This window comes from Perognathus longimembris, chromosome 27 (assembly GCF_023159225.1).
Source record: "Perognathus longimembris pacificus isolate PPM17 chromosome 27, ASM2315922v1, whole genome shotgun sequence".
Classification (NCBI taxonomy): Eukaryota; Metazoa; Chordata; class Mammalia; order Rodentia; family Heteromyidae; genus Perognathus; species Perognathus longimembris.
Window position 1 is genome coordinate 4,995,899 of NC_063187.1, and position 65,118 is coordinate 5,061,016.

General features: G+C 46.8%; 6 protein-coding genes across 6 annotated transcripts; 5 read left to right on the forward strand and 1 right to left on the reverse strand.

The window, feature by feature from the left end:
* Positions 1–24,630: 24,630 nt before the first annotated feature.
* Positions 24,631–25,885, reverse strand: Smim10l1 (small integral membrane protein 10 like 1). Its single transcript, XM_048335244.1, has one exon. The coding sequence runs from the start codon at positions 25,681–25,683 to the stop codon at positions 25,456–25,458; it is 228 nt and encodes a 75-aa protein (XP_048191201.1). The 5' UTR covers positions 25,684–25,885; the 3' UTR covers positions 24,631–25,455.
* Positions 25,886–29,910: 4,025 nt separating this feature from the next.
* On the forward strand, positions 29,911–30,837 carry LOC125342743 (taste receptor type 2 member 19-like). The gene has a single exon (XM_048335055.1). The coding sequence runs from the start codon at positions 29,911–29,913 to the stop codon at positions 30,835–30,837; it is 927 nt and encodes a 308-aa protein (XP_048191012.1).
* A 2,099-nt stretch (positions 30,838–32,936) lies between these two features.
* Positions 32,937–33,854, forward strand: LOC125342744 (taste receptor type 2 member 140-like). Its single transcript, XM_048335056.1, has one exon. It carries the CDS (start codon positions 32,937–32,939, stop codon positions 33,852–33,854), a length of 918 nt encoding a protein of 305 aa, XP_048191013.1.
* Positions 33,855–35,528: 1,674 nt separating this feature from the next.
* Positions 35,529–36,461, forward strand: LOC125342745 (taste receptor type 2 member 125-like). The gene has a single exon (XM_048335057.1). The coding sequence runs from the start codon at positions 35,529–35,531 to the stop codon at positions 36,459–36,461; it is 933 nt and encodes a 310-aa protein (XP_048191014.1).
* A 10,793-nt stretch (positions 36,462–47,254) lies between these two features.
* On the forward strand, positions 47,255–48,187 carry LOC125342747 (taste receptor type 2 member 125-like). The gene has a single exon (XM_048335058.1). It carries the CDS (start codon positions 47,255–47,257, stop codon positions 48,185–48,187), a length of 933 nt encoding a protein of 310 aa, XP_048191015.1.
* Positions 48,188–56,250: 8,063 nt separating this feature from the next.
* Positions 56,251–57,174, forward strand: LOC125342748 (taste receptor type 2 member 117-like). Its single transcript, XM_048335059.1, has one exon. It carries the CDS (start codon positions 56,251–56,253, stop codon positions 57,172–57,174), a length of 924 nt encoding a protein of 307 aa, XP_048191016.1.
* The last annotated feature ends 7,944 nt before the right edge of the window (positions 57,175–65,118 follow it).

Here is a 65,118-nt window from a genome sequence, read left to right on the forward strand (position 1 = left end):
GGCAGTACGGGACCCGTGTGTTCACGTCCACCTTGCGGGTGGCGGCCCAAGCTGCGTGGTGATGAATCCAGCCTTGTTCTTGCCCGGTGGGCCCAGGAACAGAGCAGATCATTCTTCCCAATATCACTCGCCCCGCGCCCTTCCGTCCTGTCAGACATGAGTGAGGACGTTAATGTGTCATGAAAGCAAAATAGCACGTTTGCAATCGGCAGACACGGCCAAGACGGGGGGGGGGGGGGGGGGGGGGAGGGAGGAGCGGGCGGGGGAAGGTCAGTCAGGGAAGATGGGGGCTGGAGCTGCACAACACTCAGGAACTTCCCAGAAACATACTGGGTTTGAACCATGACGGAAGGCAAGCGGAGGCAGCAGGACATCGCTGGACCGTGCTCATAGCCTCGGCCGGGCCCGTGCAGCTCCAGCCCCCGTCCTCCCTGACTGACCTTCCCCCACCTGCTCCCCCCCCCTCCTGTCTTGGCCGTGTCTGCCGATTGCAAACGTGCTATTTTGCTTTCATGACACATTAACATCCTCACTCATGTCTGACAGGACGGAAGGGCGCGGGGCGAGTGATATTGGGAAGAATGATCTGCTCTGTTCCTGGGCCCACCGGGCAAGAACAAGGCTGGATTCATCACCACGCAGCTTGGGCCGCCACCCGCATGGTGGACGTGACACACGGGTCCCGCACTGCCCCCTTCCCTCTGGCCTCTGCCCTCTGGCCTCTGCCCTCTGGCCTCTGCCCTCCCTGGTCTCCTGGCCCATCTGAAGGACCCCAGTAAGCCACTCACTCCCGTCTCCTCCCCCATGATGACTACAGGACTCAGAGTCAGGGGACAACAGAGGGATGGGCCAGCACTAAGCAGCCCCTCTGTCCTGTGAGGCCAGCCGTGTCAGGAGGGTCCACTTGTTTCACACATCTGGGGGTCCTCGCCATCGCTTAGATATCCCCCCTTGCTAAGGCACTGGGGATTTACACCAGCGGGGAGACTTCATCCCATGGACAGCCTCCTGGCCCCCACCCCGCAGGGCAGGTTCCTACAGGAGTCCCCGCCGCTCTCCAGAGAGGGCAGAGGAGGCAAACACGGAGCCCCGCACATGCTGGGCCTCGGTGCCCAGCGGGACTCGCTTAGGCTTCCACAAGCATGGCCCTGGCGGAGGCCCTCAGCCAGGCTCCCGGTGTGCGGCCCCAGCTGGCAGGGAGCCACCCGGTCCCCAGGGATCAGGAGAAGATGTGGGGAAACTGAGGACTTCAGATCCGTCCAGGCCAGCGGAGGCAGCTCCCTCCTCATGGAGGAGAGAGAGCAGGCTGGCCCCTGAGAAGAGGTTGTTCTACACACACACACATACACACACACACACTCACACACAGAGTTCCATTTTACCCCCCACTCCCAATTGAAACACAACACAGACGTCGCATAACAACGCCCAGCACAGACGTCACCCAGCAATTCCTGTCACCAGCATCACACTAGAACACCAGTGTCACACAGCAACCCCCAGTGCAAATGTCACACCTCTGGGCCATATCCCCTGGACTTCTGACGAGGAGGAAATGTCACTTATGATCCCTCTGATCATGAGAGGACAGTGCTCTTTCGAGAGCATCGCATGGTCACGAGGCACCTGCTATGAAGGACACACAGACATCGCATCCTGCTGGGTGCGGCCATCATCCCAAAATGATGGAAAGGTGGTATCCAATCTGTCAGGTGTGAGGTCACAGGCCGAGCTCAAAGCTCCATTGTTCTGTCCTCCTTATAAAGCCAGCAGCACTGCTTCCCAGCGCAGACTCCAGAGCCTCTCAGAGCCTCCTCCACGATGCTGCTGGTCCTGCTCACCACGGCCCTCCTGGCCCTGAGCTCTGCTCAGAGCCCAAGCCAAGGTACAGGGCTCCACGGGGGTGGACGGACACTGGTTGGGCCTCAGGACTCCACACTGCAGGGCAGGAGGAGAGGGAGGGGAGGGAAGAGCAGGGGACCGTGGGAACCTGAGAGGTGAGGAGGGCTAAGGCTCAGCCTGGCCTAATTGTTGGGGGACAGTCACTGTTCCGCTCAACGGACCAGGCAAATGACAAGGTCAGTTCTGGTATGGTGCAAAGGTATCTATGAATGCTGTGGAGGAATGAATGATGAATGTTGAGCTAAGTACTAATGGCTCCCACCTGTAAACCTAGCTATTTATGAGGCTGAGATCTGAGGGTTGCAGTTCAAAGCCAGCCCAGGCAGGGAAGTCCTTGAGATGCTTCTCTCCGATTAACTACCAAAAATGCCAAAGTAGAGCTGTGGATAAAGTGGCAGAGCCTTAGCCTCGAGGAAGAAAGCTCAGAGACAGCGCTTAGGACCTGAGTTCAAGTCCCAGGACAGCACACACTCACAAAAACTAAAAGATGTATGTGTATACAGTAACAGAAAGGCTAGATCGAAATATATGTCAGATACAATATATTAGTAATGATAATTGTTATAAGAAAACAGTAGAGTATGATTATATATATATATATACATATATATATATTTTTTGGCCAGTCCTGGGGCTTGGACTCAGGGCCTGAGCACTGTCCCTGGCTTCTTCTTGCTCAAGGCTAGCGCTCTGCCACTTGAGCCACAGCGCCACTTCTGGCCATTTTCTGTATATGTGGTGCTGGGGAATCGAACCCAGGGCCTCATGTGTACGAGGCAAGCACTCTTGCCACTAGGCTATATCCCCAGCCCCTGATTATATATTTTTTTTATATTAACCATTGTACTCAAGTGAATTACAGAAGTTTGTTTCCAGGCAGAAATGACTACTGAAAATGAGGCAGGTGTAGCAAGGGGGAAATTGTGGATCTTCCAATGCAAGAGAAGGATTCAGGGACTCCTGACTTCCCCCCGGCTTCTTTGCAGCATGACAGTAATTCAGGAAGAAATACACACAAAACAACCTGTGATCCTTTGCTCTCCCCTTTTCTCCCTACGACTTCTGCTTAATTTTATCAGTGGTGAGAAAGAAAGAGAAGCCATTGACACTTGCAATGTAACATGCAGAGCAAAAGGCAAAATCTACAGTGTCCATACACATCTTAAAGTAATGTCAGATTGGGAATTGGGACAAGATCCCCTGGAATTCAATAGAAATGACTGCTCTGCCTCCTCTTGATTAAAAGATGATCCATAACATCAGGAGACTAAAGCACTTAATTTTAAAACTAAAGGACAACTTTTGGGACCTGGAGACCAGAGAAATAATCTGCTATCGCAGAAACAGTGGCAGGGTATTGAGGCACAGGAAAAGTGAGACAGATGAAGCCCGGGCCACTAGGCTGATTCTCAGCTCCTCGGTGTCTCTGGCACTGACTCCAAGCACAGATTCAGTGGTGAGCTCCCTGCCCCCTCCCTGGCCTTTCTCACTCTACAGGCTCCCCGTCCCTCCCCGTCTAGCTGTTCACTGCCCTCCTCCACGGAGCCAGTCTTGAACACACAGCCCTCCAGTAGTTGGAACATTCACATAGAAAAGAAGAAAAACAACAACCTGCCAACCACACAGACCAGCCTTTTGCTTTGTTCCACTTCTGCCTTTAGAGAATTCCTCACTGAAATCATTTCTCTCATATCTCAACTTGGGACAACTTCAGGGAATAGACTTCCAGGAGACTTTCAATATCACCAATACCTGGATGGAGAGGGGGCTTGATGAGGAAGGGCAGACAGGAAGGGTCAGCAGAGGAGGATCCGGGAGGAAGTCCGAGGTGACAAGGTGACTGGGGTCAAAAGCCAAGGCTGACCCCCCTCCCCCCTCTTGTGCCCTCTCTCCTGTGCCCAAACCACACAGATGCTGAGCAACCCATCCCAGAGCCTGAGCAGCCAGCTGAGGCCCCCCAGCCTGCACCCGCTGAGGAAGCCGGAGCTGGAGCTGGAGCTGGAGAAGAAGGTGGACCTGGAGATGGCGCCCAACAGGGGCCCTCAGAAGAACAGCCCTCAGAAGAACATCCCCCTGAAGAAGAGAACCATCCTCCCCCGCCTCCTCCCGGAAACAGACCTCCTCACCGGCCCTTCGAACACCTACTCTCCAGACTCCCACACTTCCCATACCTACGTGGGCCTGCAATACTCAAAGACTTACTCCGAAAACACCTAGCTCCCCCCCCACAGGGACCTCCCCCTCCACCTCAGGAACAACCCGCTGAAGGTCAGTCACCCGGCAATCACATTCCGCGACAGTCACCCCATAATCACATTCCAGGACAGGTCTGGCTCAGATTCACTCAGCAGCCAAGCCCCACCTGTGACCATCTGCACACAGGACCCCGGAATGTCTTCACTGGACACGGGACAGATAAGGGGGCTCTGGACCCTACTTCAGGTTTTTCGTGGTGTTCCACAGGAGCTCAGCTGTCCACATGCTGTCCCTGGGTTTCAGGGTTTGGGGATCGCCACCCCAGGTTCCTATCCACATGGATTCCCCACTGACTTGCGGGGTCTGTGGGTACAGCAGAGACCCCGATGTGGGCTCTGGTTCTTGGGTCCCGGCTCTGTGAGCCGCCATCTCAAGCTGACCTGATGCTTCCTGCTCATTCACCCTGCCCAGCCCTCAGATCCTCTGTCCCTACAGGTGACATCTTGGTGCAGTGTGACTAAGTGCTACCTGGGCTTTTTAACCTTGACACCTAAGTTGTGTTCCACTGACCAGCAATCTGCAGGAACACGGGGACAAGATCCATCAGGTCTCCTGTGACCTCTCACTCCCTTCTCCAAAACGATCCCCTCTTTAACTCTGGCAGATATTTTCTTGAAAACAAGCAATTTTATATACCTATCCAACCCTCCTCCCCCCCTTTTTTTTCATGAATGAGGTCATGCTTCCTATGCAGCTCAGTAAGTCCTTGTTTCCCATAAAACATCCACAAGGACTCAGGTTTGGTGATGGTTCTGGGTTGATGGTCGAGTGTGTCTTTATCTTTCTCCATTCTGAGCACTGTGAAGCTTTCTGCGGTAGACCTCGTCCGCCATGTCCTTCAGGGTCAGCTCATCAGTCTACCTGCTCTGGTCATCACTGGGAAAGACACCAGGCAGACCATCTCTGTAGATGTCTCTGTCAACAGCCTCAACCACCACCAATAACACAGAACTTACAATCAAGTTTTCCTTCAACTTGCACACAGCTATTATCTCTTAGATGCTGATCAGGAGAGTAAGAAAAAAGATTAGGAAGAGAAAGAGGCAGGAGAGGCAATTGAATCAAACCAAAAGATGCAAAGCCCATCTTGATGGTTTGGAGGGTTTACCTGGGTGGAAGAGAGTTTGCCCAGCAAGTGCAAACCAAGAGTTTGCTCCTCCATTCCCCTATCTCCTACACACACACACACACACACACACACACACACACCCTCCCTCCCTTTTAAATTGCTTTCCATAATTTGGTTTGTTTCTTTCAGAAGAATGAGAAGAGGAAGTCCTTCAGCGCCCTCTGCCCTGGGACAGCGGTGACCATAATTACCATGTTCTCAGTACCCCAATAAAGCATCCGCATGGGACCTTTGCCTGCCTTCTCTCATTGTGGGAAGGGGGAGGGAGGTGAGGTGGAAGTGAGGTCAGTAGACACCACATAGTCCAGGCCCCTATGGCGGTGGTTCCACTCCGTCCGTCCCCTGCTGTCCATTACCCAGGGGTACATTTCCATAGGGCCCCCAATCTCCCCAGTCAGACAGCACTGCATTCTGTTGCACAAACACAAGACATCCTGGTATCTTCTCACGGTCACCTGGGTCCCCTTTGCTATTTATGTCTGATCTGATGCAGACTTTTTTTTGCCACCATGGAGGGGTCTCTCAGGAAAGCCCCTGAGAGCTCCCAGCGTGTTCAGTGATCATGTGCCACACACGACTGAGCGCAGAGGCTGCGTTGTTGCAGAGGCCCAGAGCCCTGATCCTTCAGCATCCTCTGCCCGTGTCCAGCCAGGATGGGCTTTGCTGTTGGGTCAGCGTCTCTGCCAGGACCCCATTCACCTCACAGGCTACCACGCTGTTCCCATGGCTCCCATCCTCAGCCACGAGCTTCCCACCCCACACACAGCTGCTACCCTCAGGCAGAGGAGTGCACTCTGGTAGAAAGGACCAGGAGGAATCAGGAGGGAGGAGCAGGAACTCAGTAACTCTCCCCAAGACCATGTGAGTAAGAGAGACTCAGCTGCAATGGCGCTCACACATGGAGTTGTGGAAATGAAAACGTCTCCAAGAATTCAGGATGTGCCCTCCAACGTGGATGAAGCAGCCTGCATGGTGATGAAAACTCAGGAAACCAATTTGTCTGATTGAAAGAAAATTATGTGCAAGTCATGCTATTAGAAAGAGAAGTTTATCATGGGATTGATTAACTAGAGAACGGAAGTGTTATTTCTGTGGTCCATTTCACATTACATCTTTGTGTAAACACCCAATATCAGAGAAACTGTGAAATGGATTCATCACTCTCCTGGTTGGCTGTGTTAGACAATTTGAGATGGCGGCACCCAAGGCTTCCTCTCCACAGAAGAACAAAACACCCACAAGAACCCAGATGCAGTCATCAGTCTCGACTTCTCTCACGAGGACATTCCCAGGTTCCACGAGGACGGAGTCCTTGCTCCTATGGGGACCTGCGGGCTGCCTGGGGGCTGCTGACCCGCACTGGACACGGGAGGGCGCTGGGATGGACACACATGTGTAACATGCAAAGCTTTGAAGCAGACGTGGCTAATCAATTCAAGTGGATCAATAGCAAGCGAGTCTAAGACCTGAGTTTGGTTGTACCACTCCTATGGCTGACCTCTAGGTTCAGAATTATTTCAGATGATAGACATACTTACATTTGATTGTAACTTTCCACTGGCCAAGGTAGATCACATGTGAATTAAATCAGCATATCTCCGGGTGGGATGGAGGCACAGACACTTGGGTAACATCCAAGGTGAAGCGAAGGCCTAGCCCAATCTCTACTGTGGGCTCCTCCCTGCCTTAACCCCATAGCCTTCACTCAGCTAGGGCTGTGCTGTCCTGGCCTCTGTAGCTGCGCTGTCCCTTCCTGCATTTGCAGGGTGCAGGGATCAACGCTGGACGGCGAGGACCTCCATCTTATAAGATGCGGGCCGTTGCATTTCTCTCTTTCCTCACATCCTTGAAAACGCAAAATGGAAAATTGCAAACTTCAGTCACCCTCCTATGCTCCAGACGCTGGCTCTTCTTTCTCTAACTCTATTTCAACACTTGGCATCCAACTTCCTTTCCTTCTTGTCCCCTCTCTACTTCCTCCCTTCTGGGGAACACTCTTCTCCTCTCTACTTCCATGAAATGAGCTTAATTCGCTTCCACATAGGAGAAGAAATGTTTGGTATTTCCACTCTAAGCCAGGTTACTTCTACTCAGCATAATGTCCTTCAGACCATTCCTCGAATAGAATTCCCTGAATGACGGATTTCATGACTTCCCAAGCTCAATATTCCTCCATTGTGTGTGTGTGTGTGTGTGTGTGTGTGTGTGTGTGTGTGTGCATTTGTGAGTGTTTGTCTATGTATGGATGCTTTAGGAGGGTGGGAACCTAGTTGTCACTAAAAATTACCGCTTACATTTTCCAATATAGTCTGGGGAAGGAGAATGACCAAATATCACGTACATTAACTTACTTGACTCTCCAAGAATATGAATATCTTCTATATAATTTAATCACCTCCCGTTGTCCAGACTAAAGGATCTAGAAAATGGGGGACATTTTCTACAGGCAATGTAATATTCGGGTGCTTATCGTGAGACAGTTTAACTGGTGATTTTCAGCTCACATTCACAGAGGGTGACTGAGACACAGCTGAGACTCCCGTAAGCTAGTGAGCTGGTCTGGGGACAGTCAGAGCCAGGTGACCTTTTCTGGGTGTCCTCTTAAACATTCTTCATTCTTCTTTGGGCAGGGTGGACAAAGTGGGGTTCAGATGCCAATCATGGTTCCTGACTTGGAGATGGTGAACCCTACCTTTTCCCACACGTGTGATGTGTCGAAGGTGATAGGAAAGTTGACCAACCCTTCAATCACAGAGGGATGAGTCAATACTGGGAGACCTGGGGTTTAAACTTGACATCTCTCTTCAGGGACAATGAGCAAAGCTTTTGAGGGTTTTGTGTGCATTAGTGCCAAGGGTTTGAACTCAGGCCTGGGCATGGTCCCTGAGCGTCTTTTGCTGGAAGCTAGTGCTCTACCCCTTGGGCCGCACCTCCACTTCTGGGTTTTGGGTGCTGACTGGAGATCAGATTCTCAGGGATGTTCCTGCCCAGGCTGGCTTTGAACTACATACAGTGTTTTGGATTAAGTCACTTTCCCTCATTCCTGTTCTAACCTTCCCACCTAGCTACCATTAAGCCTCTTGTCATTGCAGATTTAATCCTTCGTAGCATTCAGGTCAGACCCACAGAGAAGTTATTGACCAGTCACATAACAGGTATCTGCCCACGACCCAGGAGCATCTCAGTGTCATCTCTTCTGCTGGAAAACTGCAGACATGAAACTGAGAACATAAGGCCTCTAACCCCTCCTCACGGGCTGAGCACTGGTTGAAGGCAGGCCGCATGGTCCAGTGGACGTCCTGCTGCCTCCGCTTGCCTTCCATCATGGTTCAAACCCAGCATGGTTCTGGGAAGTTCCTGAGTGTTGTGCAGCTCCGGCCCCCATCCTCCCCGACTGACCTTCCCCCACCGCTCCTCCCTCCCTCCCTCCTGTCTTGGCCGCGTCTGCCGATTGCAAACGTGCTATTTTGCTTTCCTGCCACATTAACGTCCTCACTCATGTCTGACAGGACGGAAGGGCGCGGGGCGAGTGATATTGGGAAGAATGATCTGCTCTGTTCCTGGGCCCACCGGGCAAGAACAAGGCTGGATTCATCACCATGCAGCTTGGGCCGCCACCCGCAAAGTGGACGAGAGCACACGGGTCCCGCACTGCCCCCTGCCCTCTGCCCTCTGCCCTCTGCCCTCCCTGGTCTCCTGGCCCATCTGAAGGACCCCAGTAAGCCGCTCACTCCCATCCCCTCCCCCATGATGTCTGCAGGACTCAGAGTCAGGCGACAACAGAGGGACAGGCCAGCACTAAGCAGCCCCTCTGTCCTGTGAGGCCAGCAGGGCCTGAAGGGTCCACTCGTTTCACACATCTGGGGGTCCTTGCCATCGCTCAGATATCCCCCCTTGCTAAGGCATGGGTGATTACTCTGGGGGAGGAGGAAGCCCTCTGTCCACCGGCAGCCTCCGGGCCCCCACTCTACACGGCAGGTCCCTACAGGAGTCCCCGCCGCTCTCCAGAGAGGGCAGAGGAGGCAAACACGGAGCCCCGCACACCCTGGGCCTCGGTGCCCAGCGGGACTCGCTTAGGCTTCCACAAGCATGGCTGACCCCCCTCCCACTCTTGTGCCCTCTCTCCTGTGCCCAAACCACACAGGGGCTGAGCAACCCAACCCAGAGCCTGAGCAGCCAGCTGAGGCCCCCCAGCCTGCTCCCGCTGAGGAACCCGCAGGTGGAGCTGAAGATGGAGATGAAGATGGAGCTGGAGCTGGAGATGGTGGCCAACAGGGGCCCTCAGAAGAGGAGACCCCTGAAGAAGACAACCGTCCTCCCCTGCCTGCTCCTGGAAGCAGACCTCCTCACCTGTGCTTCAGATACCTACTTTCCAGACTCCCTCACTTCCAGCACCAACGTGGGCCTGCAATACTCAAAGACTTACTCATACCAGACATAACTCTCCCCCGAGGGGGACCTCCCCGTCCACCTCAGGAACGACCCGCTGAAGGTCAGTCACCCGGCAATCACATTCCGTGACAGTCACCCCATAATCATATTCCAGGACAGGTCTGGCTCAGATTTACTCAGCAGCCAAGCCCCACCTGTGACCATCCGCACACAGGACCCCGGAATGTCTTCACTGGACACGGGACAGATAAGGGGGCTCTGGACCCCACTTCAGGTTTTTCGTGGTATTCCATAGGAGTTCAGCGGTCCACATGCTTTCCCTGGGTTTCAGGATTTGGGGGTCGCCACCCCAGGTTCCTATCCACATGGATTCCCCACTGACTTGCGGGGTCTGTGGGTACAGCAGAGACCCCGATGTGGGCTCTGGTTCTTGGGTCCCGGCTCTGTGAGCCGCCATCTCAAGCTGACCTGATGCTTCCTGCTCATTCACCCTGCCCAGCCCTCAGATCCTCTGTCCCTACAGGTGACATCTTGGTGCAGTGTGACTAAGTGCTACCTGGGCTTTTTAACCTTGACACCTAAGTTGTGTTCCACTGACCAGCAATCTGCAGGAACACGGGGACAAGATCCATCAGGTCTCCTGTGACCTCTCACTCCCTTCTCCAAAACGATCCCCTCTTTAACTCTGGCAGATATTTTCTTGAAAACAAGCAATTTTATATACCTATCCAACCCTCCTCCCCCCCTTTTTTTTCATGAATGAGGTCATGCTTCCTATGCAGCTCAGTAAGTCCTTGTTTCCCATAAAACATCCACAAGGACTCAGGTTGGGTGATGGTTCTGGGTTGATGGTCGAGTGTGTCTTTATCTTTCTCCATTCTGAGCACTGTGAAGCTTTCTGCGGTAGACCTCGTCCGCCATGTCCTTCAGGGTCAGCTCATCAGTCTACCTGCTCTGGTCATCACTGGGAAAGACACCAGGCAGACCATCTCTGTAGATGTCTCTGTCAACAGCCTCAACCACCACCAGTAACACACACGTTACAATCAAGTTTTCCTTCAACTTGCACACAGCTATTATCTCTTAGATGCTGATCAGGAGAGTAACAAAAAAGATTAGGAAGAGAAAGAGGCAGGAGAGGCAATTGAATCAAACCAAAAGATGCAAAGCCCATCTTGATGGTTTGGAGGGTTTACCTGGGTGGAAGAGAGTTTGCCCAGCAAGTGCAAACCAAGAGTTTGCTCCTCCATTCCCCTATCTCCTACACACACACACACACACACACACACACACACACACACACACACACACCCTCCCTCCCTTTTAAATTGCTTTCCATAATTTGGTTTGTTTCTTTCAGAAGAATGAGAAGAGGAAGTCCTTCAGCGCCCTCTGCCCTGGGACAGCGGTGACCATAATTACCATGTTCTCAGTACCCCAATAAAGCATCCGCATGGGACCTTTGCCTGCCTTCTCTCATTGTGGGAAGGGGGAGGGAGGTGAGGTGGAAGTGAGGTCAGTAGACACCACATAGTCCAGGCCCCTATGGCGGTGGTTCCACTCCGTCCGTCCCCTGCTGTCCATTACCCAGGGGTACATTTCCATAGGGCCCCCAATCTCCCCAGTCAGACAGCACTGCATTCTGTTGCACAAACACAAGACATCCTGGTATCTTCTCACGGTCACCTGGGTCCCCTTTGCTATTTATGTCTGATCTGATGCAGACTTTTTTTTGCCACCATGGAGGGGTCTCTCAGGAAAGGCTCCGAGAGCTCCCAGCGTGTTCAGTGATCGTGTGCCACACACGACTGAGCGCAGAGGCTGCGTTGTTGCAGAGGCCCAGAGCCCTGATCCTTCAGCATCCTCTGCCCGTGTCCAGCCAGGATGGGCTTTGCTGTTGGGTCAGCGCCTCTGCCAGGACCCCATTCACCTCACAGGCTACCACGCTGTTCCCATGGCTCCCATCCTCAGCCACGAGCTTCCCACCCCACACACAGCTGCTACCCTCAGGCAGAGGAGTGCACTCTGGTAGAAAGGACCAGGAGGAATCAGGAGGGAGGAGCAGGAACTCAGTAACTCTCCCCAAGACCATGTGAGTAAGAGAGACTCAGCTGCAATGGCGCTCACACATGGAGTTGTGGAAATGAAAACGTCTCCAAGAATTCAGGATGTTCCCTCCAATGTGGATGAAGCAGCCTGCATGGTGATGAAAACTCAGGAAACCAATTTGTCTGATTGAAAGAAAATTATGTGCAAGTCATGCTATTAGAAAGAGAAGTTTATCATGGGATTGATTAACTAGAGAACGGAAGTGTTATTTCTGTGGTCCATTTCACATTACATCTTTGTGTAAACACCCAATATCAGAGAAACTGTGAAATGGATTCATCACTCTCCTGGTTGGCTGTGTTAGACAATTTGAGATGGCGGCACCCAGGGCTTCCTCTCCACAGAAGAACAAAAACACCCACAAGAACCCAGATGCAGTCATCAGTCTCGATGTCTCTGGCAAGGACATTCCCAGGTTCCACGAGGACGGAGTCCTTGGTCCTACAGGGACCTGCGGGCTGCCTGGGGGCTTCTGACCCGCACTGGACATGGGAGGGCGCTGGGATGGACACACATGTGTAACAGGCAAAGCTTTGAAGCAGACATGGCTAATCAATTCAAGTGGATCAATAGCAAGCGAGTCTAAGACCTGAGTTTGGTTGTACCAGTCCTATGGCTGACCTCTAGGTTCAGAATTATTCCAGATGATAGACATACTTACATTTTATTGTATATTTCCACTGGCTAAGGTAGATCGCATGTGAATTAAATCAGCATGTGTTGGGATCAAGGCACAACAGGGCCAACCAGGAGAGTGATGAATCCATTTCATATTTTCTTTGATAGTTGGTTTTTACACTAAAATGTATCATTAAGTGGGCCACAGAAATAACACTTCAGTTCTCTAGTTAGTTCTTTGCATTATATACTTCCCTCCCTAATTTTATGATTTGTTTAAATTATCCTTTCCAATCGGACAAATGGGTTTCAGGCGTTAACTTCATCCACACTGGGGCCAGAGGGAGGGAGGTCATTCTGAATTCTTGGAAAAGTTTTCATTATCACAGTGCCTGCATCAGTACCCCTGCTAGTGAGTCTCTTCTACTCTGATGTCCTTGGTAACGTTACTGAGTTCCTGCTCCTCTATCTCGTTTCTTCCTGGTTCCACCTTCAGAGTGTACTCCTGTTCCTGAGTGGAGCTGGGCTGTGTGTGGGGTGGGGAGCTCGTGGCTGAGGGCGGGGCCATGGGAACGGCATGGTAGCCTGTGGGGTGAATGGGATCCTGGCAGAGGTACTGACCCAACAGCGAGGACCATCCTGGTTAGACATGGACAGAGGATGCTGAAGGATCAGGGCTCTCGGCATCTCCAACAACACAGCGGCCTCTGTGTCCCGTTACACACAAGAACACTAACTCTCACAATACCAAGGCTTTCTTGAGACTCTCAAATTCAACACTATAACACACTTGCAAACAAAAAAATGTCTGCATCAGGGGCCTGGGTTAGAACCTCCCTTCCCTGTCCCCTTCCACCCCCTCCCTCTCCCACCCACAATGAGAGACAGCAGGCAGAGATCGTATGCTGGTTCTTTTATTGGGGGTACTGAGGACATGGGAATTCAGGTCATGCTGTCCCAGGACAGAGGGATCTGAAGGAATTCCTCTTCTTAGTTCTCTCCTGAAAGAAACAAATGACAACACCATGTCAATAAAATTTAATTAAAAAAAAAGGAAACAAATGAAATTATGGGAAACATTAAAGTAGTAGGCGGATAGGGGAGTTGAGGCCCAAACTCAGGGCCTTGCCCTTTCTGGGCAAACTCACTTCCCCTGAGCTAAATCTCTAAACCCATCACAATGGGTTTTTCATCTTTTATTTTTATTCAATGTCCTTTCCTTCCTCCTCTCTCATTCTTTTTTTTTGTTTTTTGGTTACTCTCCTAGTCAGCATCTAGTTGGTAATGGCTGTGTGGAAGTTGAAGAAAGACTTCATTGTAAGTTGTGTGTTATTTGGTTGTGGTTGAAGCTGCTTGCTCACAGGTACATCTACAGAGATGGCCTGCCTCATGTCCTTTCCAGTGAAGACCACAGCCGGCTTCGAGGTGGACTGAGAAACTGACCCTGAAGGACATCCTGGATAAGATCCACAGCACAGAGCTTCACAGTGCTCAGAACAGCAAAAGATAAAGACACACTCGACCATCAACCCAGAACCATCACCCAACCTGAGTCTTTGTGGATGGTTACTGGGAAACATGTTTTTGTAACGAGGAACTACCGAGCTGCATACGAAGCATGACCTCATTCATGCAAAAAGGGGATTGGACACACATATAAATTTGAATGTTAACAAGAGAATATCTGCCAGAGTTAAAGAGGGGATCGTTTTGGAGAAGGGAGTGAGAGGTCACAGGAGACCTGATGGATCTTGTCCCCGTGTTCCTGCAGATTGCTGCTCAGTGGAACACAACTTAGGTGTCAAGGTTAAAAAGCCAGGGTAGCACTTGGCCACACTGCACTAAGATGTCACCTATAGGGACAGAGGATCTGAGGGCTGGGTGGCTGGAATGAGCAGGAAGCATCAGGTCAGATTGAGATGGCGGCTCACAGAGCTGGGACCCAAGAACCAGACCCCACAAAGTCAGTGGGGAATCCGTGTGGATAGGAACCTGGGGTTGGTGACCCCCAAACTCTGAAACCCAGGGACAGCATATGGACAGCTGAACTCCTGTGGAACACCACGAAAAACCTGAAGTGGGGTCCAGAGCCCCCTTATCTGTCTAGTGTCCAGTGAAGACATTCCGGGGTACTGTGTGCAGATGATCCCGGGTGGGGCTTGGCTGCTGAGTGAATCTGAGCCAGACCTGTCCTGGAATGTGATTATGGGGTGACTGACCTTCAGCAGGTGGTTGTTCTGGTGCAGATGTAGGTGTAGGTTCCTGTGGCCTATGGGGAGGACGTGGGTGTCCGTGAGGAGGTCTGTGTCCGTGAGGAGGTCTGTGTCCGTGAGGAGGTCTGTGTCCGTGAGGAGGTCTGTGTCCGTGAGGAGGCCTGTGTCCGTGAGGAGGCCTGTGTCCAGGAGGAGGAGGAGGGGGCCTGTGTCCAGGAGGAGGAGGGTTCTCTTCTGAAGGACCTTCTTCTTCTGAAGGTTCCTCCTGATCACCATCTCCATCTTGATCTCCATCTTGATCTCCATCTTGATCTCCATCAGAGGGCGGAGACGGGGGAGCCTCAGGTCGGGGACCAGGCTCTGGCTTTGGTTCCTCAGCCCCTGTGTGGTTTGGGCACAGGAGAGAGACAGCACAGTGGACGTACGCTCCTGGCCTTTGACCTTGAGATAAATATCTCAAGGAGTTTTCTGCCCGGGGCTGGCTTCGAACTGCAATTCTCAGATCTCAGTCTCCTAAGTAGCTAGGATTACAAGCGTCAGCCAGCAGCGCCTGACTCCACATTCCTTTGCACCATGGCAGAAATGACCTTATCATTTGCCTGGCCAGTTGAATGGAGCAGTGACTGTCCCCCAACAATTAGGCCAGGCTGAGCCATGAGTCCTTAGCCCCCCTCACCTCTCAGGTTCCCACGGTCCCCTGCTCTTCCCTCCCCTCCCCTCCTGCCCTGCAGTGTGGAGTCCTGAGGCCCAACCAGCGTCCGTACCACCCCCGTGGAGCCCTGTACCTTGGCTTGGGCTCTGAGCAGAGCTCAGGGCCAGCAGGGCCGCGGTGAGCAGGACCAGCAGCATCGTGGAGGAGGCTCTGGAGTTGCTCTGGAGTCTGTGCTGGGAAGCGGGGCCGCTGGCTTTATAAGGAGGAACAGAACAATGGAGCTTTGAGCTCAGCCTGTGACCTCAAGCCCGACAGAGCGGAGGCCTCCCGTCCATCATTTTTTTGTTTTTGTTTTATTTTTTGGATTTAGCCCAGTAGGATGAGGGTGTGGAGAAGGTTCTCCAACTGGCATTCAAAAATGGTGTAACCTGTAGCTTGTTTTAAAAAGTACATAGTCTGCACATTTGTGAATATTCCATGTTTAGAATTTGTCTGGTTGATAACTGTGTAATATGGCTGCGTGTGAGTGTTTGTGTGTGGGGATGATAGTGACCCCCTGGTGTAAACTGAATGTTGTGCCTATGTTTCCCCTTGATGTAGGCCTCCTTTAGTTAGTCCGTATGTGTGCAATATTCAGCCTATAGTGTTTGCTGGTACAGAGCCCACTCCTGCTCAGACCACTAATGATTTGTGACATCTCACTTAACCACGTTGTGAAAATAACCATGGTCACTGGCGTGCTTAGGCTCACAGCACGGATCTGCTTTAATTCTGGAAACTTGGCCTTATGCAAACAGATGGTTTATCATGTGGGTCCTGATCAATAATATTGAGGTCATTCAAGGGGCCATGGGTACTACACTGGTATTTTCCCCGGGAGCAGCTGAGCACGTCTCCTCCAATGAAAATGAACCGTGTTTCACCCGAGACTTCTTTCCACAGCCCATCTCTTTTGCAGGGGCTCTGTTGGTGCACACTTGACGGGGTTGGTCTGAGTCGATCTCTGCAATCTTGATGGCTTTGCACTCACGTGTGTTTCATGGCCACACTCTGCTCCTCTCTTGGATTCGTCTTCAAAGCAGAGAATTTTCCCCCACAGGCCTCTACTATGTACCACTGCCCCCTTCCTTTGTGAAAGAATATGTCTATTTCATGCTCTGAAGTGAGTTTCACTGATAGCTGGCTTTTCATTTGCCATGTATTTTGAGGAAATTCCTTTATAGGGCTCTAGCTTCATCTCATTCTTTTTAAAAGTTTGGTAAGGTATTTATTTGTGTTCGTTTTTAACGTAATGTGAAATATGTCTGTGGCTTTTTTTTGTTGTTGTTGCTTTTTAAATTGGGCAGTACTAGGGTTTGGATTCAGGGCTTTGTGTTTTCTGGGCAGACACTCTACCACTAAACCGTGGCTCCAGCCCTTTTGAGAATGGTTCTCATTTCCTACCTAGTGCATTCATTCTGTTTTAGGTGGGATGGTAGGTACCTGCCAACACACCCAGCTTCTTTCCATTGAAATGGAGTTATGTGAACCTTCCTGGGCTTGCCTGGAACTGTGATCTTCCCCTCCAATGCCAATGGGATGGTGGGTAGGCTCCAGCCCCCCCCACCCGCCTCCGGAAGTAGTTAAGAAGGGGCATTGCTACATTAGCTGGCTTCACACTGGAATCCTCCCCATCTCAGCCTCCCAAATGTCAGCAAAGGTTACAGGCAGAAGCCACCAGGGCTTGACTCACGGATTTTATAAATGCGAGTTTTGTAATGTGCCTCGTGGAAGTGTTATTCAACCCAGTGACTCTTCCCAATTCTTTCAGTAATGGGAAGAAGTTATCAATGTACCATAATAAAATAAATACCAGAGTTTAAAGCCTGTTTAAACAAAGGGAGCACCAGAGGAGGATATGTAGGTGATTCCTGGCAAAGATGAATGTTACATTTAGGAGAAAGTCAAGGGCACTGGGGCCGTCTCCCACAGCTTAAGCCCAGGACTGCTCCTCCCTCCCCATTCCCTCATCAGAAAGAGTCAACATCTGTGGGCCAATACTGAAATAATTGCTTTTGAGGAGACCCAGAATTTTAGACTCAAGCTTTTGGTGTCACCATTGTTGTCAAACACAATGCCCATTCACTGAGAATATGGACACATGAAATGTATCCTAAGATCTGCAACTATATGATTGTGCCTTTGAAAGAAATGTAATCAAACATCCTTAAAATGCTTCCTATTTGTAATTGAACATTTCCACTCATGAGTAAAGGATCTGATTCCCTAGATGGGTAATAGTCTCTGTTTTTCCTTAGATGTTTGCTCAGTTTTGTTGAGATGAGCACTAGACTCATTTATTCGCTTATGGTATGATATAGTACTTTTTTTTTTCAGGCAGGAAAGAAAGTTTATTACCGAACTGCTGGTCTGTGGCCAAGATGATCCATGGCCCGAGAGAAAGGAGAGAGAGAGCGACCCCCACCCAGCCCTGCCTTATATCTAGGGCAGGGGCAAGGGGTGTGGCCAGGTAGATTAGGATGTGACCTCAGGGAAAGGGGAGGTAACTACCTCCAGGTCTGCAGGTAACCCAGGTAACTGGGTGGAGACTTAATGAGGTGGGGGCATCTACATGGAGCCCTCAGGGAGAGGACCTAACATTCCAGCCTTTTAATAGTTATGAAAAAGGGCAAAGACTCTCTCTGGCTGCTTCCTGCTGGCAAGGGGCGTTGGCATTAGGGGTAAAAGGCAGAAATGTGGCCCCTCCTGGAGAAGGCGAGCAGCAGGGTCCCTTGGTGGTAGATGCCAGTCCTTGAATGAAGCCTGGAAGAAGTCTCATGAGGCAGGGGCTGGGCAAAAAAAATATTAAGGCAAAAGGAAGGGTTTAGGGCACAAAATTAAAAATTGGATGACTTGGACAGTTCTTATACTCAGGCATGGACATTAGATGGACAAGCTACTATCTCTTAATCCCCTGGCTCTGATTAATTTTGAAAGGGTGAGACAAAGTGACTCCATTTTGGATGCGATCATTTTCCTCTTACTCCACTCCATGATACTTGTTCCCGGAACTGGCTGAGTCCCAGGGGTCTAGGTGCTTGTTGCTGGGATGGCTTGTCCCCATTGGGAATGTGAATACAGGGTTTGAACTCAGGGCCTGGGCACTGTCCCTGAGCACTTCTGCTCGAGGCTAGCACTCTACCACTTGAGCCACAGCTCCACTTCCAGCATTTGGCTGGTAAGAGATCAGTCTCTTCAGCCATGCTTCCAGCCTGGCTCTTTGCTGGTTAGTTGGGAGATGGAGTTTGAGAGAGATTTTCTGCCCTGGCTGGCTTTGAACTGCAATCCAAGGAGTCTTTGCCACAAAAGCCCTTTTTGATTTCCAATTCAAACAACAAGGAGACCAAGGGAACTAGAGCTTACCTGTACCTTGTCAAGAACTGACCAAATACTTGCCAGAATTCTGCAATGACAAAACTCAGTAGATGTGATGAGTTTTAGCACAGATATGTAGCTAGATGGACATATAAAGAATGGCATACTAGTTTTACATCAACAATTGTACACCAACTTAACAATCTTTGTCTTGTATGAATTTAAGACATACTCATACCATCTTCTTCCTACACTGTTTCTTCAATTCCCTTTTCTAAGACTTCACTAACAAATGACGTTTACACAGACATACACACATGGATGATATAGTATTTTAACTACTTTTTTTCTCAAAGAAATCATGAACAGCTTTCTTGACTTAATATTTTATTATTAACAGTGATAACCGGGTGTTTTATGGGCTCCTCTATAAATATTTGACCAATTGTTCTTTTTAACTTTTTAAAGTATATTTAAATGAACTTAATTAACAAAGATGGCGCTGACAGCCTTTCCTGAAAATATCCATTTCTAAAGGACTCACAGGGAAAGCATCAAAAAGAGAAAAATATAGGACAGCAAGCAGTTTTGAAGCTTTTGTCTTTGATTCTAACTGTATTCAGAGGTAACATTTTATAAGAAGTCTTGTGCCCAGTAGCCAACAATACTACAGAAGTACTCCTTTATTCTTCAAGCGTGGAAATGCCAGTTGAAGTTAGGTTTAAATGCGGAAGCAGACTGGAGGAAAGCCTTGGTGCCAACAACGGCCACAATCAGCTAAAAGAAACAATGATCTTTGTCCAGTATAGTATTTCCTGGTTGGAAATGATATCCAGGGCTCAGATACACGTCTGCAGAAATCACAATTGCACACAGTTGTACACAATTGCATCTTCTATGCGTTTGTGGTATCCTTGGGCCTCACTCAAAACTAAAAAATAACAATCTTTCTTTTGAAATGAGGGATAATTGCAAGTTTTAGGATAGGAAAAGAGGTTCTTTTGTTTTAATTTCTGTTGGTCCTGGGGCTTGAACTCAGGGCCTGGGTGCTGTCCCCTGAGCTTTTCGGCTCAAGACTGTTACTCTACCACTTGGAGCCACTGTGCCACTTCCGGTTTTCTGGTGGCTAACTGGAGTCTCATGGACTTTCCTGCCTGGGCTGGCTTTGAACCATGAGCCTCAGATCTCAGTCTCCTGAGCAGTTAGGATTTGACAGGCATGAGCCACTGGCATTTGGCAAAAAGAGTTCTTAGGTGATCTAGAGGTCATTCAATGGGTTTTCCTGTAATTCTTTGTCTACTAAAACAAATACGTCAGACATTATCCTATTGCTGTGACTGCCTTTCACGGGAGAGATTTTTATTAGTGTCTGAGGAAATAGACGAGTTTAGAAAATTAAAAATACATGATGATAGGGGAATAACAGTATTAATTCTCCCATCAACTATATAACCTCTGAGAACAGTTAAGGTTTATCTTTGGCATATAGCCTCCTCAGACATCCTCCAGTTTTAAGATGGTTTTCTCAAATTGGCATTGCTAGGTGATCAAATCATCACAATATGCATTTCCTCCCTTTTAGCCCTTGCTTCATCTTAGGTCAGTAGTTAGCAGTATGTTTAATAATTTACCAATACAAACATACTTGGGGACTGTGGATTTGTTTCCGGATCCCTGTGATCAAGCAATATTGCTGTACAGTGAGTCACACAAACTGGTTTCCCTGAGAACACGACAGGGTAATGTATTGAGTGGGCTAGTACTGTACTAAAACTGACATATTTAATCAAAATATTTATTGCTAAAAACACAACAGTCCTCTAAGTTTCCCACGAGTCCTCCTTTCTTTGCCTTGCTTGTGACGGAGTTGATGTTTCTTTCATCGGTTTTTCTCTCTTGGTAGTACTGAGGTTTGAACTCAGGGACTTACACTCCCTAGGCAGGCACTGTTTCACACACCTTGAATCAAGTTCGGCCCCTTGGACCACCATCCTCCTCCATGTACCTTGTGTACATGTGGCTCGGATTGCAAGCTACACAAGAGCTACACAGTGATGCCTGTTTGCTTGCTGTTTGCTGGGCTGACCTCCCACTGTGGGCCCCCTGGACCTGTGCAGGACAGGACTTACAGCTAGGAAGGCCACCAAGGGAAAGTGAGGGGCTACAGATGATCATTCAGTACTGCCAGGCTTCACCATGCCAGTACACTGTCACGATTTGCTCTCGTGCCTTTCTTCACTGTGGAGTCTCCCAGAAGCTCCTGGGCAGCGACCACCGGGCCAGTCTGTGTGATGTGGGTCGCTGTGACAGGTACACACTGTCTGACTGTTTTCCCTCCCTGACGTCAGGTGGGCCGTGTGCTCATGTGTGAAATTACCACATCTTCTTTGATGGAGTCTGGTAAGGTCTTTTGTTCAGGTTTTTCTTTTTTTTTTGGCCAGTCCTGGGCCTTGGACTCAGGGCCTGAGCACCGTCCCTGGCTTCTTCCCATTCAAGGCTAGCACTCTGCCACCTGAGCCACAGCGCCCCTTCTGGCCGTTTTCCATATATGTGGTGCTGGGGAATTGAACCTAGAGCTTCATGTGTAGGAGGCAAGCACTCTTGCCACTAGGCCATATTCCCAGCCCCAGGTTTTTCTTTTTTGTGTGTGCTGGTCCAGGGGTTTAAACTAAAGGCCTGGTGCTATTCCTGAGCATTTCTGCACAAGGCTTGTACTCTTAACACTTGGTCCACAACTCCACTCCTGACTTTTTGGTGGCTGTTGGAGCTAAATCTTGCACTTTCCTACCGTGGCTGGCTTTGAATAGCAAATCTCAGATCTCAGTCTCTTGAGTAGCTAGGGTTACAGGAGTAAGCCACCAGCACCCTGTTGTTTTTTTCTCGGTTCTATGGTATTTTCTTGTTTAATGTAAGCATTGTTTGCCTATTTTGGATAATGGCTTTTAGTCAGACATGTGTTCTGCAAATATTTTCCCTTAGTTGTGGCTTATGTTGATTTTTTTTTACATAGCAGAAGTTAATCTTAATAAGGTCCAATTTACCAGATTTAAAAAAAAAGAATATCTTTGGTATTGTGTATAAAACACCATCACCAAGCTTTCCTAGATTTTTACATATTTAATTTTATTGCCAAGGTGATGTACAGAGGGGTTATATATGTGAGGTAGTAAGTACATTTCTTGTCAAACTTGTTATCCCCTCTCCTAGATGTTTTTTGTATTTTCTTTTAGATATTTTGAAAATTTTACATGGTTATGTTTCATCTTGAGTTAATTTCTGTCAGAAATGTAGGTTTTGTTTAGGTTCTTAATACTTTTGGTCATATCTTTAGAATCGGTCTGTCCTGTTATTCTGCTTTGTTTCATTCAAACTTTAAAATGTTTGCTTTTAACTTCTTCTTTAGTTACTGATTTTATGCTCTGGAAAGGCCCCAAGAGCAGCCTGATCTGACCTGTAAATATTTAAGAGTAAATATTGGATCAACAAGTTCCTGAATAAATGATGTTTTTTTTAACCACTGTTCAGTTTGAAGATATAAGTAAGCAGCCCACTATATATTTAAACCAGTGAATTATTATCATAACTCATGAAATTTACTCCTATATTTTTTCTAAAATTATTTTTGGTTGATGTTCCATATGCTCATAATTTGTGCTGTTCTTGCAACTTTACAAATAACTCTGCTGAACACTGGGAAAACTGAGTTGGGGAGGTCTTTCTGTTATATTAAAGGAAAACAGAATTTCAATTTAAGCAGCTTATCATCAATTACTTTGTTTTATAGATTCAATTATTTATTTTCCCTAACATCTACCCCTGTACTTTAAAACTCTTGCCAACAGGTGGAGCTCCTGATCCACTGACTTTTACTCCGGGTCAAAACAAGGCATTTCAACCATTCCTTCTGATTCCCCTCTGATGCCCTCAGTTTAACCAGACTTCTGAAGACACAAATGCAAGCTTACATTGACAGCTTTCTAGTTTCATATTTTGTGAGTTTGTTCCCGATTCCAGCTCCCCAGATCCTGGATTTGGAGACTGACAACATGCTCTGATGAAATCACACTTGTGATTTACTGCTGTTTGCACTGAGCAATAGCATGTGCTTACTCAGTTGAGACATAGTGGAAAAGGAAAACATTTTAATGGTGTTGAAATAAAGATTTAGTGGAAAACAACATTTTAGCCACTTTTGTGAAATAGCTCAGGTTCCTGGCTCTCTTCCTAACCCCAGATGAAGAGAGGATTTAGCGTTCTACTTCCAGCTTTTTGCTGGGCAACTGGAGAGGACTCAGGCTGGCTTTGAACCTGGATTCTCAGCCTCCTGAGAAAGCAGGATTATAGGTGTGAGACACTGGCATGCATGAGCACAAACATGCTTTATCCTAACACAGGGAATAAAATCCAGACTAACTTTTTTTTTGAGGTTCAGACTTTAGATGTATAGCTATCGTAGGTATTTTATATATTGATGCCAGTAATGTCTTAGGTGTGATTCTCCTCGCACTTGATTTATAAACAGCCCTGCTCAGTGACAGGGTGCAGAGCATTCCTCAGGGTCTCTACTTCATATGCTGTACCATGTTCATGCCAACATTTTATCACCTACTTGAAGAAACATTTGGGTTGACATTTAAAATGAACAATCTGTACATTTCTACATCTTTCTTTTCGTCTGTCATAGGGGTTAAACTTGGGTCTTGGGAGCTGCCCCTGAGGTTTTGTTTTTGCTCAAGGCTTAGCACTCTACCACTTAAACCACAGCTTCACTTCCACTCTTCTAGTGGTTCTTAACCCTCAGATCTCAGCCTCCTGAGCAGCTAGGATTACAGGCATGAGCCACCAGTGCCTGGCACATTTCTACTCTAATGTCTTTTACAGCTAAAGATAAAAATTGGGTATTTGTTAGACAAAGAAAATGCAAAAAAGGTGATGGGTGAGGTCTGCATTTGCACAAGAGTATCTTACCTCCCACGGAAAACTGCGGCCTATAGCTATAGAACAGAAAAACATCAAGTAATTGCTATGTTTGTAATAGCCAAAAAGCGGACATTCATTTCCTTCTATTCAACAACATCCACTGTCTATTTTGCTTCAGCCAATGCTGTTGGCTTTGGGTTGGAGCAGGACAAACAAATCCCTGGCCTCCAGATTATTTGCTTGGAAGACAGTCCTTGTGAATTAGCGTAATAAATGGTTTAGTCTGGGCACAATGTTTCTTCCTAGGAAACTTAATCAAATTGCACTATGTGAGAAGAAAAATCCACATCAAGCTTTGAGGACAACTGTGAAGAACTGAGGGTAACTTGCCATGCCTATAATCTTAGTATCAACACTCTAGGTCTCTCTGGGTATTACTAGTCCATTTAACTATGTTTCTGATATTTTAGACTAAAATGTTTTGGCTCCTGAACTCTTGAGTGACCAGGAAACCTTTTTTACACAAAACAAAAAGCAGGCAAGTAATGCATAATTACTGAAATCATCTTAGTGAAAGATGTGGATTGTACACTGCTATCAGATTGATCAAAAGAAGTGAGTTCCAATCTGGCTAGGTGAATCTGGGAAAAATGCATGGAAAAAAAAAAAGGGGTCATTTGTTGGGCTGGGAATGTGGCTTAGTGGTAGAGTGCTTGCCCAGCATGCATGAAGCCCTGGGCTCGATTCCTCCACACCACATAAACAGAAAAGGCTGCAAGTGGAGCTGTGGCTCAAGAGGTGTGCTAGCCTTGAGTAAAAAGAAAGAAGCCAGGGACAGTGCATAGGCCCTGAGTTCAAGCCCCAGGACTGGCAAAACAAAACAAAAAACCATTGGTACAACTGAACTATACCCGGGGCTCTGTACATTATAGCTCTTCATTGCCATTTTTTTAAAAATAAAAAAAACCGTTATATGCACATTTCTCCCCTCCTCTATCTTCTTCAATGCTCCTCACCGTTTATTAAATTACTATCCCGTATTCATGCATTACGTTATACATCCATTCACACGTGATTATGCAGCGTCATGTTTGACCTTTTCTTTTTATTTTTTAACAGGTTGACAATGACCTCAGTGAGTTTTCGTAACTTTGTGGGGGGGGGGGGGGAAGAGGGGAAGTCCCCAGACTCTCTGGAAAACGTAATCTCTGCGCATACACATACACATGAGACATCTATGTATATACACATGCATCTACCTAGATATCTACGTGCTACATCTCCCTACTACATCCTTTCGGTACCAACGGTCCTTCCCGAGACGGCTCCATCTTCAGGCATTTTTCCCGCTGAGGCCGGCCGCACGCTGGGGGCATTGGCTGCAATTTCGCCCGGAGGCGTCGCTCGGTCGGTACTGCCTTCCCCAGCTCCGGGGTCCCGCGGCCAAGTCCCAGTGGGTCCTTCCCAGCGCTGCCAGGTTTTGGCGGGAAATTCACGTAGACCCTCCGGCCCCACCCCCCCCCTCCATCCGGGTCCCTCCCGAGACCCCGAGGCCCGCAAGCGTCTTAACTTTTAATCAGCCCCTAGCTGTGCGGTCCATCCAACTTCTTTGGGGGGGGATGCCGCCCCTGCTGCTGTTTTCACGCGGCATCCGGGCCTCCTACCTTGCCCCCCCCACGTCCGTCTGTCCGTCCATCCATCCATCCATCCGCCTGTGTGCGGGGCGCGGGTCCGAACGGAAGTTCTCCGCAAGGAACCACGTCTTCCATCTCCACCGCCCGTCAGGAAGAACCGCCGGGGACCCAAGTGCGCAAGCGCGACAGGCTCCCGCGCCCTCTCGCGAGATTTCGGGATCCCGTCACCTCTGGGCCGGCGGGCGCGGCGGCCATGACGCCGGCCCCAGGCAAGGTCTAGATGTGTACCTGCAGGCGGACGTTGAGCACCACGGAGCCCGCCACGTAGACGTAAGGGAAGCTCGCGCGCAGCTGCCAGGCCAGCTCGAAGAAGGCGAGCAGGGTACGGGAGAGCCCTTTGCAGAAGACGCCGTACGACGTGGGGGCGGCCGCCGGGGGCGCGGGTCGCAGGGCCGCGGGGACCGGGACCGGGGCCGGGCCCGGTGAAGACGGCGAGGGCGCCATGGCTGGGGGCAGCGGCCGCCGCAGGCAGCGGAGGACGACGACCACGGCCTGGGCCCCCGTCCGCCCGGCGCCTGCGCCTCCGCGGACTCGGGCCTGGGTTCCCTCCCGACGCCTGGGCCCGGGCGTCGCCACAGCTTCTGCGGACCCGGGGGCGGCGAGACCTGGGCCTGGCTAACCGGACGCCGGGCCCTTCCGGCCCAGCCCCTGCCAGTCCCCGCCTCCCGGCCCTCCTCCCCTCCCTGTCCCGCCCTGCCGGGGCGGCGTGGCTCCAGCCAAGCGCCGCCTCTCCGCCCCGCCCCGCCCCGCCCCGCTTGGCTTCGGCCCTGGGCACGTTACACTGCCCGCACCGGTTGTAGGACCCGAGGCGCTTAGAGCTTCAATTCAGGTACCAGGGCCCGGCCATCTCCTCACCAAAGCCCAACACAGGCCCAGCCACTTTTTTTTTCCACTTTTTTTTTTTTTTGGTAGCTCTCTGGACTGTTTAGATGGCAAGTGGCTGGAATTACACTTATTTAAGCAAACCAAAACCACACACACACACACACACACACACTTTTCCCCCACTCTTGTAAACTCCTTCAAATTAGGTATGGTATCTCCCATCATTTCTGCATGGGAACCTTGGCTACAGCCCGAGGCCCGTGAATACTTTCCCTTAATAGCCTCATGACCTTAATTAACATCACCTGTCTCCCGTAGTCTTGGTGCTCCCCTGATCGACTTAACTGATGCCCGTTCCAGTACCTCCAGTAACCTCTCATTTTAAGTAGAAAGTACACTTCATCATACGTAACTCCAACATCCGTGGGTGATGCAGATGTGTGATTTCTGACTGTAAACTTCAGATTACACAGAATCCGAAAAACCATGATTAAAATATCACACATTTCACCCTGCCCTGCATGCCCGTATTTCAAAGCATTGTGACCCCTAGCAGGTTTTTAAAGGTGTATTGCTTAAACAAAAGGTTCATGTATCAGTGGAAAACTCAGTGTATATAAACTCCTTTGAAAAGAAAGGTATTGTGTAAATAAGCTCTTGATTCTAAGGTGAAGGCTTTAGAATCAACGGGCCAAACAGAAAGAGGTCTTCACATCAAAATAAGGGCAGCTGTTTCATAAACAGGAATGCAAAGGCTATTTTCCAGAAGAAAAAGGGTTGAAAAAATGAGAAACCCCGGCAGTATGAGTTAATGGAAAAGGAATATATGTAAAATGGACATGAATGCTCACATTGTGAAACAACTTGTTTGGTGTGAAAAGATGTAATGAATGAAAATAATAGGCCTGGGGTGAAGTATTTTCCTTTTTCATCACTGGGACAAAATACCCAAGTCAGAAAATACCTGAGTCAGCAGAAAGGAGGTTTTAGAGGTTTCAGATCATGGTCAGCTGGTTGCATTGGCTGGAGGATGAGCAGCTTGGTGGCCAGAATGTACAGGAAACTGCAAGCGAAGAGTGAGAGTGACAGTCACCTCTTACCGAGTCCCACCTAACACTATCCAGAGCCAAACCTTTAACAATGATCAGTGGATATTTTCATCTAAACCACAAGGTAAAGGGGTAAGTTTCATTGAATCTTATTTTGAACTTTTCATTGTGAGGAGAGCCTCCTCATAGCAAGGCAGAACTAGTCTTTACTGTAAATAGTGGCAGTGCTTTGTTCTCCATCAATAACTTCTGTATTGTAGATTATCCACACACATTATCTAAACAATTAAGTTCACAAGTAGCACCCATTCCTTCACTGCAGTTAATTTAACATGCATATTACTTGTTAAATCATTTTTACATGTATTTTACATGTCTGGGGATATTATTTCTATATTATGAACTGACAGTCATGTGACTGATATATCTACTTGTCTTACTGTGTGAAAGTGAATCTGCAAACTTTTATTTCACAGTAATTCTAGTCTATGACCTTACTAATTATGGTGCCTGTTAATTCAGCAACTGATAATTCAAGATGCTAAGGCTAAGGCTGAGCGATCAGTTATGAGGATTCTGAGAGCATGAATGGGAGGTGAAGTCTGATTCAATTCCAAATATATAAACAGCGTCTTTTCCGAAAAGGAAAAGAATAATGACTGTTGTCTTTCAGGGTTGCTGAAATAATAAACCTAGCATTTACAACTTCAAATAATCTAAAACTTGGAGATCTATTTTCCAGTGTGTTTTGCTTTTGCTAACCCACAAAAATCTCTTTCCTTTAATTACATTAGTCCAAATTGTGTGAATTACTTGAAACCTACTGATCATGTAGTCAAGTTAAGTACTTGATACATAGAAGAAAAGGGCAAAGAAAAACCAGCATGAGCCTTTGGTCTCACCTTAAGACCATAATGGAAGTCATCAGGAATATTAACTGTGACCTGGAGGACAGGAATATGGAGTGAAGGAAGAACAAGGGATTTTTTAGATGGTTTATGTTTTCTGCATGAATCTGCATTTAAATGAGGGTCATAACATTCCTTTAGCAAGCATATCAGAACAAGAAATTAGCAATAGCAAATATCAATTGTGTTAACACGTCTCTGTTTCCTCTTAAACTGCTTCTTTCCATTCAAAATTTCATTTGTTTCACATCAAATCTCAGCTTTGATTTTTTTTATGGATTCAATTGAGCTATGACTATAAAGAAGACATTACTTTTTGTAGATTTCTTTGTGTTTTACTCAAATGAGAAAAATCTGCAATCAAGTCCTTTATATCCCATACTAGCAAGTTTTCAACTTTTTTTTTTTTTTTGAAGTGGAGATTTAGGAAAGAGAGCTTTAAAACCCAAATGATCCAAGCCTTAGGAAAAAAAGGAAAATTGTAAATTTGTGCAAATTGCTCTTTCTCATATTTGCATGTAAACAAAATGGGTTTTAATCTTTCAATGGAAATCATAGAATGTTGCTGCCTTTGACTAGCAGAAACTTTTTTTTTTTGGCTGATCTTGGGGTTTGGACTCATGTCTTGAGCACTGTCCCTGGCTTCTTTTTTCTCAAGGCTAGCACTCTGCCACTTGAGCCACAGTGCCACTTCCATCTTTTTCTATATATGTGGTGCTGAGGAATGGAACCCAGGGCTTCCTGGGTGAGCACTTTACCACTAGGCCATATTCCCAGCCCTAGCAGAACTGTTTGCTAGGAAGAATTCCTGGCCACAATGTATTCGATATTTCTGAATTAAAACTATACAACAAAACATCAGATATTTTGGAATTTGGTAATTAGCAGTGAAACTCATGAAGAGCCCAGAAACCTAGAATGTGGACCAGTAGGCCCTGTAGGCTCAGAAACCTGGGATATGAGGATAAGGCTTGGAATGTGTTCTGGTCAGTTTCAGAAATTGAACAAAGGGAGAGTTTGGAATGTAGACTTTGCTGTGACAGAAATCCTCATTGCTTTCTGTAACTAATAACTGCTAGCTCTGCTTCTGTAAATCTGCCTGCTTTCAGGTGTGATCACGTATAACACCTGTGTCTGTTTTTTCCCTTTAAAAAAAGGAGACAAATAAATGACTTTTAAAACATCATGGCCTCCTTGAAACACATTTTTCATCTTGGAGATTATAAAACATTATTCTATCCATGGGCTGTGGGTGCACACATATGTGTGCTTCCCTGTACACACGTGAATGTGGAAACAACAGACTTACACAGGGCATTCGTTATTGGTCTGCCCAGGATTCTCAAGGAAAACCTGGGTTTTTGATAGGAGAATGTGGGATTCGTTCCACATAAATCATACAAAAAAAATGAACTCATAGTGGTGATATTGTAGACTACTCACAGCTCTATGTATTGCTTTCTAAAATTTTACTAGCAAACGACCAAAGTCGAACACAAATCAAGGAAAGTTTAAGCAAGGACAAAGTTGCAAACAAGGAAACAATATATCTTGTTTTTGCATGCTAGCAAATGAGAACACAACTTCCACTCCAGTGTCAACTGTGAGCTGTCCTAGCCTTGTTCAGGGACACAGGTTTGTTACTTGGGAGTTAACCTGAGCAGTCATGGGAAGTTCATTTGAGCATGCTTTTTCATAAGTAAAGGATTTAATTCATCCAGTAAAACACTGTGGTGTTCTGCTGCCTGATATTTGTCACGGAACTGAGAAAAAACAAGAATCTCAACAGATCTGTAAGTCAAAGACAGAGAGCTTAAGGCCAGTAATTTAAAAGAATCAAGACTAGTGATCCAGTCATAGTGGACCTGCCTTATGTTTTCTTTTCAGATATGAATTTCCTAGAATGCCTTGCTTTCTTCTTAGTAATAGCAGCATTTGTCATTGGAATCTTAGCCAATGTCTTCATAGCTTTAGTGAACTGCATTGACTGGACCAAGAGAAAAAAGATCTCCTCCGCTGATGGAATTCTCACTGGTCTAGCTATCTCCAGGACTGGCTTGCTTTGGGTAATAGTAATGGGGAGTTATTTGACTCTGTTCAATACAAGAATATCTAGGAAACAAGTAACACTTGCTCACCATGTTGCCTGGGTGGTAAGTAACCATCTTAGTATTTGGCTTGCGACAATACTAAGCATATTTTATTTGCTCAAGATAGCTAATTTCTCCAGTCTTCTATTTCTTCAACTGAAGAGGAGAGTTGAGAGTATTATTTTTGTGTTATTGTTGGGGATGTTGTTATTTTTGTCACTTAATTTTACAATGGAATATGTGGGAAATACGTTGGTGGATAGATATGATGAAGGAAACATGACATGGAAGAGCCAACTGAAGGACATGATACAGCTTTCCAGTCTGACTGTATTTACTCTTGAAAACAGCGTCCCCTTCTTCACATCGCTGGTCTGTGTTTTGCTGTTAATCTATTCCCTGTGCAAACATCTCAGGAAGATGAAGCTTTATGGCAAAGGAGCTCAAGATTCCAGCACCAAGGTCCATGTGAAGGCCTTGCAAACTATGGCCTCCTTTCTCTTGCTCTTTGCAGTGTACACCTTCTCTGTAACCACATTAGGCTGGTATTTTAATAAGCCACCTAATGAATCATTCTATTTGCTTTGCAGGGCTGCTAGTAGCATCTATCCTTCAGGCCATTCATGTGTCCTTATTTGGGCAAACAAGAAGCTGAAACAGGCCTTTCTGTCTGTGGTATGTTGGGTGAGGTGCTGGCTGAAAGAATGGAAACGATTGAGTCCATAGATGAATAACAGACATTAACATGACTTCTAGGAGAAATCAAATTGACAGTCCATCCCTCTTGTGGGAAATGGATTATCTTGCATTATGGATAGTACTTGAGGCTCAGAGAAGCTCCCCAGGGGAAGTGCCACATTGGTTTGGGACCCAAGCCTTGTGTCTACTAGAAGAGTTCCAGTGCCAGCATCCATTCTATGTAATTTCACCTCTGTTTCCTTTCCTCCCCTTTGTTTCATGGGAGGAGCAAAGCCATAAGAATGGTGTGCTTGTGCTTCCATTCTTAGTAGTTTTCCTGAAAAAAATTTTTTTTGGCTTTATATCTTCTCCATATATTTTTCCCCCAATGTTGGACATTTGTGAGGCATTTCATGGTTATTTGGGCTCCATTCTCTTTCCTCAGCCTTGCTTTGTGGGACTGAGATTGTGATTTACCCCTGTTACTGGAATATTCTGGCTACCTGGTTAGGCCCCTGCTTATGTCCTACAGCATCCTTTATCTGTCTTGGTGCTTGTAGTGTTGGTCATAGAGCAGAGGTTGGAGAGAGGTGAAGGGAGGTGGGTGAAATCTAAAGGTTGGGTGTTTATGGAGAAGTCAGCCCTCCTAGGCAGGGGAGAAGCAGAGCTGGCAAAGGATGAGCCCCCAGTGATGGCCTCATAGCCCAAGAAGATTCAAAAGTTGTCACAAACTTACAGAACGAATTAATACTGCATCTGTTATACCTGAAATAAATTTTACGTATCTCAACGACTATAGTGATAAACATGAACCTGATGCATAATAAATATAGAGTAAGTGGAAAGCCTGAATGAAGTGGAAAAAATGAATGGAATTTAGATGGATATATGTGTGTATTTATGGAATGGTAGGTGGATATGCATACTTACAACCTTATCAAAAGTAAAGGAAGTAAAAGGCAAAAATAGGTATTCTCAGTGCTATGTGTTTGAGGGTTTATGATCTCTGTGGTGTTATACTAGAAACGCCAACAATTCACTTTGGAATATATGTGCATAGTTTCCTGCAGAGATCTAATTTAGAAGGTTACAGAGAAGGTTTAAAAACTCAGTGCTTATGAAGTTCCACATACCAGTTCATGTTCTGTTACCTGTTATGAGTTAGCATTTTGTAGTTTCTGACCCAGAAATCAACTAGCCTAACTCCAATACGTAAAACGATGCTAATAAGTATATCTTTGTCTTTTATGTTAGTGAATGAGAGCCCAGCTTTTCCTTCTCGTCAGCTACAAAAGACTCCAGCTCTTGTGTATGAGGCGCACACTTCTGGGTGATGCTCATTTGGCTTTTCTAAGAAACTGCAGGATTTTTATGAAGAAAACGATGAATCAACTCTGTGTGTGTGTGTGTGTGTGTGTGTGTGTGTGTGTGTGTGTGCCAGTCAGTCCTGGGACTTGATCTCAGGGCCCGGGTTCTTCTTCTTTTCTTTTCTTTTTTTGGGGAGAGTAAAGTTATTTTATTAAATCATGCACATCACGTGTGTTAGTGCAAATAGTTTAATCTGTACTCCAGAAATTCTATTGTACTTTATATCTTTACAAAATAGATTTCAAACAATTATTTACTTTAAAAAATGTAATTTTGAAGTTAAGCATTTCAGAACAATATTTGCAATAACCTATATACAAGAGATACTGGGTACCACTGGCATATTAGCATTCTGTGGTGGAATGGCTTCCTGCAACAGAAAATGATGAAATCAACTCTATGACAGTATTTTCTATAAGTCATTTGTGAGGGCCCGGGTTCTGTCCTTGAGCTTTTTTGCTCAAAGCTAGTGTTCTACCATTTTCAGCTTTTTGCTGGCTAATTGGAGATAAAAGTCTCACACTTTGCTTCCTAGGCTGGCTTTGAACTGTGATCTGCAGATTCTCCTGAGTAGCTACAGATGTGAGCCACCAACACCTGGCTTTCAACTGACTGATTATTAAATCTTGATGTTTCCTTGTCTGATATTGCATATGGGAGTTTCTAACAGTGAGTATGCTGTGAATTTTCAAGAATCAGATAAGTGCAGCAGTTTAGAAGACCGCATGAGAAAAATCTTTTAACAGAGTAGTGGCCGTTAAGATCTTCTCTTAATGACAATGAGTGGTGTCCTTCAGATCATGTTTATGCTTGCTTTAAGTGTGGAACTCCTCATAGGATTGTTAGGAAATGGATTCATGGTGCTGGTGACCTCCATGGACTGGAGGAAGAGTAGGAAGATCTCTCCAGTGGATCAAATCCTCCTGGCTTTAGCAATCTCCAGATTTGCTCTGCTGTTTTCTCTCCTCCTGAATATCCTGATGTCCACGCTGTGCCCGGCTTTGATGGTGACTACAACAATGCTAAGAATAAATAGCACCACCTGGACCGTGACTAACCATTTCAGCAACTGGCTTGCCACCAGCCTCGGCATCTTTTATTTTCTCAAGATAGCCAACTTTTCCAACTCTGTTTTCCTTTATCTAAAGTGGAGAGTTAGAAAGGTGGTGTCAGGGGCAGTGCTGGTGTCTCTGACCCTCTTGTTTTTAAACATTATAGTTATAAAAACACAGGCTGGTGATATCTGGACTGATGAGTATCCGAGCAATGCCACCTATGGCCTTAGTTCAAATAAGTCTGTTCAATTTCCCATACTTGTGTTATATAACAACACAGTGTTCACACTTATACCCTTTACCGTGTCCCTGGTGACATTTCTCCTGCTGATCTTCTCTCTGTGGAAACATCATCAAGCAATGCAGCACCGTGGCCGTGTACCCAGGGACGCCAGCACCCTGGCCCATATCCAAGCCTTGTACATGGTGGTCGCCTTCCTCCTCCTGTATGCCGTTTTCTTCCTGTCTCTTCTTTTGCATTTCTGGAACTTCAAGTTCTTGCACGAGAACGCGATCGTTTTGCTTTTGGAAGTCATCGCAACAGCCTTTCCCTCGGGCCACTCGATCGTCCTGATTCTGGCAACCCGAAAACTGCGGGGCACCTTTCTTCCCATGCTTTGTACCCCATGCTGGGGTACATAAATAAAGCTGTGGAACCCTCAGACCCATAGGCCATTTCAGGCATCTTGCATTTTCTAGAGAAAAGTCAGTTCACAAGAAAAGAAAAAAAAAGACATACTGTTTTGGGGGCAGACCTGGGTTTGAACTTAGGTTCTGGTTGTTGCCCAAGAGCCTTTTTTTGGTCAAGACTAGCACTCGACCACTTGATTCACAGTTCTCCTTCCAGCTTTTTTCATGGTTAATTGGAGATAAGAGCCTCTGGAACTTTCTGACCAGGGCTGGCTTTGAACAGTGTTTCTCAGCTCTCAGCTTCCTGAGTAGTTAGGATTGCAGGTGTAAACAAACTGGTGCCTGGCCACAGGAAACTCTTAAAAATAGAAATTTATGATTTCCAGTTATTCTTCCATTGTCTGTCACTGTGAATTTTATAAAAGTCAGTTTGGGTTAAGCTCTATACATACATACTACAAGTTTGGTAAACTGTGCAAGTGTGAAGGTAAGCTCAATGTAAGTTATGACAAACATTTAAATATAAGAATTCACAGTATTCATATAATTTTTTTGTGTCAAGCATTAATCTTTTAAAGGTTTTAATATGTGAGACATGTGCGCATATAATACATATGAGACATTGCAAAATGAAACTGTATAATTGTTTCTATCTAATACGATAGCTATCCAGATAAATTTGTCCATAAAAGGGTTTTATAACCTAGAATATGTCCCATAATTTTAGACAAGGAATGAAGAATAACTTACAGACTTGGAAATCAGATGCAGTAAACCCATTGTTTGGATTAGAAGAGTAATTTAGAATACTTTTGCCAGTTGTGATGATAGGCCTATAATTGCAGCTACTCAAGGGACCTAAGTAGGATAAGTATCCCAGTTCAGGACAGCCCAGGCCAAGACATAAAATAGAGATCCTATCTGCAAAGTTCATTTTTTTACTGAAGTAGAGAATGTTAACATGGCTCAAATGGCTGAGTTCCTGCCCATCAAGCATGAAACTCTGAGTCAAACCCTGGCATTGTGGGAGAGGGAGGAGGAAAGAGAAAGTTCTCAGAATCAGGTGTCACTTTAGATAGTAATTGTTTGAGAGCTGGGGAGTTTCTGGAGCCTGTTCATCTTAATTTGGAATATTTCATTTACTTTTGGAAAGGATTTGCATTTTCTAGGTAGTGGTCAAGGAGGAAAAGCTTTGGTTAGCATACCTTACTGAATTCTAGCTAAATCTTCAATGGTTAGGAAGTTCCATGTATTAGTTCTTATTACTGGCTATAATATTTGCTATGATTTTGCCTTTTCCCCTGGAATTCATGTTGCCAGACTAAAGATGTAGACAAAGCAAAACAAAAACCATACAATGCAAATAAATGTCTTTGTTTGCATGTTAACAAATAAGACTTCAGAGTTATTTTTCCATCAGCAACTACAAAAGACTTCAGGCTTCGGAGTATAAGACAGACAGCACTGAGATGAAGCTCTGCTGAACCGTCTGGAAAAACACAGGATTTCCATCAAGAAAACTATGAATCTACTCACTAGAAAGTCTTCATGCTTCCTGACTTACCACTGTTCATGAGCTGTTCAAGTGAGATTTTTGTTTTTCAATAAGCAAGTAAAAATAGCCTTCGAATGAATGCAGTAAGAATTCTTCAGCAGCGATAATCTGGGGGCTTTCTCTTCCAGACAATGGGTAACATCTTGGCAGGCATCTTTGCAATCATTTTTGTTGTGGGATTTGTAATAGGAGGCTCAGTGAATGTACTCATACCCCTGGTGAGCTACCGGGACTGGGTCAGGAGAAGAAAGATGGCTTCTGTGGACCAAATCCTCATGGCACTGGCCATTTCCAGACTCAGTCTTCTCTGGGTAGCAATCGTAAGTGTGCTAACACTTTTCCTGTGCCCAACTTTGGAAATATTGCGACATGTGATGAGAATCCTTAATACCATCTGGGTAGTGGCCAATCACTTCAGCCTCTGGTTTGCCACAAGCCTCAGCATCTTCTATTTCCTCAAGATAGCAAACTTTTCCAACTCTCTTTTTCTCCATCTAAAGTGGAAGGTTGAAAAAGTAGTTTCGATGACACCGCTGGTGTCTCTGTTCTTCTTGGTTCTAAATATTGTATATGCTGACAAAAAGATTGATGTCTGGATCAGTAGGTTTCTGACTTATAATTCCAGTCGGGAAAACTCCACGCAAATAACCGTCATCCTCTTGCTCAGTAATTCTGTGTTCCTGCTTCTTCCTTTTATGGCATCCTTGATGGCATTTCTTCTGCTGGCCTTCTCTTTGTGGAAACACCTCAAGAAGATGCAGCATGCCACTACCGGAGCCAGAGACGCCAGCACCATGGCCCATGTCAAAGCCTTGAGAACCGTCATGTCCTCTCTGCTCCTGTACGCCATATTCTTACTCTCTGTTGTTATAGAATTTTTGTGTTTTATGTTTCTGGGGAGCGATCTGGTCGTTTGTTTTGATCACGGTTATTTAGTGACTTTCCATTCCTGGCACTCGCTTGTCTTGATTCTTGAAAACAAGAAGCTGAGACAGGCCATTCTATTGGTGTTGTCAAAGCTGAAGTGCAGGGCCAAAGGTCTGGAAGTCTCAGGACCGTCCTGAATTTCAGGGATCCCTGTGCATACGATGGAGAGAAAAAAAATCAATTTGTAATGACCTGTTTTTCTGTTGTAAGTTTGTAGTTTCCCAATATTCTTCTGTTGTCTTTGTGTGAAATATTCAAAAATGTGTGCCTAGATTAAGAGTAGCCAAACACATTGTAACCTTTGAGAAGACAGTCACACACAGAGGAATATCAGTGCACATTTCTTACAGGGAACAGTTCTTTATAGTCATCGACACTGTAGGTTTGTGTCCATCTTCAACTTGAGAAACTTACAATATGCAAGGTGTGTGTGTGTGTGTGTGTGTGTGTGTGTGTGTGTGTGTGTGTGTGTGCCTGAGAGGCATAGTTAATGAAAAATAAATTTGTATAGTTCTATGCAAATAAAAGTAATCTTTAGATATGCAACATGTTCCAAAATCTTTAGATGAGAAACTGAGAGTAAAACAAGACTGTCGGACATCTAATATCCTCAATGTATGACTTCAAATAAGTCTCAATTCAGTAAAACTTTAAAAATTCCTAAGAATGATTAGCCTTGCTTTATTTCAGTCATTCTATTATATTACTAGATTCGAATTCAAGAATGTAAGGGTTTTCAAGGCTTAGAAGTTGTACCACAATCCATTTTAACTTATTTTGGGTGTGCTAGAGACTGAAGGCAGGATTTAATGCCTGTTAAGTGATGGCTACACCATGTGAGCTATGGCTTCCAGCCCTTTCGGATCCAGGTGTTCTTGACATTGGATCTTGCTTTTTTCCCGACCCAGCCTGGATTTGGCCCTTCACTTTATGTTTCCTGACATAAGCTCTCTCCCAGCACCCGTGGTCACTGCGTGGTCTCGCTGGTGGCCTCTCAGTCTTGTCATCAAGAGCACAGCAAAGTATTCCACTGAGAGAAGTTAAAGCTGGTTGGTGGGTCTGGAAAAACATGTATCTTTTCACCCTGAGGTCTCAAAAGTGCATTCAAAGTAATATCGCCAAAAGCTTATGGATGAGAAGAAAATCGTAATCATATATTTGTTTTAATTTCTGCCAGATCAGGTTGAGGATCCACTTTTGCTTCTTTTTGAAGTAACTATATAGGTGTCAATAGAGTTATGCAAATAGGTTGGCCACCATAGATAATTATGGTTTTGTTGTTGTTTTGAGACAGTGTCTAATGCATGATGCGTCTCAAACTCTGCACTCCTGCCCAGACCTTCTGAGCAGTGCAAATTGTGCTTGGGTTAGCCTATTTTATAGTTCTTCCGCGTGGCACAGTGATTATATAAAACTCTCCATGAATAAAACGTTATGATTAGTTGTACCGAAAACTACTTCTAAATACTTCTACACATGCCATTAGTTCTGAAACAGATGAAGACAATCCCCCACACTGAGCAGCTGACCTGTTATTTTGCTTTAGGGTTGAACTATACCAGAAATGATCTTGGAACCATTCTCAATTTGACAGAGAAAGGCTGTCTGTCCTCAGGGACTGTTGTTCAAGTGGACATGCTATGTTGTTGCTCCAGGTTAGAAGATGTAGCCGGTGGGACTCAGGGAAAGTGTGACCCAGCTGAGATCAGATTTCTGTCTCTTTTCTAGAAGCCAAGAAGTTAGTAGAACACCAGCACCCACCGCACACAGCCCCACCCCAGGTGCTGGTTTGCATTTCTCTTTGTCTTCTTTTCTCATAGTCTGTGTTAAAGCAGGAACCAAAACCAGAAGTCCACCCTGCCTCTAGGAGGAAAGTATGTGTGAGCTTCTGTGCTTAGGAGTTTCCCTGGCGGATTTTCACATGCTAGCTTAATTTATCATCTTAGTATGTCTCTGTTGTGAGTGTTGGGCATATGGGAGAGATTTCAAAATATCTTGGCCTTACAGTGGAAACATACTTTCCAGCTAAGACTTTAATAGTACTCAGGAGTCTGAGATCTGAGGATTGAAGTTCCAACCAGCCCAAGCAGCCAGGCAGATAAACCTGAGAGAGACTTACCTCCAATTAGAAAAAAGCTGGAAATGAAAGTGTGACTCTATGATAAAGCACGAGTTTTGAGTGATAAAACTGAGCAAGAGTGTGAAGCCCTGACCACACACACACACACACACAACTATCTTGCAACAGGCACTCTTGCTTCCTTTCCTTAGATCCACCAAGCACAGAATATGTGGTACACAGGCTCAGAAGTGAGCATTCTGTGGGTGGCTCAGGCATGGGTTTTGACCCTCCTGAGAGCTGCTGCCCCCTTACCCCCCCCCCCCCGTGCCAGGCTGGACAGAGGTTGGATGTTGAGTGACATTGCTCATCCAGCACTGGGCACTGCTGCTGCGGGGGTTCTGGCCTGCCTTTAACAAGTATGGGGGAAGTCACATAAGTCCCAACAGCCACTGCCCTGTTCCTTTTGGACAGGGGTCACCCTGTAGTCTATTCTTGCTTCTTAAAGCACTCATGTCGCTTTGGGATCTTGAGTTGGTGAATATCCCAAGCGTTTGGGAAAGTATGGCGCATTCCATTAGATCTCAGTTACCTGAATAGGATAAGGGGGCGCAGGCAGGATCTAGAATGTTCAACGGGACTGCTCTGGCTGTGGGTGACTTGTTCTTTGTTTCTTGTGTATTTGGTGCCTGTAATGCACAAGTTAACTTCGGGGTGTTGGGGGAGGTTATTTTAAAAACCTGAAACCCAGACATGTAAAGGAATTCTAGATGCCTGTTTAGAGGTGATGTGGAAATGAACTATACAACTTGTGTGTGTGGGGGGGGGAGGGGACCGGAGGGAAAAGATGGGAGAGAGTGAGGGAAAGGGGGGTATTGTCCCCCCAAAATGCACTCATGACCTGACATGTCACTATCATCCTTCTGTTCCTCACCTTCATCATAACCATAAAAAGTTAACACACAAGTGTGGCATGGAGAGGAATGCCAACGTGCAAACGTCACAAACCATGTAACTCGGGGTACACATTTCTCCCATTATATGAAGGACGCGTGACTATGATTTTTACAGTGCTGTCTGACACACACAATTGGCCGACTCTTGTTGCCTTCTGTATGAGTTAGAATATGCGATGCTCCAAATCAGGTAACCAAATGAAACTGTGGACAAGAGGTGTGTATTGGGGGGAGGAGGGAGAGGGAGAGGGAGAGGGAGAGAGAGGGGGGAGAGAGAGGAAGAGGAAGGGAGAGAGGTGAGAGAGAGGGAGAGAGGGAGAGAGAGAGGGGGAGAGGGAGGGCGGGGGAGGGAGAGAGAGAGGGAGGAGGGAGGGAAGATGGAGGGGAGAGAAGAGAAAGGGAGGGAGAGAAGGAGGGAGGGAGAGAAGGAGGGAGGAGAGGGAAGGACAGAACGAGGAAGGGAAGGAGGGAAGGAGGGAGGGAGGGGGAGAAGGGAGGGAGGGGGAGGAGAGAGGGAGGGAGGGAAGGAGGGAGGTAGGGGGAGGAGAGAGAGGGAGGGGGAGGAGGGAGGGGGGGGAGGAGAGAGAGGGAGAGAGCTCCTCGTGGCTGGTGAGTGCACCGACACTCCCCGCAAGTGACAAGCATCGTCCTCGGAGCTCACTCCGGCGTCCTCGGGCTCCCGGTCTCCCGGTGGCGCCTTCTGAGGGAGGAGAGGGCTCTCCCCGGGCGGGCGCCGCGGTTCGGCAGAGGCCTCCGGCCCCGAGTTTTCCCGGGTGGTGGCGGCGGCAGCGGCGTCTCCCACGGCCCCGCTCCGGGGTCCTGAGTGTGAGGAGCGGGGCTGAGGAGCGGGGGATCCGGGGCGTCCTGAGTGTGAGGAGCGGGGCTGAGGAGCGGGGGATCCGGGGTCCTGAGTGTGAGGAGCGGGGCTGAGGAGCAGGGGGCTCCGGGGGCGTCCTGAGTGTGAGGAGCGGGGCTGAGGAGCGGGGGATCCCGGGCGTCCTGAGTGTGAGGAGCGGGGCCGCGGGGCTGAGGAGCGGGGGCTCCGGGGTCCTGAGTGTGAGGAGCGGGGCCGCGGGGCTGAGGAGCGGGGGATCCCGGGCGTCCTGAGTGTGAGGAGCGGGGCTGAGGAGCGGGGGCTCCGGGGTCCTGAGTGTGAGGAGCGGGGCCGCGGGGCTGAGGAGCGGGGGATCCCGGGCGTCCTGAGTGTGAGGAGCGGGGCTGAGGAGCGGGGGGCTCCGGGGCGTCCTGAGTGTGAGGAGCGGGGCTGAGGAGCGGGGGATCCCGGGCGTCCTGAGTGTGAGGAGCGGGGCTGAGGAGCGGGGGCTCCGGGGTCCTGAGTGTGAGGAGCGGGGCCCGCGGGGCTGAGGAGCGGGGGATCCCGGGCGTCCTGAGTGTGAGGAGCGGGGCTGAGGAGCGGGGGGCTCCGGGGCGTCCTGAGTGTGAGGAGCGGGGCTGAGGAGCGGGGGATCCCGGGCGTCCTGAGTGTGAGGAGCGGGGCCGCGGGGCTGAGGAGCGGGGGCTCCGGGGTCCTGAGTGTGAGGAGCGGGGCTGAGGAGCGGGGGATCCCGGGGCGTCCTGAGTGTGAGGAGCGGGGCTGAGGAGCGGGGGATCCGGGGTCCTGAGTGTGAGGAGCGGGGCTGAGGAGCGGGGATCTCGGGGCTGAGGAGCGGGGATCTCGGGGCTGAGGAGCGGGGATCCGGGGCACTGAAGAGCGGGGTGGGGGGGGCACGTGGGGCTGAGGGGCGGGGATGGGGTGACTGAGGATGGGGGAGCCCGTGGGGGGGGGGCTGAGGAGCAGGAGGGGTTCCGGGGGGCTAAGGAGTGGGGGATTGGTCCGGGGGGCTTTGGAGCTGGGGGCCCGGGGGGGCTGAGGATGGGGGGTGCCCGGGGGCTGAGGAGCTGGGTGGTCCGGGTTGCTGAAGAGCCCGGTGGGGGGGAGGTGTCCGGGGGTTGAGGAGCCGGGGTGTCCGGGGGAGTGTGGAAAGGGAGGCTGAGGAGCGGGGATGGGGGGTGGGGGGCTGAGGAGGGGGTGGAGCCCGGGGGGCTGAGGAGCGGGGATCCGAGGGCTGAGGATTGGGGGGGCGGGGGTCTGAAGAACGGGGGATGGGGGGCTGAGGAACGGGGGATGGGGGGTGCTGAGGAACGGGGGCGGGGGCAGGGGGCGGAGGCATCAGTCCCATGCCCGACGCCCCGCGAGCCCTGCGGCCCACAGACCCTCCTGGGAAGACCATGGCACTGCGTGGAGAAAGCCAGACGTTCCCGCGTGAGTACCTCCTTGCTGATGCGTGTGACAAGGGCCAAGTGTGCAACCAGCCGCATCCCCAGCCTGGGATATGTGGGGCCCCCGTGGGGGTTCGCCTCTTGATCCCCTCCAACCCGAGGGAACGGATGCAGTTCACTGGCCATAGTGAATAACGGTGGGTTTTTTTTTTTTTTTTTTGACATTTATCACTAGCATTTGGAGATGCTAAAATGAGAGGCTTGTAGGGCACCCAGGCGAACGAGTGCATGAAAACATAGTGACTAAGAGAGAGCCATAATATTACACTCATAAGGGCAAGTTTAATAATTCATAATATGTACCCAAATTACCCGATAATATGAACTACAGGCCTGTCCAAAATCATATACATGAAACGCAAAATACGAACCGTAAAATTTACAAATTCACAGAAGGGTTGCTCATTACTGTGATCTTAGTTTATATTTATTCATTTCAAATGTAAGAATTCTTAGAACTTTTCTTCTTTTGGAGACAGTGCCTTACCACGTCGTAGCCCAGGCTGGCCTCAAACGCTCTCTCTATCCTCCTGCCTCAGCCTCACGAATGCTGGGATTATAGAAATGTACCACTGTGTCGATCTTGAAACATGTTTTGCAATTAACTTACTTGATTGTTATTATAGAGGGGATGAGCAGAGGGGTCACATTTACATGAGTCAGGTAATGAGTACATTTCCTTTCATGCAGTGTTTTCTGTTCCCTCATTTTCTCCCAGTTCCCCGCCCCCCCCCACCATCTCCACCCATGAGTTGTATAGTTTCCCTCCCATCTGTGTCTAGTGAGCTCCATGCTGCTCTTTTTTTTTCAACCCTTTTCCCTAGAGTTCTGTGTTCTTTTCCCACCTCCCAAAATACACACATGGATACACCATATGTAAGGTACAGAAGACAGAATCATTCTTGAAACATTTGATCACCATTCGAAATATGGATTCCTATGTGCTCTCTCATGTGATTAGCATAATTCATTTTAATCCAACTTCAATGCATAAAAATATCAAAACATGGCTTATGGCTTATGATGTGTGTGTGTGTGTACGTGTATGCACACACGCCAGTACTGAGGCTTAAACTCAGGGCTTCAAGCTCTCCCAAGGCCTCGCCTTTTTCTTTTTTCTTTTTCCCCTGGTTGTGGGTCTTGAACTCAGAGCTGGACACTGTCCCTGAGCTTTTTCATTCAAGGCTGGTGCTCTACCACTTGAGCCACAGCGCCACTTCTGGTTTTCTGGTGGTTCATTGGAGATAAGAGTCTCATAGACTTTCCTGCGCAGACTGGCTTTGACTTGTGGTCCTCAGGTCTCAGCCTCCTGAGTAGCTGGGATGACAGGCATGTGGTACCAGGTTCCCTTTGCTTCGTTGACTCAAAGTTGCCACCCTACCACTTGAGCCGCTGCTTCACTGCCAGCTTTTTGCTAGTTAACAAGAGATAATCTCATGGAAGTTTCTGCATGAGTTGGCTTTGAACCAGCCCTGAATAGCCTAGGATGAGTAGGCTGGGATTACAGGTGTGAGCCACCGGCGTCTGGTTACGATGCTGTTTTCACGGAATCTTCCTGGAAAATTGTCTCTTGTAATACTTTAGTAGGGTGGAAAACAGGAAGCGATTCAGGTTTTCAAGGGAGCAGAGCCACTGTGGAAGTCAGCTGTGCTCTGCCCTGAATGATTCCACGGAATATAAAATGGGGGAGACATTCTGCCTGTGCAGATAAGACACCCCATCTGTCCAGCACAAACCAGGAGGTGGACTGATGAATTGCTCGTTGATGCAGCTAGAAGACACTGCCTATGGGCTTACCAAATTGAATGAAGCGCGTGTGGACATGACCAGATGACCAAGCCACATCTGCGAATTTAGATGCTTTGCATATTGTTTTAATACACGAGGCTCAAAAGGTTTTACTAGCTGACATCTGAACTCAACACACTCAAATTATGAGAGAAACACCTGCAGAGCCATGAAAGGGAATATGTCTTCATTTGCCTTCCAAGGAGCGAGAATTGAGATTTCACTCCAATGTTAGCCTTGAAGACTTGAAGCCTCATGGAGAGAGAGAGAAAAAAAGACTGTAAATTAGAAAATACAAAGAGATAATTTTCTTTTTACTTTTTGAGTTAATCTATTAGTAGATTATGAGAGGGCTTTGTTGTGATATTGCCGTGCTTGCATACAGTATACTTTGAACAAATTCACCTCTTTACTACCTCCTGGTTTCCCCCCTTCTTCCTCCTCACTTTTCAAACAGCATTTGGTTGGGTTCATTGTATGTATGCCATGTCCTTCAGTCCTCAGTATTTCCTCCTATTTCTCTGTTCCCAGTGAGGCCCCCCCCCCCCCCCGACAGTTGCCCCTTTACACCTGTGTTCTGTTACCATTGCTGCCCTCCTCCTCCTCCTCCTCCTCCTCCTCCTCCTCCTCCTCCTCCTCCTCCTCCTCCTCCTCCTCCTCCTCCTCCTCCTCCTCTACCTCACCACTACCACTACCACCACCACCATTTTAGGCCCATCCTTCACAAATGAGCAAGAACATGCAACCTTGGCTTTTTGGATTTGACCCTTCTCACTTGCCGTGGCGATCTATTGATGCATCCGTTTTCCTGCTAGTGGCGTGATTTCATTTCCTCCATGGCCAGTAGTCTATCACCATATATTTCCTTTACCCACTCCTTGGTTCGTGGGTAGCTCGTCTAATTTCACATTTTAGCCATTGTGAACAGATTGTAATAAACATGGATAGGCAGGGAAGTGTGTGTGTGTGTGTGTGTGTGTGTTGTGTGTGTGCATATATATTATTACCTTCCTTTGTCTATATGTGGGTGATATGGTAGGGTTGTAGTGAGTCTAGTTTTCATTTATTCAGAAGTTTGCAAGCTGACTTCTATAGTAGTTGCATTCACTTTACATTACCACCAATGGAATAAGAATTCCCTTTTCTCTTCATCCTCCTCAGTGTTTGTTGTTATTTTCTTATGATTGCCATCCTGACTGGAGTGCGATGGAAGTTTAGTGTAGTGTCATTTTGATATGCATTTCCTTTATGGCAAAGAATGTTGAACACTTCTTCATGTATTCACCATTTGCTTTTCTTCTTTTGAGAACTATCATTTAACCAAAGAGGTGAAAGACTCTTGCAATAAAAACTATAAAGGCTTGAAGAAAAAGATTGAAGAAGACACTGGAAGATGGAAAGCTCTCCCATGTTCATGGACAGTCAACTTTGTAAAAGTGACCACACTGCCTAACACTAGCTACAGATTCAGACCAATCCTGTCAAATTCTCAAAGTTGTTCTTTATAGCGATGGAAAAATCAATCCTACAATTCATATGGAGACGTGAAAGACTTCAAAGAGCCACAAATGGAGTAACACTAGAAATGTCACAGTGCACAACGGCAGGGAACTGGCACAGAGGCAGGCAAGAGACTACTGGATTAGAAGAGAAGATCCGGAAAGACAGCCATAGACTACAGCAGTCTCACCCCTGACAAAGGAACCAAAAACCATACACCTCTTCACTGTTGGAAAAACTGGCCACCCAGGTGCAGAGGACTAAAACTTGAGGCCTGCCTTTTGCCACCCCCCCCCCCACAAAAAAAACCAAAAACAAACCAACCCCAAGTGGATTGGAAATCTTACTGTAAGACCCAAGACTCTGAAGCAATGGTAAGATGATGTAGCGAAAACCTGGAAGGTGTTGGTACAGGCAATTATGTTTCTGAATAGGACTCTAGTAGATAGAGCAAATAAGAACAAGAATGGGTAGATGGGACTGCATCAAATTTATAAAGCATCTATGTATATTTAAATTACTGGGTCAAGAGGTAAACCCACAGAATGAGTGAAAACAATCTCCAGCTACCCAAAAGATAAAGGGTGAATATCTAGAATATACATACAAAGAGCTAAAAAATATATAAGCAGTATAGAAACAATCCAAATAATAAAGTGGGCAAATGAATGGAGCAGGCCTTTCAGAAGACGATATACATTTTTCAGATGCCAAACTCCTTAGCACACCATAGTCTTTTTTGTACTTTGATGTTTGTCACAGAGAGGAAAGAAAAGAACCCAGAATCCTGGGCTTGGTAGTACTTTAAGAGCTTATAAAACCACAGCAAATGATCCTAGATTGGGTATGTCCTAGTTGAGGTAGGATATTAAAAATCACAACCAGCAATAATCCTGGGCAGAATATTTTCTCCCAAAATTCGGGGAAAGAAGCTTCATGCAATGTTAATTTTCCTAGAAATGTCTGTATGTCCATCAGAGAGCCCTGTACCTCTGAGCATCAATAACAGTTCCAGATTCATCTTTTCCTCATTTGTAATGTGACATTATAAAAATGTTTTAGGAACAAGACAATTCCTGGCTATAGGAGAAGTTGATATCATAGGTGAAAGGAGCAAATTGTTTGCAAACTATGAATGAAAAGTACAGCAGAAGTAATGTAGTCCTGACACAGAACAGAGAATAGCTCATAGATTGTCACACACAAAATTATTTTGATGACAAGAAAAATAAAATAAAATATAATAAATTATTTTGACTTTTCCAAAAATGGCCTCATCAAAACCTTCATCAAAACACAACAGAAAGATAGGAAATACCTGGAGAGCAAGATGGGCCTGGGTCTATCTGTTGTACACAAGATGGCTCCTGTTCACACCCATGTCCACTGAACACCATCTTTGGTTCTGTTGCTACACTTCTTCCTACAGGTAAACAGGAACACATGAGAGTCTAAAGGTTTAGCCTTCAGTTTCCAATTGGTGATGATCATCTTGTTCTTGCTCCCCATTTCTTTATTGAGAATAGTTACACATGGCGGAACAGAGCTGTTTGACACTATCTTATTTGTTGTCTATCATTTGTCAATCTTCTCTCTTACAACTGTCTAAATTTTGCATCAGTAAAAAACCAGAGTTATTGGAATGAAGAGAAGAGGAATGTATCTTAAGAAATATGTGTACAAGTGTGTTTGTGGGTATGTCATGTGTGGGTCTTAAAAACATCTTATTTTCAATGGCAATATTCATAAGACAAATTACCTCCAGGAAATGACTAGAAAACTGAAAAACTTTATGGAACCCGCTTTGGACTGTGTCTGCATGAGTTGCACATATGCACACACAACACTATAGACACACACATGTAAATGCAAGTATATGTAGCTAAACACATGTATCCTTGTGTAATTTGGACATCTACATAAACCCTCAGTGCTTAGGAGGCTCCCTATATCAGTTTAGGTCCTTGATGCTCTGTAGACTTGTTGAGGTTTTGTAATAGCTCTTGTCCCAAAGGTGAGTGACCAGCTTGAAATAGGTAGGTGAGGGGAAAAAGGAAACAAAGCAATGCAAACCAGTGTATCTTCATTTGCATGTTTAGCTTCCTTCATGGCCACTACAAAAGGCTCTGGACTTCAGGGCCAGGCATCTTGACCAGGCTCAGCTGGGCTCCTAGGAGATGCAGGAATTTCCTGAAGAAAGCAGGACACCAGGATGTCTCTTTCTCTGATGTTGCATTGGTAGCTTGGCATTGATTTTTCATTCATCAACTGTATGTAGCATTGTAGTGACTGCAGTGAGGAATTTTCAGCACTGTTGTAGACATTGTGGCATTTTTTTCCCCCCACAATGGGCATCGGCATTCTCAGCATCTTTGTAGTCTTCAGTCTGGAGTTTGTCATTGGAAACGTGGTGGATGGATTCATAGCCCTGGTGAACTGCGTGGACCTGGTCAAGAGAAGGAAGATCTCCAAAGTTGATCAAATGCTGATTGCTCTGGCCATCTCCAGAATTTGTCTGCTCTGGTCGGTGGTGGTAAATATTTTGTTCTCTTTTGCTTATGCTGGTAGATTGAGCATACAGTTATTAAGAATAAGTAACATGTTCTGGGTTGTGGCCAATCACTTTAACCTCTGGTTGTCTACAAACCTCGGCCTGTTCTACTTTCTCAAGATAGCCCATTTTTCCAGCTCCATTTTTCTTTACCTGAAGTGGAGAGTCAGGAAAGTGGTTTCAATGACATTGTTGATGTCTCTGGTCCCCTTGTGTTCCCATGTTTTTGCAATAAACACACTCTTAAGTGTCTGGACTGGTGCATGTACAAGGAACATGTCATACTTCTACTGTGCAATGAACTCCACATGGTTTTCCAGACATCTTCTGCTCATCAACTCTGTGTTTGGCTTGATGCCCTTGGCCTTCTCCTTGGCCGTGTTCTTCCTGCTGATCTTGTCCCTGTGGAAGCACCAGATGCAGATGCAGCGGGCGGTGTGGAGAGCAAGGGACGCCAGCACCACGGCGCACGTGAAGGCCCTGCAGACCGGCGTGGCCTTCCTCCTGCTGTACATCGCCTTCATGCTGTCTCTGGTCATGCAGCTTTGGTTCTTTGACTTTGTGGACAAGCATCTTCTCGTTTTCCTGTGTTTGGTGACTGGGATTACCTTTCCCTTGGGCCACTCTGTCGTCCTGGTTCTGGGGAACAGCAAGTTGCGCAGGGCCTCTGGCATCATGTTGTGGGTGCTGGGGCGCAGGTGCAGGGGTGTGGAGTCCCCACGTCCCTGATCAACCTGGGGCTCTGGGCCTATCAGAAGACTCCATGTGTGAGAGATTCTTGTATTTCCTAGACTTTTCTTTTCACAATGTCCTGTTGTGCGTCCCTTTATGGATTTGATTAAAGCATGTTTGGAATCAGCACATCCGCAGGACTATTCATATACATGTATATTAGTCAAGTTTATGTACAAGAATTCCAATTTGGACTGCTTACATATAACATCTTTATAGCAACAAATGTGAATTTTGTGTCCGTCTTTTCAAAAAATTAAATGGAGAATTCTGTGAGAAATAGGTGTAAAATACATAAATTTATAATTTCATAAACAAAATGATTTGTGTATGTATGTGTGCACTGGGCCTGGGGCTTGAACTCAGGGCGTGTCCTTGAACTTTTTATGCTCAAGGCTGGTGATTTGGCAGTTGAGCCACAGCGCCACTTGCAGCTTTTTGTGGGTATGTGGTTGAGCTCCTTACTGGTGTCCTGAAACAAACAAGCAATAAAAGCTACAGCGAAGATCTGATGCGCAGGATAGTTCCTATCAGTTCTGTGGAGTCAGCTCACCCCAGTTTCTTTACTGTTTTTCTCTCTTGTCCTCCTGATGTCTTGGTCTTCTCTCTTCCTATGGGGCTAGCCTGTGTTGCACTCTTTGAAGACAAAGAAAACCATTTTTTCCATTGCTGCTTACAAGATGAAGGAGAAACATTTTCCAGCGTGCCCATTTTCTACTTGTGATAAAATATTCAAAGGTTTAATTGCAGAGCCCCGAGAAGTACACCTGGGGCAGTCGCATGGAATCAAGCCCACACACCCTCCACAGGCTATTGATGAATACATCATAGCATTGACACTGGACAAAACAGAAAACGCATGTACAATAATACAAATCAGAACAGAAAATCCTGGCATAGAACAACGATAACAAGAATAGCATCCCTGAAGGGGCTGTTTTGCCTGCATAAGAGCGACTTTGGCCAGGCACGGTGGCTCACGTCCCCAGTCCCAGCTCCTCCAGAGGGAATCAGTAGGATTGTGGTCTGAGGACAGCTGGGGCAGTTTGAAGCCCTGTATCCAAAAGAGCTCGAGTATTCTGACACCAAGCTGCAGGCCTTGCTGTGCAGGGGGCTCGGGCAAGGGTTTGTGGTCTGAGACTCTGTCAAAGAAAGCAATCACCTAAAAATCAAAGAGGGGTGTGTGTGTGGCTCATCCCTGTGAGCTTGCCCAGCTAACACAGGGCTCTGAGCTCAAACCCCACACTTCAAATACATTAAAGGAACAAACTTAAAACAGAAAAGACCTGGAGTTTTTAACATAAAGCCTATAAACCGTGAATGGAAAATGTGATTTCCTGTATCAGATAAAAGTAAACATTCCTGAGAGTTCAGCTAACAGGACTAGTGATAGTTGCCTCTGCTGAGAGTGATAGATATGTGTTTTAAAGATGTAGATTCACATCCTTTTGTATTGGTAGATAAGAGTCTGACAGACTTTTCCTGCCTTGGCTGGCTTCAAACAGTGAACCTCAGATCTCAGCGTCCTTAGTAGCTGGGGTTACAGGCGTGAGACATCAGCACACAGCCACTCACCCGCTGTCTTAAACTGATTTGTGGCTATTCTATTTTGTCAAGCAACTCCCATCCCGTTTATTTACTCATTTTCCCCCAGAATTCCGGGAAAGAAGCGCCATGCTTTGTTTATTCTGCTAGGAATGTCTGTATGTGGAGCAAAGGCCTGCACCTGTGAGCATCCATATCGCTCCCAGAATCATCTTTTCCTCATTTTTAATGTGACATCTCAAAACAATGCTTTAGGAGCTAGACAAATCCCTGGCTACAGGGAGAGGTTGATCCAATATCATGAAGGAAAGGAGCAAGCTGTTTGCAAACTATTAGTGAAAGGCTCAGCAGAACTAATGTAATCCTGACACAAAACTGAAAGTATCTCACTGTATGAGTTTTCCAGTACTGGCTTCATTCAAACCTTCCTCAATACAACAGAAAGGTAGAAAATACCAGAGAGAAAATTGTGCTCTCTTCCTAAAGAGCAAGGTGGGCTTGGGTCTGTCTTTTGTCCACAACTACAGAACACCATCTTTGTTTCTTTTTCTGCAGTCTTACAGCTAAACAGAAACACCTGAGAGTCTTAAGAGTTTAGCCTTCAGTTTCCAATCGGTTATGAACATCATGTTCTTGATTTCTGTATCTTTATTGAGAATAGTTACACAGAGAGGAACAGAGCGTTTTGTTTGGCTCTATCTTCTCTCTCTCTCTCTCAAACATCTCTCTAAATTTTATATCAGTAAATAAATCAGAATTATTGGAATGAAGAGAAAGGAATGTATACTCAATAACTACGTGTCATGTATGGGTATTAAAAACGTCTTATTTTCAGTGGCCAAATTCATAAGACAAATTACCTCCAGGAAACAAGTAGAAAACTGAAAAACTTTATGGAACCACCGCTTTGGACTGTGTCTGCTTGAGTTGCACATATGCACACACAACACTATAGACACACATGTAAAATGCAAGTATATTTAGGTGAATACATTTATCCTTATGTAATTTGGACATCTACATAAACCCTCAGTGCTTAGAAAGCTCCATATACCACTTTAGTTTCTTGATGCTCTGTAGACTTGATGAAGTTTTGTAATAGCCCTTGTCCCAAAGGTGAGTGACCAGCTTGAAATAGGTAGGTGAGGGAAAAAGGAAACAAAGCAATGCAAACCAGTGTATCTTCATTTGCATGTTTAGCTTCCTTTATGGCCACTACAAAAGGCTCTGGACTTCAGGGCCAGGCATCTTGACCAGGCTCAGCTGGGCTCCTAGGAAGATGCAGGAATTTCATGAAGAAAGCAGGACGCCAGGATGTCTCTTTCTCTGATGTCGCATTGGTAGTTTGGCATTGATTTTTCATTCATCAACTGTATGTAGCATTGTAGTGACTGCAGTGAGGAATTTTCAGCACTGTCGTAGACATTGTGGCATTTTTTTCCCCCCACAATGGGCATCGGCATTCTCAGCATCTTTGTAGTCTTCAGTGTGGAGTTTGTCGCTGGAAACGTGGTGAATGGATTCATAGCGCTGGTGAACTGCGTGGACCTGGTCAAGAGAAGGAAGATCTCCAAAGTTGATCAAATGCTGATTGCTCTGGCCATCTCCAGAATTTGTCTGCTCTGGTCGGTGGTGGTAAATATGTCATTCTCTTTTACTAACCTAGGTAGATTGAGCATACAATTATTAAGAATAAGTAACATGTTCTGGGTTGTGGCCAATCACTTTAACCTCTGGTTGTCTACAAACCTCGGCCTGTTCTACTTTCTCAAGATAGCCCATTTTTCCAGCTCCATTTTTCTTTACCTGAAGTGGAGAGTCAGGAAAGTGGTTTCAATGACATTGTTGATGTCTCTGGTCCCCTTGTGTTCCCATGTTTTTGCAATAAACACACTCTTAAGTGTCTGGACTGGTGCATGTACAAGGAACATGTCGTACTTCTACTGTACAATGAACTCCACATGGTTTTCCAGACGTCTTCTGCTCACCAACTCTGTGTTTGCCTTGATGCCCTTTGCCTTCTCCTTGGCTGCGTTCTTCCTGCTGATCTTGTCCCTGTGGAAGCACCAGAGGCAGATGCAGCGGGTGGTGCAGAGAGCCAGGGACGCCAGCACCACGGCGCATGTGAAGGCCCTGCAGACCGGCATGGCCTTCCTCCTGCTGTACATCACCTTCACACTGTCTTTGGTTGTGCAGCTTTGGACCTCTGGCTTTGTGGACAAGAATCTTAACATTTTGCTGTGTTTGGTGACTGTGATTGCTTTTCCCTTGGGCCACTCTGTCGTCCTGGTTCTGGGGAACAGCAAGTTGCGCAGGGCCTTTGGCACTGTGGCACTGTTGGGGCTGGGGCACAGGTGCCGGGGTGCCGAGACCGCACGTCTCTGATTAGCCCGGGGCTCAGGGCCTGTCAGGAGACTCCATGGGTGAGAGATTCTTGTATTTCCTAGACTTTTGTTTTCACAACGTCCTTTTGTGCGTCCCTTTATGGATTTGATTAAAGCATGTTTGGAATCAGCACTTCCGTGGGACTATTCATATACATGTATATTAGTGAAGTTTATGTGCAAGAATTCCAATTTGGACTACTTACATATAAAGTCTTTATAGTAACAGATGTGAATTTTGTGTCCGTCTTTTCAAAAATTTAAGTTGAAAATCCTGTATGTGAGACATGCCTGTAAAATATATAAATTTATAATTTCATGAAAATATGATTTGTGTATGTATGTGTGCACTGGGCTTGGGGCTTGAACTCAAGGCATGAGCACTGTCCTTGAACTTTTAATGCTCAAGACTGGTGCCTTGCCACTTGAGTCACAGCGCTATTTCTAGATTTTTCTGTTTATGTGATAGTGAGCTTCTTAGCAGTGTCCTGAAACAAACTGAGAAGAAAGGCTACAGTGAAGATCTGATGCACAGGAGAGATCCTATCATTTCTGTGGAGTCAGCTCACCCCATTTTCTTTTTTTTTTCCACCCCATTTTCTTGACTCTTTTTCTCTTTTGTCCTCCTGAGGTTTGGTGTTCTCTCTTCCTATGGGGCTATCCTGTGTTGCACTCTTAGAAGACAAAGAAAACCATTTTCCATTGATGCTTATAAGATGAAGGAGAAACGTTCCAGCGTGCCCATTTTCTATTTGTGATAAAATATTCAATGGTTTAAACACAGAGCTCCGAGAAGTACACCTGGGGCAGTCGCATGGAATCCAGCCCACACACCCTCCACAGGCTGTGGATGAAACAGAAAACACATGCACAGTAAAACTAATCAGAACAGAAAATCCTGGCATAGAACAATGAGCACAAGAAGGGGCTGTTTTGCCTGCATAACAGTGACTTGGGCAGGCACGGTGGCTCATGTCCCCAGTCCCAGCTCCTCTGGAGGGAATCAGTAGGATTGTGGTCTGAGGACAGCTGGGGCTGTTTGAAGGCTCTGTATCCAGCAAGAGCTCAAATTTTCTGGCACCCAGCTGCAGGCCTTGCTGTCCAGGGGGCTCAGGCAGGAGGTTTGTTGTCTGAGACTCTGACTAAGAAAGCAATCACCTAAAAATCAAAGAGGGCTGTGTGTGGCGCATTCCTGTGAGCTTGCCCAGCTAACACAGAGCTCTGAGCTCAACCCCACACTTCAACTAAATTAAAGGAACAAACTTTAAAAACACAGTGAGTTTTACCATAAGTCCTGATACCATGAATGGAAAATGTGATTTCATATCAAATACAAATGAGCCTTTCTGATAGTTCATCTCATGGGATTAGTGATAGTAGCGTCTGCTCTCCTGGGAGCAATAGATAGAATGAAGTACGTTTTAAAAATGTAGTTTCATTTCTTTTTGTTTTGGTAGGTTTATTTTTATCTTACGTAACACAAATTTAAAAGTATTGAAAAAAACAGATGATAGTTTGCCCCAATGGCTCACGCCTGTCATCCCAGCTACCTATGCGGCTGAGATCTGAGGATTGCAGTTCAAAGCCAGCCTGGGCAGGAAAATCCATGAGACTCTTATCTCCAATGAACCACCAGAAAAACAGAAGTGGCGCTGTGGCTCAAAGTAGTAGAGCTCCAACCTTGAGCAAAGAAGCTCAGAGACAGTGCCCAGGCCCTGAGCTCAAGCCCCAGGACTGGCAAAAGAAAACAAAACAAAACAAAACAACAAAAACAAGCTAGCTAATGTTGAACAATGTACCTTGGGATGTAAGGGATTTCATTGTTGAGAGGCTGAGCAGGGCTGGGTGGCCAGGTAGAGCTGTAGGAGAGGACGCTATCGAGCCTGAGCAAGGCAGCGAGGGCTGGAGGGAGAGCCCTGGTCTTCACAAAGTGGCACAAGACAGATGATCACAGAGCAAAAGGAAAACTGGGGCATGGTCCATAAAGTCACAACTACAGTGAAGTAAATTTTTTTTTTTTCAGTCCTGGGTATTGAATTCAGGGCCTGGGGGCTGTCTCTGAACCTCTGTGCAAGATTGGTGCTCCACCACAAATGAGCCACAGTGTCACTTCTGGCTTTTTCTGAGTAGTTTACAGGAGATCAAAGTCTCATGAACTTTCCTGCCCGGCCTGGCTTTGAACTGCGATCCTCAGATCTCAGCCTCCTGAGTAGCTGGGATGACAGGCGTGAGCCACCAGCGCCTGGCCTCCCACTCACTGTCTTAAAGTGATTTGTGGCTATTTTATTTATTTTTTTTGACTCACTCCCCCTTTATTTAATCATGTTGTGTGTCAATTCTTTTTTTTTTTGCCAGTCCTGGGCCTTGGACTCAGGGCCTGAGCACTGTCCCTGGCTTCTTTTTGCCCAAGGCTAGCACTCTGCCACCTGAGCCACAGCGCCACTTCTGGCCATTTTGTATATATGTGGTGCTGGGGAATTGAACCCGGGGCTTCATGAATACAAAGCAAGCACTCTTGCCACTAGGCCATACTCGCAGCCCTGTGTGTCAATTCTTATGTATTTTTTTTTTGAGAACTCCTCTGTTTAATCTTCTCAGTCAGCATGTATTTCTATGCACTCTTTTGCTCCAGTTCTGATTTCAAGCCCTGATCACACGCTATTGTGTGAGCTAGCAGCTCTCTGGGGCACTGTTGGCTCTGGATCTACCCTTGGTGTGTTCTGTTTCACCTTGCTTTTGTCTGCTCATGGTTTTTTCATGGATGATCTCGATGGAGGCCGGGTCAGAGCTGAGACAAAGAAGATCCAGTCCCTCGGCCTTGCAGTGTGGACAGCTCTGTCCTGTGTTGCCGGCATCCTTTCCAGCGAGGGACAGAGGGCGCTGTCGGCCCAGCGCTGGCCTGTGAGTAGATTTATTTTAGATGGGGGAGTAGGTTGGAAATAAGCAAATTCCTGGGTTGTAGGAAAAACAGACCAATTCTTCCTGGTGCTCTCGGTGGGGAGATGGCAGAGAGCTTGCTAGCCCTGCGTGGTCTCTTCTGTTATGGCCTGGTCCTGCATTCCCTGCGCTAGAGAGGATCTGGAGGTGAGTGCACTCGACTAGGTCATTTACGGTAGGGAAGTCAGAGGGATGAATGGAGGGGTCCTGGGTAGACCTGCTCACCTCTCAGGGAAGGCTGCAGAACAGCAGTTTGGGCAGAAGCCAGCCTCGACCTGGGCTCGGTGGACCCTGAACTGGAACCACTGACCTTTCCCATGGCTCTGACTGTCCCTAGGCCTTCCTTCCCAGCAGCCATGTGTAAAGGAGAAATATCACCCTCGGAGTTGCCAGAAACAACCCAAGGCTGTTAGAGATGGGACTGGAACTGTAAGCCAGACTGTCCCAGGAACCTGGGCCAGTGCTGTGTGTGGAGCTGCGTAAACTGGCCACTGGCCCAGTGACATCCATGCGTCACTAACGACGTCCACGTATAACTAATGCTGTCCTTGTATAACTGACCACATCCATGCCGAACGGCTCATGCCACTGCCTGCTGCAGAAACCATTCTTCTTGCTGAGAGTTCTGTGTCAGTGGGATGGGCAGCGGAAGAAAGGAAAGAAAGTTCTCGAACTAAGAATGGAGCCCTGTGTTACCTCGGGTGCCAAGTCAGGTGGAGAGCTTGCCACATTCTATGTTTCCTGCCACATTTCCAAGCACACATGTCACAGGGATTTCCAGATGTATTCCCAGCCACTTCAGAGGTATCGCCTAAGCTAATCAAGGCACACGAGTATACACGCGCACACGGATGCAAAGCATAGGGAAGATGGGTGACAATCCCCTTTAATTATTTGCATAATTGCAAACACATGAAAACAGACTCCAGTCAGGTTGACTGCTTTCCAATCCAGTCCACCCGTGTGTTTGCATTGGACGTCCAGTCATTGTCTCATGCATTTGCATGATGACAAAACAGAAAGATTGTCCATGTTAGTGGACGGATCCTGACTTTCGCTTGTGGGTTATTTTACACTGGGTTTTGGAAGTGAGTGTGCAAAGTGCACTGAGGCCAGCTGGACGGTGCGGTTCAGATGTCAACAAATACCCAGCAGAGGCGTTAGAAGTCGACAATGGTTATGGCCATCCCGGGAATGTTCCTGATCATTTTAGGTCTGGTGTTTCTTGTGGGAAATTTAGGAAATGGATTCATAGCCTTGGTGAATGGTGTGGACTGGGTCAGGAGGAGAAAGATCTCTTTCACTGATCTCATTCTCACTACCCTGGCAATTTCCAGAATTGGGATGCTTTCCTCCACATTCTCGAGTTTGCTGATAGGAACCCTAAAGCCGGGGTTGTGGAACATGGAGATAATATCAAGGACAATCATTTTAACGTGGGTTGTGACCAATCATTTCAGCATCTGGCTTGCCACGAGCCTCAGCACCTTTTATTTTTTCAAGATAGCCAACTTCTCCAACTCCTTTTTCCTTTATCTAAAGTGGAGAGTTCAAAGAGTGATTTCCTTGATGATTCTGGGCTCTCTCGTCATCTTGTGCATCAATGGTTTTCTGGTGAACACAGCTATCAGCGAGTGGATTGTTGAGTCCAAAAGAAACGCATCTTCTATTTCCGGTTCAGAGACTTCAGTACCGGTTTTCAAACGTTTTTTTATCTGCATCATCCTTTTCCTTTGTATACCATTTGCCATGTCCTTAATAGCCTTCATCCTGCTAATCTTCTCTCTGTGGACACACTATAAGAAGATGCAGGACTGTGGCCGGGGTCTCCGAGATGCCAGCACCACGGCCCATGTAAGAGCCTTGCACACAGTGATTGCCTTCCTCATTCTGTATAGCATTTTTTTCTTCTGTCTCATCATACTGATTTGGAACTATAAATTTCTGGAAACAGATCGTACCATTTGGCCATCTGAAGTGGCTGTCATTGCCTTTCCTTCATTCCATTCCTATGTCTTAATCTTGGGGAACAGCAAACTGAACTGGGCCTTCTTGGATATACTTCAGTGGCTTGGGTTCAGGCCCAGAGACCCAGGTACCCCCGGACCACTGAGATGACTTAGGGATATGTTTGAGTCATCTAGACAGCAATCACTTCGTAAGAAATCTGTGTACCTAATCCATGTGTGCTTCCTCCATATTCCTACGTTCTGTGTAATTCTGAGAATTTACAGATGAAATGCTTGGGGTTAGCCCTGTTCAATCCCATTACAACTTTCCTGGAATGTATTCATTAATAGTCACTCACAAAATGACTTAACATGCAGTAAGTTTTTATTGTAACCTGATTTTAGTGGGCAGTCATTAACTTCAATGTGATTTGAGAATAATTAGCCTATAAAATAAAAGAAACCCGCATGGAGGGAAACCCTAAAATATGTTCACGTCAAGTCATTTCAAATCTAAAATCGTGCTGAAATGTCAGGTAAGAAATGATGCATAACAGAGTTAAAATGCCCAAATTCCATTGATTCAAATGGAAGAGCTACCAGATCAGGTTTTTTAGACTTTCCTCAGAACCACAAGGGTGCTTTAATCCAGCATCGTGGTGGGTATTGCTAGTTTCCTCATGAAGATTTCCCGGTCTATGCATAACATTAGCACAAAGAAGTAGTCTGTATTTGTGGGCTGGTCATGTTGGTGTTGATGCATATATATGTATCAGTGCTTGTGTCTTCTGCACAGTAAAAGATACGTGTAAGCACAAGTGATCTGCACTTATTTTAGCAGGGTCAGTTTTGTGGAAACCTCCAAGAAAATAGAAAATATTCTGAGAAGAAATGTTTGGAAAATGCCGGGCCACCCAATTGCACACTGTAAGCAGTAACGAGGCAGTCAGATCCACCACAGATAAGCAAGGTCAAATTGGGCATTTCTGCACAGCTTGTCCATTAGGTGTTGAATCTTACAGGCTGGCATTTGAATTTGATTGATCCAACTCATGCAGACTCAATGGGACAAACTAAACACCAAAAGCACGAAAGCAAATATGTGTGCATTTGCATGCTAGCAAATGAGAGTTCGACTTTCCTGTAGACACCAGCTATTAGAGCTGTGACCTTTGCAAGGGATGAGATTCTTGTGGTCCATTGTGGTAATTTAGAGTTCTGCTAGGCATTGTGCCCAGAAAATGGAAAACATAGAAGGCTATATTCACTCTAGGAGAGGTGGAATAATCTCCCTTTGTTGCACTGGGGATCTACCCATGGGTGGAGACAGTTCTGGAAGATGCAGTGCTCTGATCACCGAGTCTGAGATCCCCCAGTCCCAAGTCCCTATGGCCATGCTGCCCTCTCCTTGGTAATCATGTCCTCCTCATACCCATTTGGAGCACTGACAGTCTACAGAATGAATCATTGCCCTTGTATGTCTGGATGCTGGGACAATCAGTCCATCAAGCAACTCGGCTCTCACCATCAAGGAAATAGGAAATGAAAACAGGACTTCCTGTGGGTTCAGCCGCAGGTGAGATGCTGGGTGAAAGAAAATAATGCTGGCATATTGAATTCTGCATAGCCACCATAGTTATGCTGCTAGGAAATTGGTATGACCATTTTTTCCTCTTTATTGTCAACTGAGGTACAGAGGGGTTATGGTTTCATATGTAAGGCAGAAGGTACATTTCTTGTTCAACTTGTTGTCACCTCCCTCATTTTTCCTCCTGCCTTCTCCTCTTCCCATCCCCCTACCATTGTACCATTGCTTTACACCAAATGGTTTTGTAAGTGTTGATTTTGGAATCGTTTGTCTTTTTATACTTTGTCTCTCAATTTTGATTTTCCCCTTCCCTTCCATAGTTCGAATACATGCATATACAGTATCCAGGGTATTCAGATGAGATACAATGATAGTGGGGGTAAAACCACAGGAAGGGAAAACAAGAGGAACAAAAAAAGGGGACAGTTTCACATGGCATGTTGAAAATTATTACAATGATATCACACTTGTATCCATAATGTGGAGTTCATTTCACTTAGCATCATCTTATGTGTTCATAAGGGCCTAACTATTGGGCTCCTGTGATCCTCTGTTGTGACTAGCCCAAACCTTCACTAATTATTCCCTATACCAGAGTCCATGTTTCTTTGGGTCTGGCTCACTTCACTTAGTATAATTTTTTGGAAGTCCTTCCATTTCCTTACAAATGGGGCAATGTCATTCATTCTGATTGAGGATTTGCCACGAGAAATCATGCTTCCAGTTTTGAGTTCTACTTGATGGTCCAAGGCTTCACACGAGTCTGTGATCCCAGGACTGTCTCTCGCAAGGAAATGCAGAATGCAAGTGTTATGCCCAGGTTGCGAGACGACCACCAAGAAGACCACTGAGAGCCAGATATTCCAAAATGCAAAAGCAAGGCTTTATTTGGGCGGGCTGCAGCTCGGGCCTCATCCTACACCCTGATGCAGCAGAGGTTAAGAGGAAGGCCCCGAACTGAAATTCCACACAGCTTATAAAGGCAAAAAACCACAAAGTTACAGTAACCAGGTGTTCAAGCAAGATTAGGATATGGGTACAAATCGGATTGGCTCAGGGCTAGAGACATTCCGGGGTGGTTAGAGTTAATTATTCCCAGGCAGTTAGAGTTAAGCAGAGAGTTTCCTGACTGGCTGGGCCCTGATAAGCTTGTCCTGTAGATGGAGTAACTGGTGGTCTGGGTTTGCTCACAGGGCCCACTTATCTTAGGCTAGCATAGTCATGTACTGGAATTTATGTGGATCTAAGGTCAGCTATAGTACCTAGTGGAGCCTGACTTCAAAATGACTTTAGTCTGGCTCTTCACAAGGTGTATTTCTGGAGTGTCAGGGGAGGTCAGAATGGGGAGAGGAGCCGTCCCTGGCACCCAAAGTCTGAAGTTCCAGCCCAAGAAGTTCCAGCAGCTGCAACCACTGCACAGGGCTCTGATTCTAGCCAGGAATGTCTGCTTTTCATGTTTTCTTCTCACTGAGTGTCCCATCTGGAACACTCATAAGTGGCTAGGCCTAGGGATCCTCTGCTTCTACACGGTGCTTGTGCTTCCATCCTATGGGGTTTCTTTTGCATTTATTCACACCTGTGCACTGGTGAGAATTTTTGAGCAACACACACACACACACACACACACACACACACACCCATCCAGAGTTGCTTCAGTGGCTTCAGAGTAAGGTGGCCCACACCTGTCTCTACCATAGCTGGAGTTTTGGGTCCATGATTTTCTGAGGAATAAGGCTCTCCATCACAGTATTAGATAAATCTGGATGGCTTTAGGAAGGACTGTGGGAAGCACAGGGCCAGGCCTGTGTGCAAGCCCAATCTTGAGTTGTCTACGAACCTTCTGTGCTTGCAAGTTCCACAGACTAGTTTTAGACCCTTGCCACCTTCCAGAATTTTGAAATGTTCCTTGTGTAGAATTTAGGCAGCCAGCCAGAATTCAAAAGCAGATATAGGTGGAAAAATCAACAGAAGAATGCAAACGACATGTCTTTATTTGCATGCCAGCCCTCCATGACCATCAGCCAGTGGACATTCTGCGTGTGAGGAGCTCTGCTGTTCACTGGACAGAGCTCAGAGAACTGCCTGGATACACACAGTAGCAGGAGGAACGCGACCACCAAGGCTACTGGACACGAAGGATTTAAAAAAAATACATGTTCAAGAAGCAGATAGAGTCTTTCACGCACACGTCTGTGACATGAGAATCGGGGCATCTGGTTTCAGACGATGGCTGTTGTACAGGGCATGTTTACATTCGTTTTCATTGTGGAACTCATCCTGGGCAATGTAGCAAATGGCTTCATAGCACTGGTGAACTGCCTGGACTGGGTCAAAAGGCGGAAGATCTCTTCAGTGGACCACATTCTCACTGCTTTGGCCATCTCCAGAATCGGTCTGCTCTGGTCAGTAGTTCTAAATTTATTTATATTTGTGCTATACCCGGCCAGTGGTACCACTGTATATAAACAAGGAATTACTTTTTTTTTCTGGATAGTCACTAACCACTTTAGCATCTGGCTTGCTACAATCCTCAGCCTCTATTATTTTCTGAAGATAGCCAGTTTTCCTAATTCCATTTTTCTTTACCTAAAGGGGAGAGTAAAAAGCATCATTTTGGGGACATTGCTTTTGTCCATAGTCATCTTGTGCTTGAATTTTGTGGTGATCAACGCAACTCTTGATGAATCTAAGAGAAACGCATCGTATGGATACACTTCACATAACTTTACAGGCTATTTAGTAACTTTCACGGTGTACCTTTCTATGCCCTACACTGTGTCCCTGGTGACGTTTCTCCTGCTGATCTTCTCTCTGTGGAAACATCATCAAACCATGTACCACCATGGCCACGGAGACAGAGATGCCAGCACCATTGCCCACATCAGAGCCTTGCAAATGGTGGTTGCCTTCCTCCTCTTGTATTCCATTTTCATTTTGACTCTTGTGGTACAGTTTTGGAGTGTGGAGCCCATGAAAACACACTCAAGCATCTTATTTTTCCATGCTGTTGGAATGGTGTTTCCTTCAGGCCACTCCTGGGTCCTGGTTCTGGGAAACAGTAAGCTGAGGCGTGCCTCTCAGTCAGTGCTACAGCAGTTACTGTGCAGGCTCAGGCTCACGCCTAAGAACTTGGAATCGCCACAGCCCTAATCCATAACAGGTTTTCTAAACCATACCAGCTTTCCGCTCACTAAATGTGGAGCTCTGCTCCTTGAGCCATACATCCCCTTCCAGCTTTTGGTGGTTACTTGGAGACAGGAGTCTCATGGACTTGCCTGCCCATCTTGTTTTGAACTTCAGTCCTCAAATCTCAGCCTTCTGAGTAGCTGGGATTACAGCTGGAGCACTGCTACTTGGCTCCTAATTATGTATTCAGGAGATTGAGAACTGACTTGTTTCTCAGCACACTTGCTTTTTTTTTTGTTTAATTTTTATTGTCAGACTGATGTACAGAGAAGTTACAGTTTCATACATTAGGCATTGGATACATTTCTTGTACTGTTTGTTCCCTCCTCCCTCACACTTGCTTTTTGTTTAGAAAATCTACTGACTTTTGCATGATGGTTTTGCCATCATAAACACATTGCTAAGAATATTCAGATATAAATGTTTCTAGGTGGATTATCTACAGTCTTCTATGTATAGGGTTATATCATATGCAAATTGAGGTAAGTTGAATATTTCCTTGACTTTCATTTTTCTTTTGTTGTCTCTCTTTTTCACTCACTTGCCTACTGTTCTGGCTAAGAATTTTATCACAATTATTGCATAAGAGGGGACACCCTTTTTCTTATTTCAGAGGAGATGGTCTCAGCCTATCCCCATGTAGTACAATGGTAAGCATTCATTATTCTCTATCATTCTATTATTCTGTTTTATAATCATTTATTTCCTGAAATACACCAGAATTTAATTTAAATATGTGGATTCTCTGGTAATGGTGGAGAGAGTTGTTTCTTATTTTTTTTTTAGATGCCAAGAGGAAAGTTGCATAGCATTTCTACGAAGAAGAGGCCTTAAAGCACACTTCCACCTCAGAAAACCAGGTCCGTTGTCAGAGGCATGTGGAGGAATCATCTGCTTCTAAAATAACCTCCCTTTCTTACTCTGGGCTTTGCTTCTGTCCATTGATGAGAATATAATGATTTTGTTCTCTCTCTATTCCTTGATTCTGTACATGTACGGGAATGTACACCATGTTTAAGTTAGCATGCACTGATGTCTTTTTTATCTGGGAGGTGATTCTGGAATAAAGGGTAAGGGGAACACCCATTCAAAGGGGTCCTAGGTGTTGCTGTGAAACTGTGTTAAGAACCCCCAAGTGACAGCCTCCCTCCACTCAGAAAAATACATGACAGTCGGTATCGCATGCTCATCATTTTATTGGTGAGGAGACACAGACTATGCTGATCTGGGGGACTGGCAATGGAGGATGGTATCTTCTTGTGCCCCCTTTCTGAAAGGAAAGAGGAAAGCCTGTTATGGAAGGCAGGGCAGGAAGGGGGTGTTTCCTGCCTCCAGCATTCACTGTGGTCAGCTTGGCGACCTGTGTCCTCTTTTCCTCTCCTGTCCCCTCCCTGTCCTTCCTCACTTATATTTATTTATGTTTGGCAAAGAATCTACTGCATCCTTTGCTCTAAAACATTGCTTCTAAGATGAAGAAACCTATCTTTCTATTTTGTCCTTTCTGTTTGCAACCCAAAATGTTGGAGACTGTATTTACAAAGGCCTCACAAGGGAGTGTGGCCAGGAGAATCAGGCCCAGAGCACCAGGGTGAGATCTTGACCATGGGAGACACTGGGTCTCCAAGGCCCACAAGTGGGCAGAGCTGGGCTGCCCAAAGCTGCACTAGCCAGGAGCCAGCCATCTTTGTGCAGAGGAAGGACCTGTGGGCCAGTGTTATACAAAATCTCAATTTTCTTCTCTTTTCTTTTGCCCATCCTGGGGCTTGAACTCAGGGCCGAGGCACTATCCCTGAACTTCTTTTTGCTCAAGGCTAGCACTCTACCACTTGAGCCACAGCACCACTTTCGGCTCTTCCCAAATATGGTGCGGAGGAATCAAACCCAGGGCTTCATGTATGGGAGGAGAGCACTCTACCGCTAAGCCACATTCCCAGCCTTCAAATCACAATTTTCTTGGAGTATTACCTCTTTTTTTTTTTTTTTTTTTTTTTAAAGAAATGATCTTTCTGGCCCTAGTATCTCAATAGTCATAAACGTAATGGGAGGCAAGACTATGTAAATTCACCATGTTTAAATTGAATTCATAGGGATACTTTCCAAAAGTACAGGCATTAGAGATTTTCCACCAGAGAAAACTTTATCATACCTGATATTGACTTGCGGGTTACTGAGGAAGTTGGCCTTGTGGGGGTCCTTGTTGTTGGGGTCGTTGCTGTGGGGGTCTCTGCTGCTGGCCTCCTTGCTGTGGGGGTCCCTGCTGTGGTGGTCTCTGTTGTTGGGGTCCTTGCTGGCCTCCCTGCTGTGGTGGTGCTTGCTGTGGGGGTCCCTGCTGTTGGGGTCCCTGCTGTGGTGGTCTCTGTTGTTGTGGTCCTTGCTGTGGAGGTCTCTGCTGCTGGCCTCCTTGTTGTGGGGGTCCTTGCTGGCCTCCCTGCTGTGGGGGTCCCTGCTGTGGTGGTCTCTGTTGTTGGGGTCCCTGCTGTGGGGGTCCCTGCTGTGGTGGTCTCTGTTGTTGGGGTCCCTTATGTGGGGGTCCCTGCTGTGGGGGTCCTTGCTGTGGGGGTCCCTGCTGTGGTGGTCTCTGTTGTTGGGGTCCTTGCTGTGGGGGTCTCTGCTGCTGGGCTCCTTGTTCTGGTGGTCCTTGCTGGCCTCCCTGCTGTGGGGGTCCCTGCAGTGGGGGACCTTGCTGTGGTGGTCTCTGTTGTTGGGGTCCCTGCTGCTGGCCTCCCTGCTGTGGGGGTCCCTGCTGTGGTGGTCTCTGTTGTTGGGGTCCTTGTTGTGGGGGTCCTTGCTGTGGGGGTCCTTGTTGCTGTTGTGGTGGTCCTTGTTGTTGGGGTCCTTGTTGCTGTTGTGGGGGTCCTTGCTGTGGGGGTCCTTGAGGTTGGGGTCTCTGCTGAGGATTGCCCTCACTGGATGCTGGGAATCCTCCAGGAAACACAGAGCCCAGTCCTGGGTTTCCAAATCCTGTGTTTGTACAGCAAGAACCCAAGCGCTCAGGGATGGAAAGCTCATCTCCTCCACTCTCCCCATGGCCTGACCTGTCCCCCACCTCTCCCCGGCTGCCCTGCGGACCCCTCCCCACCTCATCCCGGTGACCTCCCGCCTGCCACCTCTGCACTGCAGCCTTCTCCACAGACCAAGGGTACCAAAGACAGAGGGGATTTGAAGCACCTGACACACTTTCCCGGGACCCTCCTGTCCTCCATCCACTGTGTAATAAAACTAGAGAGGTCTGCTTCCTCCATGACTGCGCCATACGGGATCTTTCTACCAATGGCATCCTTGACTTGCCATTTCCTTACTCAATGTGTCCAACTGGGCCCAGGTTGCATTTTAGACAGG

What these genes read in the sequence shown, in the direction of transcription:
- LOC125342747 (XM_048335058.1), top strand. Translation starts at nt 47,255, where the DNA reads ATGGGCATCGGCATTCTCAGCATCTTTGTAGTCTTCAGTCTGGAGTTT.
- Smim10l1 (XM_048335244.1), bottom strand. Translation starts at nt 25,683, where the DNA reads ATGGCGCCCTCGCCGTCTTCACCGGGCCCGGCCCCGGTCCCGGTCCCC.
- LOC125342744 (XM_048335056.1), top strand. Translation starts at nt 32,937, where the DNA reads ATGAGTGGTGTCCTTCAGATCATGTTTATGCTTGCTTTAAGTGTGGAA.
- LOC125342745 (XM_048335057.1), top strand. Translation starts at nt 35,529, where the DNA reads ATGGGTAACATCTTGGCAGGCATCTTTGCAATCATTTTTGTTGTGGGA.
- LOC125342748 (XM_048335059.1), top strand. Translation starts at nt 56,251, where the DNA reads ATGTTCCTGATCATTTTAGGTCTGGTGTTTCTTGTGGGAAATTTAGGA.
- LOC125342743 (XM_048335055.1), top strand. Translation starts at nt 29,911, where the DNA reads ATGAATTTCCTAGAATGCCTTGCTTTCTTCTTAGTAATAGCAGCATTT.